The sequence below is a fragment of the Anarhichas minor genome, unplaced genomic scaffold (assembly GCF_050575085.1).
Source record: "Anarhichas minor isolate MPS153535 unplaced genomic scaffold, ASM5057508v1 ptg000007l, whole genome shotgun sequence".
Taxonomy (NCBI): Eukaryota; Metazoa; Chordata; class Actinopteri; order Perciformes; family Anarhichadidae; genus Anarhichas; species Anarhichas minor.
Genome location: NW_027466453.1, coordinates 2447118 through 2519206, shown reverse-complemented (window position 1 = coordinate 2519206; position 72089 = coordinate 2447118). Strand labels below are relative to the sequence as shown.

At 41.3% G+C, this 72089-nt stretch overlaps 5 protein-coding genes across 6 annotated transcripts in view; 4 read left to right on the top strand and 1 right to left on the bottom strand.

Moving 5' to 3' along the window:
- Positions 1-2491, top strand: part of LOC142939322 (serine/threonine-protein phosphatase 4 catalytic subunit B) — a 7562-nt gene extending 5071 nt beyond the window's left edge. The window contains exon 9 of the mRNA XM_076082599.1: positions 1423-2491. Within this exon, the coding sequence (XP_075938714.1) occupies positions 1423-1552 (130 nt within the window). The 3' untranslated portion in view covers positions 1553-2491. The remainder of the gene's footprint in view (positions 1-1422) is intronic.
- A 10302-nt stretch (positions 2492-12793) lies between these two features.
- Positions 12794-18826, top strand: aldh3b1 (aldehyde dehydrogenase 3 family, member B1). Its single transcript, XM_076082508.1, has 5 exons — positions 12794-12878; positions 13769-14161; positions 16362-16528; positions 16618-16717; positions 18260-18826. The coding sequence occupies exons 2-5, from the start codon at positions 13795-13797 to the stop codon at positions 18445-18447; spliced, it is 822 nt and encodes a 273-aa protein (XP_075938623.1). The 5' UTR covers positions 12794-12878; positions 13769-13794; the 3' UTR covers positions 18448-18826.
- A 1664-nt stretch (positions 18827-20490) lies between these two features.
- clpp (caseinolytic mitochondrial matrix peptidase proteolytic subunit) lies at positions 20491-25376 on the bottom strand. The gene is made up of 7 exons (XM_076082521.1): positions 25270-25376; positions 23761-23862; positions 23404-23475; positions 23225-23321; positions 22583-22770; positions 22358-22463; positions 20491-21210 (listed from the first exon to the last, which is right to left on the bottom strand). Exons 1-7 carry the CDS (start codon positions 25279-25281, stop codon positions 20984-20986), a joined length of 804 nt encoding a protein of 267 aa, XP_075938636.1. The 5' UTR covers positions 25282-25376; the 3' UTR covers positions 20491-20983.
- A 1163-nt stretch (positions 25377-26539) lies between these two features.
- On the top strand, positions 26540-31637 carry LOC142939272 (guanine nucleotide-binding protein G(I)/G(S)/G(O) subunit gamma-5-like). Its single transcript, XM_076082533.1, has 3 exons — positions 26540-26713; positions 30741-30869; positions 31053-31637. The coding sequence occupies exons 1-2, from the start codon at positions 26621-26623 to the stop codon at positions 30864-30866; spliced, it is 219 nt and encodes a 72-aa protein (XP_075938648.1). The 5' UTR covers positions 26540-26620; the 3' UTR covers positions 30867-30869; positions 31053-31637.
- Positions 31638-32472: 835 nt separating this feature from the next.
- Positions 32473-59816, top strand: carm1 (coactivator-associated arginine methyltransferase 1). Of its 2 annotated transcripts, none has more exons than XM_076082491.1 (16): positions 32473-32670; positions 39018-39143; positions 40076-40182; positions 44929-45033; positions 45746-45856; positions 45990-46167; positions 50536-50626; positions 50890-50971; positions 51083-51168; positions 51266-51355; positions 51460-51597; positions 52642-52731; positions 52851-52963; positions 55160-55276; positions 56730-56798; positions 56920-59816. In XM_076082491.1, the coding sequence occupies exons 1-16, from the start codon at positions 32529-32531 to the stop codon at positions 57057-57059; spliced, it is 1785 nt and encodes a 594-aa protein (XP_075938606.1). In that variant the 5' UTR covers positions 32473-32528; the 3' UTR covers positions 57060-59816. The 2 variants fall into 2 exon arrangements, with proteins under 2 accessions (XP_075938606.1, XP_075938613.1); XM_076082498.1 differs by having other exon boundaries at positions 32474-32670; positions 55160-55237.
- The last annotated feature ends 12273 nt before the right edge of the window (positions 59817-72089 follow it).

Here is a 72089-nt window from a genome sequence, read left to right as displayed (position 1 = left end):
ATTCTTTGTGTTTATTGCTATTTCAATGTTTTTGGGAGATGTGCTGTATGTCACATGGTTATATGAAAATTAAGTGTTTTGAAGTAAAACTCAGTTAACAGTAAACATCAGTGAGTATATCTCAGGTGAGTACCACCTGAGTATATCTTTATTGTATCAATGTTGTATTTCAGTGTATTTTCTTCTGATGTATAGTTCCAGCTGACTTCAGAGAGTCAGAGAAGACGTTCAGTTGCTTCATTGTCTGTGGGATCTTGAATTTAACGGCGATGTTGCCTTTTGAACTTCAGATTTTTATACTAGGCGAGGAGTCAAATTATTTATTTTTCACCATTGCTTCTGCATTTTTCCCTGAATGGTAATACAGTTTAGTTTACTTACAATGTACTCGTATTCTTTAGCTTCTTACCATTCAAAAGAGACCAAATGTAAGCAGGTAAGGGTTATGGCTGAGGAGCTATTCCTGAGGATTCGGTAGTGTTGATATTGGCCCAATCCCAATCTCCCCCCTTACGGACTTTGAGGCGCGCTCCCGCGAAGTCCGTGAGGGTTTAGGGCTGTCCCTCTGTCAAATCATCGAGTGTTTGAGGACTCTCTCGCAGACATTTTGAGCCCTTTATGAACCCTTTCCGTAAGTCGGCATAGGATGCTGATTTGCCAAAGAGAATTGCCCACAAATCATTGCAATGTGACGTTAAACACGGGGTAACCAGTGGACGCATGGAGACGTAAACAAAGAGGACAACTCACATGTGTTCAGCCTGGAATATTACATTTACTCAAACATCAAGGATTAAAGATGGAACAAAAAATAAACTTGAAATCAGAGAATATTTATTAATGTATTCATCAAATATTTGATTTTGTCATTGAAGCTGTTTTGACAAAAACAAGTAAATAGATTATATGAAGTTACCTCATCTTGTGAGGAAAGAGCTTGAAGACTTTCAAATCAGGGAGTACAAAGTATAAAATAAATACCCACAATTATACATCACATTTTTTGTCGTTTTCATGGTAACGTGATATGTGGCAGCAAAGTGCTGTCCATTCATAGTCACACCATTTCAAGCCCTCAGTCTCTCACACTCAACCACTTACCAGGTGACGTCAGTAAGTCCTTGAGGGTTCAGGGTTTGAGGGCTTAGGGGGGACATTGGGATTGGGCCTTTGGTAGCGTCTCGTCCACCACACAACCAGCTACAAGCTCTGTAACTGTCCTCGGATTGACAGCCAAAAGCCGCTTCGGCTCATCGTCAATGCACCTCGCGACCCACCATTACTGTGTGTGTGCAGGTGCTGAGTTCATCACAGCCGAGAGATTCTTCAGTGTGGTCTAGAAGACAGCCTCGTTTTTGTCATTTGCAAATTATGTGAGTGTCCTAACCCTCTTTCTTTCTCCCCCTACCTCTACACAATCAGGTGCGGCAACGTGGCGGCCATCTTGGAGCTGGACGAGCATCTACAGCGGGAGTTCATCATATTCGAGGCAGCGCCGCAGGAGACCAGAGGCATCCCCTCCAAGAAGCCTGTAGCCGACTATTTCCTGTGAAGTCTCTCCGAGCGGACAGCCACGATGTGTCGGAAAAAAACAGCCCCTCCGGTACCATTTCACACCAGCCGCCCTCCTCCATCATCCTGTCAGACTGAACAGTTAGACAAAAACAACAAAAAACTGCCAAACAACCCCCCCCCCCCCTCCCCCTCCCCCTCTTGCGAAGCCGCATGTGGCTTCAGCTTTGGGAGAGCTGGGTTTCTGCCGTGCTGCCCGGAGGCTGACGGAGCAGTCACTGTGAAGGGTGGACGCTGGGCCTCACGACTGTTGTCACTTCTCCATCGTTTCCTTTCTCCCCTCGGCCTCCTCTTCCATTTCTCCTTCCGCCCGCTTTAGATACGACCCCCCCCCCCCCTCGACCGACCTGAGCTTCACCACTCTGGTAGTGTTTTTTTTTTTTTTTTTTTTTTTTTTTCGTCATTTAGTTTTTAGTAGTATCTGGAAAGAGTTTTTTTTTTTTCTCTTCGTTTTTAAATATTTGCAGATGTAGGAAGTTAAACAATCATTTAAAGGGAAACGTTTGCTGATTTTCCACCAGCCTCTGTGTAATGGTAGTGTGTGTGTGTGTGTGTGGGGGGGGTGAACGGCGACCCGGAACTGTGATCACACACACAGCTGGTTGAAAATCGGCAAAGTGTCCCTCGAGGAATTCCTTCAATGCATACATTTTCTTTGCTTTTTTCGATTTTTGTATAATTGTTGCTGCCAGGATTAAATGCAAGATGATGTTATTCCCCCACTTCTTTTGCTCTTATGTTTCTGTTTAACAGTTATGTGCGTCACTATTTAACACACGCAGCGCTGCTGCTGCTCAGCGCCCGGCCGACAGGAGTCACTATACTCATCGTTTTCTCTCCTAATTCCTTTTAATCTACAAATCACTGTAGGTCTGTCAATTTTGATATTGTGAGAATAAAGTTTTTGTATCAATGCTGAGGTTTTTTTCAGGTTTGGTTTAATGAGGCGCGCGTACCCACCGTGGCTGCATACTAGTGGTGGAACGGACCACTGTCTATCGGTACGGACCCCCCCCCTCCCCCCCCTCTAGCGGTTTGGTAGTTGGTTGAAGGAGATGTTTTCACACTAACATAAATGGGTATTAGAGATGAATTATGAGCTGTTTACATTAGCTCTTATAAGTCATTAAAACTAATGACAAGATTTGTTTCAACCCATAAAAATACAATCTTTTATTTCCTAATCATCTGAATTGTTTTATGAAGAAACCTCCACTTTAAATGACTATAACAAAGTATTTTACAGACTTCAGAGTGGTTGAAATGCGTTGTAGACCAGCTGCTATAACCAAACAAAAATGGATATATCTGCCAATATGGATCAACAATGATTAGCAATTGGTATCAGCTGCATAAAAACGTGATCAGGGATCTGTTATATTTGCTCCCTCCTTTCTTTTGTGCTGATCCGTGACTGTGATCCGAATCCGTTGCCCCTCTACTACATACACTACGTTGTTTGGTTGTCACACTCGCATAACATGTTTCGGGGTCAGTTCAGATAAAACCATGAGCACATTTTTTATGCAGTCATTTATGAAAAGCACTATAACACAACTGAACATTGCTGTCAGAAGCCGAACAGATGGGGTATTAGAGTTGTCCTCTTCATTTCGGTTAAATGTGTCATTCATTTCCAGTGCACTGTGACGCTATGTGAAAGAACACACCATCACGTCCCACCTTGCTCCATGACAATTTGTGTCTTTTAGTGCAATTAAGACTGTCATTCAGTAACACGTGCCCACATATGGGCAGAAATACAAGCTCGTGACCGAGAACCAGAACCGTCGGAACGATCCGGGTAAAAAGTGGAAGCGGATCAACCGATAAAACCGGTTGTTGGGTTGAGTGTTCACGCGGCTCAATGAACAGTTAAGTGTACAATATCTAATGTGTGGACAATTAGTAAAAATAATTACCATTGTTCATAAACGGACTGAACACGCAAAGGGCGCTGGTTATGGACCGGTGGGGACATGTCCCTACTAATGTCCTGGGAGGACGGAACTGTCCCATCCTGTACTTGTTCCAGCTTGTTTGCATTAAACCCAACGTGTTTTCAATGTGCAGAAAGTTTTCAAACGAGCAGAAGTCTTGGTGAAAAAACACACGAGCTATTAAATCTGTTTTTTTTAAATTAATTAATTAAAATGAATAAATGCACCTTTGAGCAAGTGCCACATGCACATTTAAAGAGGTTAAAGACACAAACAGGACATGGGTAAATCATGACTATATGACTCAGCAGTCATCACATGTAGGCATGATGAGAAATGTTGATCCACGGGGGAATAATGTATTTGAAATTTAAAGCCATATATTACATCATATTTTTATATTTTGAGTTGTCACCTGTCGCCATGAATTATGGGTGTTCATTTACATACTTTAAGGCATTTTCACTATTAATTGATGCAGATAGATTCACCAGAATGTGGGAACACACACACACACACACGTGTCCCAGCCGACGGTGAAACCAAACCTATGCAGCTGGGCCACGGCTCTCTCGCCTGACTGGTCTGAAGGCCGGTTTGTCTGGATCAACCCCAAAACATTCACGCCCCATATTCCGCACAGTCGACCGGCCGGCAGGTAAATCAGAGCCAACACCCGGAAATACCGAGTCACTGTCTTCGGTGTGTCTTCGGCGCGGGACACAAACTCAACAGGTAGATTGACACGTTTGTTCTGATATTCATGTTTGTTTTAAATAGCTTGTTCATAGTTGTGCAATTAATTTGATGACGTTACACGTGCGTTTCGTTTGGTCTGCCGTATTTCTGGCCACGCACAGTAAGATCATGAAGACTGAGACATTTCTCTAATGAACAGGGAAACCTGCCAACAACCCCTTAAGAACATCAGTCTGATCAACACGATCTTCCATCCTCGGGAGAGAAAAGGGAACAGGCGTTTTGTCGCTGCATTCGTTCTTTCGAAAATCAGTGGAATCTGGTATACTGGCCAAGAGACCGGGACAAGCGCGTTGAGATAAAGAGTCCAGCGATACCATCTTCCCACATGGAGGACACTTGTGAGTCTAGCTTTTACGCTTTTCTGGAGAAACCCAATGGAACCGCTGGCGCCGATTGACAGGATTAGCATCAGCCACATCAGCATCCATGGTCTATTAAAGTAGTGCCAGTAGGAGTATCTAAGAACAGACCTGGGTAACTTTACATTAACACAAGTAATCAAGTTCTGTAAGTGGGGGTCAGTTGATATCATAGACTGTATATAGAAGTGGACGTAGTCATTGTGACGTTACCCATTGGTTTGTGGACTGCCGTTTTGAAGCCTCGACTTCGCCGTCTCTGATTACGGCTGCCGCCACGTTTTTCTTTTTTTTTTGCCAACCGATGAACAGAAGTTACCATAATTGGAATGCGGAGAAGTGACGTAGAGACGCCGCATACGGCTCTGGTAGCGACAACGACCTGTCAATCGCAGTAAGCCCGCCCTCTAAATGGACCTTAATTTACTAAATGAACATCATGCTGTATTGAAGAAGACTTGAAACTAGAGATTGAGACCATAAACTCATATTTATAATGTTTACTGAGGGAATAAATCAAGAGAGAAGTAGAGTCATTTTCTCATAGACTTCTATACAATCACTTCTTTTGCAACCAGAGGAGTCGCCCCCTGCTGGTCAGTAGAGAGAAAACAAGTTTTAAGACACTTCCGCATCGGCTTCACTCTTCAGAACCGTATATATAGGTTGCCGCCTGGTTGACATTCCACTCATCATGAACCACAGACAAAGGAACACGAACGGTGTGCGCAAAGAAAAACGAGCGCATTGAGACAAAATCCTTCAAATCGTATATATCTAGCTGCCAACATCAACTCTGTGCGGAGTGCACGCGGCAACATAAATGCGGCTGAATGTCACATCGGTAGCCTTAACAACAGGTGGCCTCCAGTCCGTCACACACTTAACGGGCACGGCCAAGTACGACGTCATCCCACTGAGATTATCAACAGGCCTTCTGTTCCACAGGGCTGCATCGATCATCTTGGGAAATGTACAAAGGAAAACGTAATAAGCACACATAACATATGCAATGAGACATTTAATTCATTATTCAGCTAATGTTAGCGAACTAGTGTCAGAAACACTTCCTTCATAATCGCTGATGGAAACTGCTGTGATAATCATTTGGCTGTTATTTTATCAGCTGTTCCAGTTTATCAAATGTGTGTTTCTTTCTTCTTTTTTTTTTTACTTGTTTCAAGTTACCTGAGAGGAGAAATGTTATTTCTCTGTATGTTCCAGGTGACAGGATGGAGACCCAGAGCCAGGTCGTGGACAGGTTGCGGTCGGTGTTTCGTTCGGGCATCACGATACCAGTGGAGTTTCGCTTGACTCAGCTGAACAAGCTCATGTCCATGATCCAAGAGAACGAGGAGCAGATTTTAAAGGCACTACACGAAGACCTCGCAAAGGTACAAGACGGTACACACACACACACACACACACACACACACACACACACACACACACACACGCACACACGTTGACTACCTTTACAACTGCTTATTGCTAAATTTGTACGTTTAAGGCACACATGCACACTTGCAGGGTGTTTGAAGCACATTATATGATTTGTTTGTCCGCTACGATTCATTAAGCACTAACCTCCCTTTTCTTATTGTCAGCCAAAATTTGAGGCCATCATGTCCGAGGTCGATATCGTGGTCAACGAGCTGTACTTTGCCATCGCTAACTTGACAAGCTGGATACAGCCGGAGTACGTCAGCAAAAACCTGGTAGGTTAAACAATGATTTATTAAAACTGGGTGTCGAGTACCTTTATTTACATACATATTAATAAATATAATTATAACAATTATAGTGCTTTAATAGGTAATCCAAGATGCTTTACACACAATAGAAGTAGTTATAATATAAACAAAATAGATGACATAACAGTAAGGAACAGCACAAAACAAACATACATAACTAACTTCACAGGTTAAAAGCAAATTTAAATATTTGAGTTTTAAACGCAGTCTTGAAAGTGGCGCAGAATGTCTGAGGGGCTGGGGGAGGGAGTTCCAGAGGGAGGGGGCAGCGATGGAGAAGGCCCTGTCCCCCCAGGTCCAATGCTTGGACAGACTAGAGGGGGTAAGGAGGTTGGCATCGGCAGATCTGAGGTTGTGGTATGAAGGGGTTCAGGGTTGTGAAGGGCTTTGTATGTGATGAGGAGAATCTTCAACTGGATTCTGTGCTGTATGGGGAGCCAGTGGAGGTTTTGAAGGACTGGGGTGATGTGATCTCTGGTGCGGGAGTGGGAGAGCAGACAGGCAGCTGAGTTCTGGATGTATTGTAGTTTATTGATGATTTTGATGGATGAGCCGTACAGGATGCTGTTGCAGTAGTCCAGTCGAGAGGTGATGAAGGAATGGATGAGCATTTCAGTGGCTGTGGAGGAGAGGGAGGGGCCATGGTGGCGTATGATGTCGCCAAGGGGGAGCAGGTAGAGGACCGAGTACTGAACCTTGGGGGACACCTTGAGAGACTGGAGCTGTGTCAGACTTGAAGTTATTGATACTAATGAACTGTTCACGGTCGGAGAGGTATGATTTAAACCAGGAGAGGGCTGTGCCAGTAATGTGGAGAGGGACTCGAGACGGGAAAGGAGGATGATGGTGTCAAAGGCTGCACTGAGGTCAAGCAGTATCAGGAGAGGAGGAGGTCGTTGGTGACTTTGATGAGGGCAGTTTCTGTGCTGTGATGAGATCTGAATCCAGATTAGAATGGTTCATACAGTTGGTTCGAGTCGAGGTGGGTTTTTAGTTGGTATTTTAGACAGAAAAGGGAGATTGGAGATGGGTCTGTAGATGTTGTGGATATCGGGGTCAAGGCCAGGCTTTTTGAGGATGGGTGTGACTGAGGTGAGTTTGAGGGCGAGAGGAACGAAGCCAGTAGACAGGGAGGAGTTGATGACAGAGAGGAGGAGTTGATGACAGAGAGGAGGCCCAGGAGACGAGCCATGACTAAAGTGGAAGGGATAGCGTCTTATGGGGTCAGATCAGTCTCAATAATTGCAAATGCACACAGAAAGACTCACAAATGCGCACAGAACAATTCACAAATATATTCTGTGCGCATTTGTGAATCTTTCTGTGTGCATTTGCAATTATTGAGACTGATCTGACCCCATAGGGTCTAGGTCACCGGTTGGAGTCTTTATGTCATAAAGTGATTTATTGAGATCTGAGGGGGAGATGAGGGAGAATTGGGAGAGTGACCGGTCAGTTAGTGGAGGATTTACAGATAGTGGGTTGGGTGGGGCTGGAAGTGGCCAGTTGGTTGTAGGGTTTAACGATTATTTTTACCATTGCCTATCTTTTTATTCCTTTTTAGAATTTTTTTTTTTTTAACTGTTGAAATTTGTCTGTGGAAATGTCTTCATGTTATTTTGTGTAACAAACGGTACAAAAATCCAAAAGATTTTTAATTCACAAAAATGACCACGGCGCTGGGCTGAAGAGTAACCACACCCAGCAGTGACTCAAATGCAGTGGTGGGCCGTCAGGGCCTGCAAGGCCTTCTCTGCTGGCCTAAACAGAATCATAAAGCTATATCTATTTTATAATTTAATATTTTTTCTTAAATACACTACATGTATTATAATTTATAATAATATTTTCCCATAATCTTATTTTCTCATTGCAGTTACTGTCTTCCTCAGTTGCTCTGCTTCCAGTGCAGCTTGTTTTAAGTAGAGCTTTTATCCAATCAGATTTCACCTCTGTGTCTCTAGGTAAGAACAGAGGCCCAGGCCTGCACACTCTGAAGTGCATCCAGTGCAGTATTAAGTGAACGGGGACGATATTGTTGATTGTCATAGTGTTCAACCAATCAGATCTTTAGTTTGACATGTTGGGCGTATTCTTTGATGTATCAGAGCCTGCTAGCTGGCCTATAATGACGTCAGCATTACGTGCAGCTCAGTGTCCATGCAGCTCTCCTGCGAGGTACAGAGTGCGCTGTGATTGGTCAGTGGGCGATCACGTGACTATCGTGAAACGAAACTTAACAGCACAGGCTGTCGGGTAGTGAATCACATCACGTGATGCAGCTCAACCAATCAAATATGGGCGTTCTGACTGAGTGATATGTACACACACCATGGGTACATCCCAAGTCTCTTAATTGCATCCCCGTTTCCCTCACTTGTGTCCTTTCCTTGCGTCTTAGTCCCTCCCACCAGGGATGCATGAAGGAAACCACGCGAGGAGAGAGGAACGAGGAAATATGTTTTAGGAGACATGAGACGTCCTTTCCTCAGTTGCGTCACGTGAAGCGACGTCTGTTTATGATGACGGAGGATCAGCTGATCACAGCTGGATCAGCTGTCAGTCGGCTTTAACAGCTGGAGAGACTTTTGATAAGTTTGTGTCTGTTCACATGATCACTGTACTTAATGATAGGAACTAATAATACTAATAACTAATAAAGACACACAGTAATCACCACTGTAGAGGTGTTTCTCTCTGTAGTCTGTTAACAAACTGTGTCCTGTTTATAAGCACAGGATCCATTTCTACCGGTGGAATGCGATCGTCTTGTTTATGAATTATTTGCGTCTGTACGTTTTGAAATTCAGATTGTGACGTCGATATTAAATAACCCAGAATATGATTATTGTTTCTCTTTAATGATAAAACTCATCAAACCCGACAATCAGGAATGAACAGCCTCACGTGACTGAATGAAATGATGATAAATGATGTAAAAAGTATATATATATATATATATATATATTTTTGTTTCGTCTCTCCAGCTCTCTCTGACTTTAATTGTTTCCATAATAAAAGTTCAGATCATGAAAACACAAATCTTTCTAATAAATGTAGAAAGTTGTTTGTGGTCCGGCGTCCAATCACATGACTGATGAACAATGAGGGGGCGTGTCGGCCGTAAAAAGACTTCCTGTAAGTCTGTTCTCGTGGGTCCTCGCTCATGGCTCCTCCGAGGTCCCTCCTCCATCCTCAGAGCTAAATAAGAGCTTTGGGACGGCCGTCAATATGGCGGCGCAGAACAACTTCCGGTTCAAGCGAGGAGCGAGGAAATGACAATTAAGAGACTTGGGATGTACCCCATGACACAGGGGACTGAGACGAGGAAAGACATTGTAGAGTAGTACGTAAAATGTTCGAGTTGTGAAAGTAAAATCCTAAAACAATCTCTTTGGGCTTGTCATTAAGGAATGATGGTGGGTCCCACAGCCAGACCAGCTGAGAACCACTGTCCTCCATGAGCGCAGAAAACATTCTATTTTCCTAAATATGAGCTTCTGCATTTTCCAAACGCTCTAGTACTTTTCAAACATATTGTAAGTCTCGTACCGAAGGGTAGGTACATAGATACGTACATTTACTACGTACATAGTTACAGCCATAGAAACAAATAGTAACTGTGGCGCCATCATGTGGTTATAAGGAGGTATTTCAGCTGCAGGATAACAGTGAAGGCCTAGGTATAAATGCACGGCCCGCCACTGCTCAAATATGATGCCACGGTGTACTGACGCACCCTGGAGTACACTTCTACATCACTGCAGTTAAACTGTGAAGTGAGATCACTGGAGGTCTGCAAAAAAGAAGATTTTTCAGCCATTGCAGAATGTGTATTGCACTTCCATAAAGTTGTGGAACTCACAAGGGACAGATTAAAAAAAAAAAAAAAATTAAAAAAATGATCCTGTCTTTTATCTTTTCGTGATTTCATCAGGTTTATTTTCATTTATTTTTTTTCTCTTTTGCGATATAATACATTTCTTATCTTTGTTCATTTTCAGGCCACAAAGCTAGATGACTGTTTTGTACGGCGGGAGCCGCTGGGAGTGGTGCTGATCATCGGGCCGTGGAACTACCCACTGCATCTCCTTCTCCTACCTTTGGTTTCAGCCATTGCTGCAGGTATCATCCACACCCATAATCACCAGAATATACACTGTATATTGACTTAAAGCTGTACCGCTCCATATTTGTGTCTTCTTTTTTAAGTGTTGCAAACAATCAAATGACAACAAAATGATCAAATCCCCTTTGAGGCCCTTCAGCTCCGTGGAGCTTTGGGGCCTCATTTAGCTCATTGATTTGAGACCAGCGATAGTGAATAAAAAAGAGAGTGAAGATCAGACTTGAATTCAACAAGTGGGCAGAAACAGGACTCCAATGGGATGATGATATTGCTCAAAAACTGACATATGATCACAATTTAGGTCGATATGGTGAACTTGTTCGCAAAGTGTATCCAGCAGACACAGAGCAACATTGTCATTCAATGTCAGTCCAACACTCGCCTTCTCTTTTTGCTCCGATACTGGCTCTTTAGCTGCTAAATGCTTTGGGTAAAGTTTAAGGGTTTCTTGCTAAACTGCATTATATTCATTCGGCGTCTGAACAAACCTAAGTTCACGGACACGTGAAAGTCATGGATTGTGAACATGCGGGTTGTTTGCAGCTGACTCTCATTTATCAGATGTCGGCATCATGACGAGACCTGGATAACATTCTCTTCTAGAAAGAACATAACACGTCTGTACTTGATGCCGATAAAGGCAAACAACATTCATTTCCTCATTCTTCTGTAAAAAGTAATTATTTGTTCTCATTCATCTCTTTTTAATCCGCAAGAAGGACGCCCTTAAACTTTGCTCCAGTTCAACGTGTAGAACGCAGGCTGTCTGAAAAAACTTAGCCTGGAGCTGTCTTAGTAAATGTGGCCTTTATCAGAACGGGACAATAGAGGGCAAAGGAGCTTCATTTAGGTTTAAAACAGCATTAAAGCACCTTTTGAAACATTTGAAGACCTAACTTGTGTCAAGTCGATCACTGTTGTCGTTACTGACTGGATGATGGTGTCTCCGACTAGGAAACTGTGCCGTCATCAAGCCTTCAGAGGTCAGCGCCCACACAGACCGTCTGATGGCAGAGCTCATACCCAAATATTTGTCTCAGGTAAAGCAACATTTGGGTTTTTCGTTTTTTTTGTTCAATCTACGAATTCAGTTACAATCTAAAGTTCTTGATATATTTCTGTAAGTGTAGTTTATATCCAGAAACTATGTAGGGCTGTACCGAACACAGTGAGTGACGCAGTGCACGAACATTTTCATTGTGTTCAAAAACATTTAGCTTGCCGCACACAAAGGGAGGCACGCACCTGTTGGATTGCGGTCTAGCAGCAATCTAACAGTGCCATAAATTACATTTGTGTAACCACAATAACACAAAATCATATTTTTCCCTTTTTTTTTTTTTTTAAGGGTGATGTTGTTATAAAATATGACGAGGCATTGAAAGCAGAGTTTCCTCACTTAATTGATTTTGATTGACTTGGTAGCAAAGAACTTGGTGATCTTGGTGACCAAGATATGTGCAGAAATGTCCCACTATCTGTGCTTTCTAGTGAACAAACTGTGTAATGATAAAACAGTTTCTAGATGTCACCAATGACTATATATACCGTATTTTCCGCACTATAAAGCGCACCGGATTATAAGGCGCACCTTCAATGAATGGCCTATTTTAGAACTGTTTTTATATATAGGGCGCACCGGATTATAAAGCGCATAGAATAGAATAGCGTCGTAAGCGTGTCTCTTGAAAGGTGCCATTTTGGGGTCTTTATACACACAAGTGGTGTTGGACTAGGAGTAAGCACAGTACCGGTGTTTTCCGCGGTGCGGCTTTGTAGTTTACCAGTCGTACTGAAACATTTTGACAGAGCGCCGTGTACAACCAGTATGGATCAACCAATTAACCAATTGATCCATATATAAGGCGCTCCGGATTACAAGGCGCACTGTCGTTTTTTGAGAAAATTAAAGGCTTTTAAGTGCGCCTTGTAGTGCGGAAAATACGGTATATATATATATATATATATAAATATATATATATTTATATATATATTTATATATATATATTTATATATATATATATATATATAATATTTATATATATATATATATATATATATTATATTTATATATATTATATTTATATATATTATATATATATAAATATTATATTTATATATATATATAATATTTATATATAATATTTATATTTATTTATTTATATATAATATTTATATATATATATATATTATTTATATATATTATTTATATATAGTGATGAGCTGGAGCTTGGCACAGTAAATCTGACACTCAGTAAGACGATACTCTTATTGTGGCAGGACTGTTACACAGTTGTTCGTGGTGCAGCAGAGGAGACCACGACACTTCTGCTGAATCGCTTTGACCACATCTTCTACACAGGTAAGAGTCTCCATTGTATTTCCATTGTAGATGTGTGTGTCCTTTACACTGGTCAAAAAATCACAAATACAACAAACAAATGCGATGATCTAAATCATCGCTCTGCAATTAACAGACTCACAGGTAAGAAGTCTATAGAAGTCTGTATATCACCTGAATAATTTAGGGTGTGCAAATGTGCAACATGATTAAATCTTTGGTCAGATTTCAGCTGTGTGGCACAAGGAATTTCCCTGATTTACTAACATTGAAACATGCTAAAAGGTAGTACAACAGTATACAGCTATTTCTACATAAAGTAAAGAATAATATTAGCTAATTTTACTTTATAAACGTTAGCCACCAAAAGCTACTGGAGTGTATTGAATTGACTGAGGGTGTTTGATTGCTTATGACTCTTACACCGTTTCATCGATCAAGAGTAAGAGTCAGACTGTTTTAAGGTTAGACAGTCTCTCTCTTTAAACTGTGTTTGTTCATTTCCCCTCTGAAATAAATGAACATCTGTATTTCAATTTGAAGCCGGACGGTGATGTAAAGCCTCTCTGCTTTGAATCATTTTATTCCGATCCTTTTGATGAAACACACTTTTCATTCAAATTATGTGCAAATCAATCCAGTCAACCGGCTTCGTAAAACAGTATATGATTTAATATAAAAAATGTAAATACTTAGTTTGCATTAAGGTCAAGGTAGCAACCGAAAGTAATGCGCAACTGTAGATGTTGTCTTCATACATCAGTGGTGTTTTTAGCAGGTTTTTTGTCCAGTACTGGCACTAAAGGATCACGATTTTAGTCAGTTCATTCTCCATCCAACACCAGAAACGTTCACTGCGTTCTTGTTCAACAGAGGATGAACCCTTTCCACTTTGGACACTGTCTTCTTAGGTTCTCAGACTGTGGCACGCATCATCATGCGGGCTGCCTCAGTCCACTTGACCCCGGTGACCTTGGAACTGGGTGGCAAGTGTCCGTGCTTCATATACGGCCGGGTGGACATCGCGGCCGCTGCTCGCCGCTTGGTGTGGTCAAAGTATTTCAACGCCGGCCAGAGCTGCGTGGCTCCGGACTACGTGCTCTGCTCTCCTGACACGAGGGACGCCCTGCTGCCCGCGCTGCGCCAGACCCTGGAGGAATTCTACAGCAAGGAGCCTCAGACCAGCCCCGACATGTCTCGCATCGTGTCGCCCCGACACTGGACTCGACTGATGGAGCTGCTCAAGAGGACCGCTGGCAAGGTTGTGGTGGGAGGAGAGAGCGACCAGGAAGACAAGTACATAGGTGGGTTCGCGGTAAACTTCAAAAACTGTAGAATGCATATATTTTTAAAAGCATTTATTTTTTATTTTTTATAACTCACTTTTTATTTAGTTTTCAACAACATAACATCATGCATTTTCAGACAGTTACTTTCTTTGTCCATTTTTCAGCTGCATGTAGTCTTGGTGCAAATGGTATTCAGGTACAGTGTACAACGCACAGAAGGAACAACAAACATCAGATGGTGCTCACTCCAAGAGAAAAAGAGGGAGAAAATAATAAGAATAGATAATTGATTACATGCATTCATAATAAAATAAAATAAAAATAAAAACAAGGGATGAAGAAATAACAATTGTCCACTCCTGAATGTAGTATTGTAGGTGCTATATATGCTTTTCAGAGAGGATGGTGTATGTATAGAGAGTGTGTGTATAGAGAGAGTTAACAGGTATCAGTTCAACCAGATCGAGCAACATATAGTAATAACCCTCATTGTATCAATAATGCTATGACAGGACCCCATTGTTTAGTAAAGATAGGCTTTTGGAGCCTTAATGAATATGTGATTCGCTCCATTTGATAGATGTCCCATACTTTTTGGATCCATATATCGTATGTAGGGGGATCCGGTTTTAGCCATCTGATGGATATACCCTTCAATGCTGCTGTGAGTAGTATGTTCAGACGGTATTTTTTGGCCCTCCCATCCAGGCCTTCAGGTATCTCTCCCAATAGTGCTACTGTGGGGTCTTGCTGGATGTCCTGTTGGAATATCTCTTTGAGGGCGTCAAAGACTTCTCTCCAGTATGCATTTAACTTAGGACATAGCCAGAATATATGTGTGTGATTGGCAGCATGTGTTCAAAAAAGCATTTTTAAAAGAAAAGCTATTGTATTAAGTATTGGTGTCCAGACTTTACGTTCACATTTGTAGATAGTGTCCCAGAGCTGACCGGTTGATAAACGCACAATACCGCTGCACGTTAATTTTTCTCAGAATGCCGTTAAAGTTAGCACGGACGAGGGTGACGGTAAAGTAACAGCGGCCACAATTGGTCACAATTATAGGGTAATAGTAAATGCTATAATATAGTGTTGCAATGGTAGAGAAGAGAATCGGAGAACTGACTCTGTGTCTAATGTCAGTTATGTAGCGCTGTCTTTCTAAAGCTAGATAGCATTAGCTGATATTAGCCACCGTCACACCAGACCAAGTAACACCGTAGCATTGAAACCGCTGAGTGTATCGTATATGCGCGAAAGTGAGTTTCATCTTTAACGAAATAAGCTTCTCCTATTTAAGATGATGATTGTGTTTATTTCCCAATATGTTGAACAAAAGATATTTGGTCCTCTATTATATTGGTCGCAAAGGCAACACTGTGGCATAAAGAAGTTAAAAGTTAACTAATGAAATGTTACATTGTTGAAAATCCAGTGGTTTTATCAGGAGGCAACCTCCGGTTCCGCCGAGTAAAGCCAATGAGGAAGTGTCTTAAAACTTGCATTCTCTCTACTGACCAGCAGGGGGCGACTCCTCTGATTGCAAAAAAAGATTGTATAGAAGTCTATGAGAAAATGACTCTACTTCTCTCTTGATTTATTACCTCAGTAAACAATGTGAACATGAGTTTATGGTCTCAATCTCTAGTTTCAAGTCTTCTTCAATACAGCATGATGTTCATTTAGTAAATGATGGTCCATTTAGAGTCAAACAGACCATAAAGCAGAGTATGCTTTAGGGCGGGGCTACTATGATTGACAGCTCGCTGCCGCTACCAGAGCCGTATACGGCGTCTCTACGTCACTCCTCCTCATTCCTAATATGGTAACTTCCATTCGATTGCGGAAAAAAACACAACATGGCGAATGCTGTAATCAAAGATGGCGACGGCGAAATCGCCAAACTCCAGGCTTCAAAACGGCAGTCCACAAACCAATGAGTCACAATGACTACGTCCACTGTGTACAGTCTATTGTTTTTATAATATTTTGACGAGCCCATTTTTTATCAGTGAGGGTAGGGCAATAACAGAAATGCCTCTCTGTAGAAAAGAGTTCTTCAGTCTGTCGGATAATCAGTAACGCTCTTTCTGAATTGAAAAAAACATTTGAACCGTAGAAATCTTGATTTCTGTGTATTGTTTTTCTTCCCCAAAATATTTGGGATCACACAGCATGATAATTATGTCTTTAATGTGTTAATGTCTTCCGTCAGCTCCCACAGTGCTGGTGGACGTGGCCGAGGACGACGCCCTGATGGCGGAGGAGATCTTCGGCCCCATCCTGCCCATCCTCACCGTGGAGTCTCTGGAGGAAGGCATCGCCTTAATCAACCGCCAAGAGAAGCCGCTGGCCCTCTACGTCTTCTCCGACGAGTCATCTGTAAGATCACAGAGCTCTGTCCTGCATCGTAGCTGTGGACATATTGTGTTATCTATTTGACGTCCCATTGTCCTCTCCTCTTTTTGAAGGTGGTAAACACCGTTCTGGAGAAGACCAGCAGTGGAGGATTCTGCTCTAATGACGGGATCATCCACATGTGCCTGCCGACCCTGCCCTTCGGAGGTGTAGGTAGGTAGTGACGCTGGCATAAAGCTCCTCCACTTCCCTAATTCCCAAAGTTTCCTCCCAGCTGGAGAGTTGTGGGATTTCGGGAAACTGTTGGGTGCTATTACAAAATCAGGTTTTGTATCTTCAATTCCTGGGTAAATTTAAGATTACCTAATAATTTACTAACTCGCAACAATTATTTACTAACAAGCAAGGTAGGGCTAAACGCTTACTTTTAAAAGTTGTTGCCACGCTGGCAACCAGGCAATCTGTTTCCGAAACCGGAAATATGGTTGCCATTTTTTTGCCACCGTACATTAGCGGAATAATGAAAATGTAACAACAAATTTATAAATGCTTTGGTACAGTAAAAAATATGTACAGTTGTCAATTTTTGTTGATCCCTTTTGAATTTTGCCATGAATGAATACAAATTATGTTTGTCAATTCAAAAAGATAATTTTGCACGTTAGGAAAGTCAGTTTGTCGTAGATTTCTCGTATTGTCTTTTAGTTTTGTGTGAAGCCGCTCAGGGAACTACATCTCTCGCCTTGCGTTGTAGGCTACATCACCAACATGGCGTTACATTGGTTTGCTAGCTAGCTAGCTAACTTAGCTCTGCTCCATAGACACTGAAGTGTCTTAAAACTTGCATTCTCTCTTCTGACCTGCAGGAGGGCGGGGTGACTTCTCTGGTTGCAAAAAGAAGTCCAATTGTATAGAAGTCTATGAGAAAATGACTCTACTTCTCTCTTAATTTATTCCCTAAACAAACATTGTAAACATGAGTTTATGGTCTCAATCTCTCGTTTCAAGTCTTCTTCAATACAGTATGATGTTCATGGCGGAAGCAAAATTCGAAGCTTCACAACGGCAGTCCACAAACCAATGGGTGACGTCATGATGACTACTTCCACTTGTATATACATCTATGGCCATAACTCAAGAACCCACATGCTAATTTCACACGGATGTCTAACGGGATAAAATGAAGTGAGGACATTTTGGACAGACGTGGGCGTAAACCAAAACTTGACTGGTCGGTGGAGGCGTACCACCATGAGGTGCTAATTCTAGTCGTTCCTAAGATGAATCAATATAAAACAGTGAGCCACATTCTCACTGGCAAACCATGATCCAGCAGACGGCATTATGTTCTGTACAGTCGGCCTCTACGGACTGACATGGAGAGATGATGACATTTATGTGAGGCAGACCCTACAACACATGTGGATGCAGAAATTGTGGTTTAGGTCAACTCTATATATTGAAGGTCCCACCCTCTGTATGAATCTATTATCTCAAATCAAATTAAGCTACAAAGGCCTCAGAACAAATGAATAATGGTCATTTTACTTTATTTTTAGATGTCTTCCCGTTATTAAACACTGTATGAGAACATCTTCAGAGAGGCCTTTCTTAAAGATGCTTCCAAGTCATTTATAGCGCGATTAATAATATGAAAAGAGACCGGAGCGTTGAAGTTTAGCCACTCTGCCATTGTGTGCACATTTCATTTAAAAATGTTTTGACTGGCATTATGGTCTCGACCACTCCTTCCAGGGACAAGCGGATATGGCAGCTACCACGGCCGCTGGGGCTTCGAGACATTCAGCCACCGGCGGGCCTGCATGCTTCGTGGCTGGGCTCTGGAGAGACTCAACGGCCTGCGCTACCCGCCGTACACAGAAACCAAATTGAGCTGGCTGCGCTGGACCACCTCGGCCAAGAGCAGCTGCTCGCTCATGTGATGTGTGTGTGTGTGTGTGTGTGTGTGTGTGTGTGTGTGTGTGTGTGTGTGTGTGTGTGTGTGTGTGTGTGTGTGTGTGTGTGTGTGTGTGTGTGTGTGTGCGTGTGCGCGAAGTTGACGCTTTTTAATACTGTGCGTATGGATGTGAATGTTTGGGACATTCAACTAGAAACGGGATTAATCCTACTTTAATATCCATCTGATATGTTGGGAAGTTGTCATTATTGTTAAAGGAAGATTTTATATCTTCAGTGCTTTAAGAATGTATCCAACTCTGTATTTTCTCCCAACTGCAAAAAAATCCCATTTTTTTCTCATATTGTTATGTATTCTGGTTAATGCAATTATTTTACTAATAAAACCATTTAAATTTGCTCAGACATGTTAACTGCCTGCCTACTTTTATCCTCTTGCACTGACATTTTTTTACAGCCTTATTGTTTTTAATAACCTCATTTGATCGAACCACTCTGCCATTATGTGCACAATATTGTAAAAAAAAATTATTTTCTCTTGGTGTCTGCAGAGATGCAGTGGTGTTCTTGTCTGTGTTTTAATAGTGGTTTTTCATGAAATACTGTAAATACAATCTTTTATTGTAGATATCTGTCGCTGTTCATCCGCAAAAGCACAGAATACATATTTATTCACACTGTAGGGCGCATGCTGCCACAGGAGTTATAGTTAATTTGTTAATTTACAAAATGTCATTCCCCTCCTGCATGAGTAAGAAATGTCTTTAAAGCCGAAATCTCATTTGTTCAAACTTGTGCAGATGGAGCACAAGCAGGGCTTTCAGTCATCAAAATTCATGCTCAAGTACAAGATATCTTACAGGAAAAGTACTGATGGAATAGTTGAATAAAGGTCTAAAGTGTGGTATTATGTTCATTTGTATCAAAGGGAAAAGTTGGTTACTAATCTTTTTAATTTTAGTGCAAAGTATTTTTTTGCTATTCACCATATAGAGTGCTGCAGGAATGAGTCCTAAAACCCAGACATGAGTCAGCATTTCTGAACTTCGGGTTCCCTCGTCTGGAAGTCGATGGGTGTTTTGGTTGTCACGTTTCATTCTACGATATAAAATGTCAGAAAAATACACCAGTTGTGAGGCGTTAACTTAAGGCGGTTGCCAACAGAAATGAGACCACTAAAAGTCATCATGCCAACTATTCCGCCTTTGCTGCCTTGTGTACCCGCGCTCATGCGACCGTGCTGTAGTGCGTCTTTAGCTTAACGTTAGCTTTTCACTTCTGGCGAATGCTTCCAAAAACCATAAACGCCGTGTTCAGTTGTGAAGGTTATCTTGCTGACCAAAACGTGCAAGTATCATAAATGTTGCCTCAGAGCTTCTTTTCTGCAATAATCCAAAATCCAACCGAATAAACCCGTTGCCGTTTGTGTCGAGGGAACCAGTGCGATGCTAACTTCCTGGTTGGCCTAAAAAATAATTTGTCATTCCTGCAGCACTATTAGGACCATCACTGCCGGGCTGCAGAGCTCTCTCCAGGCTGAATGTGAGGCCCGAGCTCCACCAATGTAATGGCTCTTTATAGGTCGTGCAGGAGGTGATCCAGGGGCGATTGTGGCTAAGTGGATAGCAGGGCCGTCTTTCAATCAGAGGGTCGGCGGTTCAATCTCCGGCTCCGGCTCTGCTAGTCGCATGTCAATGTGTCCTTGAGCAAAACACTTAACCCCAAAATTGCTCCCGTAGCTGTGCCTACGGTGTAGAAATGTGATAGACTCTGAATTGTAAGTCGCTTTGGATAAAAGTGTCTGCTAAATGACTGTAATGTCATGTAATCCAGGTGCTGAGGGGTTGAATATGAAATGCCACTAGAGTGAAAAATGTGTAGATTGTAGGCGTCACCAAATCACAGAACCCTTTAAAAACGTAGCCGATGATCTGCAGTCACTTTTTGAATAATTACATACTTTAAACACCACAGTGACTGTGCAGCAGAATTCAGTCACTGATTGGGATGATCCCGAGATGAATTTGAGACTGGTATGGATCAAGAACAAGGAGTCGGCGTTTCAGGAATTGTGGTCAAAATTATCACATTTATTCATCACATTTATTCAATATGAGGTCAAATACAGGTCACACAGGTCCTCTCCACTCTGCAGCAAGCGGGTACAGAACAAGATGGCTGTCTTAGTCGTCTAGAAAGGCTTCCTCCCCTCTGAATAACCTCATTACATTACAATAAAACATCTTGTATCACTGTGCTTTCACTCCGCGAGCACCAAGATCAACTTGTATGTGGAGTCAAAAAGATGGCCGACTGCTTCTCAGCTATCACTGCTTTGACTTTTTATTACATCTGGAATCACCATCTCAAAAGTAATAAAAAATAAAAAAGGTACAATACATTGGATTCACGTCCTATGAGGACCCTCTCTGATCACTGTAGCCACTGATGCCTGCATGTGTTGGTTGGGGGAAGAAAAGAAGCCACCTAAGGCCACGGGGCGCCGCCTCGTCTTCAGGAACTCTACAAGTATCGGCTTGGAGGTAAGTATCTGCGGTGGCCTCACGGCTCTGGTTTGTACGAGGAGGGGGCGTTGGTCCCGGGGAGGGCCTGCCCCGGGGCCGCCGACTCTGGCTGTGGAGGGGGACTGGCCGACGACGCCGGCTGCTTCTGCACCAGCTCGGGCTCGTCCTGGCCCGCCTGGGGCGGGTGGACCAGGACCCGGTCGATGATACCGAAGTCCTGCGCCTCCATGGGGCTCATGTAGCGGTCCCTTTCCATCACGCCCTCTAGAGGACGGGAAAGAAATGAACACACCTGTGAATACCTCCTCTCCAATTGACGACATGCAAATCAGTCCCGCTCAGCTGTTGTGATTGGCTAATGTCAACCTCTCTATTGGAGCCATTTACAGGTGATATACAGACCATGTGTTTATTGTATTAGGTACGTGTGAGTTTAAACCTCATGTTGACAAATGGCAACGTACTGTATGTTAAAGACACACTCCCTAATTTTGTGACCGCACCCCCCCAAATTTCCTCCCAGCTCACTGCTGACTCAACTGAAAACTCTCTGCTTGAAATCTTCATACCTTCATTTTTATAACTACTTAGTTCTTGCGTACTTTTAGTGCTGTAATGTCCTATTCTCAAGTTTACCAACTGCTAGATTTAAAGCTGCATACATACTTTGCTGTTCTTTTGGCCCCAGCAGAACACACAACACTGATATACAGTTTATCTGATAGATTATCTGATAAAGTTGTTTTGGCTAACATGCTAGCACACAGTTGCTCATTTATAAAGCCCCCAGGAAGACCACCAGTCTTCAAATCTTACATAGTGACCAAGCGATGGAGTTACAACTTTCGGGTCTGTCACGTGATGCCACAGAGATTTCTTTCCCCATAGACTTACATTGGGAAAGAGAATCAGCAGGCAAGTTTATACTCGGATGTCAAACATGCCACTGAATTACTTTGGTAGCCATTTACATGTCCAGCAAGCGCATCTGTTGAAGGTAACTCCAGGTTCACTCTCTTTTCACTGGTCAATGTCTTAATTGTCCTTAACAAAAGGGTTTTCATGTTTAACAGGCACTCTATCAGCCACCAAAGAGCCCCCCCCCCCCCCCAAAAAAAAAACATTGACTGTGTTTTACAGAACAAAACAAAGAAGATGAGCAGGAATGGCAGCATTAGTGTGGAAATCACCTACTCAGCTGAAAACAGACCCCTGATCAGCTCCAGGAGCATGTCTGAATGGAAAACTCAACATTCATTACACGTGCAAGAGTTAAAAGCTGCGCGGAGAGTGAGTAGCGTCCTATTCTGCCAGCGCTGGACCAGTTATCTGTGACTGAAACTAAAAAGTTGCGCCTAAAGGCTTCACGTCTCTGTGACAAACATCTCAAAGACGAGGAGCTGGAACCTACCGATGGTGCTCAGCAGCTGCCCCGTGTGTTTGGCGTAGAGGCTGTTGATCTGTCTCTTCAGCTTCATGATCTCCTCGGCCTGGATGGCGATGTCCGTGGCCTGACCCTGGACACACAGCACTCTGATTATTATTATTATTATTACTACCCTGGAATGATCACCTTTACAGGCTTTGTGACCACCATCTCAGATCAACATCAAAGGACCCGAGGGGGCCACCTTACCCTGGCACCTCCTGAAGGCTGGTGGACCATGATGCGGGCGTTGGGCAGTGAATGCCTCATGCCCGTCGTTCCCGCCGCCAGGAGCAAGCTGCCCATACTGGCTGCCTGGCCAACACACCAGGTGGAGATGGGATTGAGGATGTACTGCATGGTGTCGTAAATGGCCAGGCCCGCTGTCACCACACCGCCTGAGGGAGAGGAAAGAAAATATATTTAGTCATTTTAAAGGCTCATACTTATACCAGATGTTTTACTTAAAAAGGGAAACTGGTAAATAGACTATTATTGTCTTGTACACCTCAAGATAATTAGGCCATAATGAAATTCTATAAAGAAAAAGGGAAGCGAAAAAATAAATATTATGAAACAGCAATTCCAAAAGGAAAACCTCCAAAAATGGAAAATAGAAAAGTTTCAATGTAAAAGCATAAGTTTGTCTTTTTGTTTTTCCACCTCAAAAAATGTTTTTCTTTAAAAAGAATTGATGGTGGAGCAAAATTTGAGTTTTTTTCTAACGTAAAAAGAAAATCGATTAAATTTATTCTATTTTCATTTGTAATCTATGGTTTTCTGACGTGCATCGTTTGCGTCATTTTAAGGATGTTCGGATGCGTTTGTCCAGCCCTCCGCTGAGCGCCTCACCGGGACTGTTGATGTACATGTGGATGGGTTTGTTGTTGCTTTCTGACTGCAGGAAGAGCAGCTGGGCGATAACCAGACTGGCTACAGAGTCATCGATCTGAGTGAGGAAGAGCAAAGTTATATAAAATCACTGTGAAAACATCAATCAACCAACATCAATCAACCAGGGATACACTTACAGGACCCATTACACAAATAATTCTCTCTCTCAGGAGGCGAGAATAGATGTCATAAGCTCTTTCTCCTCTCCCCTGAAAAAGAAACAAAAAATAATTTTCAGAACCCCAACAAAACAATTCTATCTAGTGCTGTTAAAAGCTGAAAATCTGTGCATGTAAACTTTTTAAATGTCCGACTTTCCCAGCCACTGTATTTGTTTCATTTCTCTACTTAGATGAAAGGATGTAAATCTGCTTTAAACACGTTTGGTTCCCTATTGTAGTTATCTTATGATCCAAAGACAATGCTCGTGTGAGCAGAGCCTTTAAAACTGAAAGCTCTCCCTGATGCTGCCTTCGAAAGTGCCTTAAACTCACCGTCTGCTCCACAACTATGGGGACGAGGGGACTCCTCCAGACCGGGCTGTGGTGGATGGACCTGCTGTGCTTCAGCGTCAAGCCTCCGATGTGCAACACTCTCTGGAAGACACAGAAAACACACGGGCTTCTATTTAGCCTTTACTGCATATTTGACATGTAAGACAAAGGACTAAACAGTAAATAATGGATAAACATATGGAAGAGATACACACGATAAAATAATCCAAATAAATATATCAAATATATTTCATAGATAACTTGAATTCATTGAAAGCTTAACTAAGCATAAATCTGCATTGCAACTTATTTTTTTATTTAGACATACCAAGTCATTTCTTGAGGTTGGTAATAAAATATATTTTACTGCTTTACATAACTGTGTAAATTTAGGATAATCTGGGCTAAAATTATGTGACGCAAACTGCTTATAACAATCCTCATTTCTATTGACATTGACTTATATGATAAGTTGTTTGTGTAGAACAACTTGTATACAATATAACCGTCTGGTACGCTGCAGCCACCGCCGAGGATAAGGGCAGACTGCAGCGCATCATTCGCTCTGCTGAGAAGGTGATTGGCTGCAATCTGCTGTCCCTCCATGACTTGTTCTCCTCCAAGACTCTGAGGCGGGCAACAAAGATTGTAGCCGACCCCTCTCACCCTGGACACAAACAGTTTGAGTCCCTTCTCTGGCAGTAGGCTGCGGTCCATCAGGACCAAGACCTCAAGCCACATGAACTGTTTGGGTTCATCAATGAAGCCCGGGACGCCCACTGACTCTGACATCCTCAGGACAATTTCTTACTGTTACACATCTTTGCACATATTTTCTCTTTTAATATACACTTGACACTTTAATAATATACTTGCGTTAAAGTACTCTTGTTTGTTTACCATATTTTAATGTACATTTTCATATTTTCTATTTTTAAATGATGTCATACTATTGCACTGTGTTTTTACTGTTACACACCAAATCACCGAGCCAATTCCTTGTATGTGTGACGTACTTGGCAATAAACAGTTTATGATTCGAGAGAGAGAATTTGCATATCTTTGCTTCGCTTATCAACGCTGATAAAGTTTTTTTTGGAATACGGCATCAGTACAGCCTGTTGTTTATTGTACTTCTCCATTGAAGCAGGTACATTCACGCTTGGTTCTGTCAGTGGCCACCATGAAAACCAACTTACACAACCACTGTTGTGTCATCATCCCCAAAAAAAGCCACGACTCAGTGAAACACACACGGATTTATTTCGGGCTGGTTGTTGCGTTTTGGTAAAAGCACCGTAACGTTACTTCGTGTGTTTGTAGCGTTTATCAGTAACCGGACACGTTTAGAAGTGATGCGTTCAAGCCTCGTTACACAAGCTGCTACTTAGTAAACACGCGCAGCGCGACGAGCTGTAATAACAACGGTAACAACGGTTTTATTTACACCAATGTACGGTGTGACCCCCGTTAACGGGACGGTTCCCTCAAACTGCTGCGTGTACTCACTCGTAACAGCATTTTGAAGCCTTGTAGGTTTGTCTCCCCCTTTGTGTGACCCCCAGATAAGATACACCGGAACCAAATTCAACCAACTTCTCCTTTGAACCGCGTTCTTCTTCTTCGTTGAATTAATAGCCGCTTGGTCTGAAATGTATTTCATTAGCGCCCTCTACAGGCCTACAGGTTCAATGCATTTTTACCAATGGATCAAATTCCCGTCACTTTCTCCGCTGAATACTACCCTATATAATACCATACTACATAATTACCCTTTGTATAAATACATGGCTTGTTATATGAGATATACTATTACACATAATCATCCCGTCTCCCTTAATTATCATGTTTCATAAATCAAACACGGTGTCAAGCTAATTTACCGTCTTTTTTGTTTTGAATGCTTATTCAAATTCATATTGAGATTACTTTATTGTCCATTCGATTTGCACCTAATGTAAATTTGTCATTGGCACCGATATATAAGACAACACACGCCATACATATGCAACATACACACATAATCAATTTATTATTTTTAGTGTGTCCAGTCTTTATCTTGTTATGATTCTGTCAGACTATTAGGCCCCAGCTAGCTAAAACAAATTTGTAAATTATATACAATATATATATATTCCTGACACTGTACACATTCTTGTTTGTTTGAAATTATCAATTTATAATTCGGTCAACTGAATGGAAGATTGAGATTTATTATGATAGTTTTGTTTTGGGCATCCTATTTCTTGCAGTTACAAACTACATTTCTGCAGACTTAAGGGAGCATCAATTACTCAACATAATGTTTAATTAAACATTAGTCCATTCTCCAATACATGTAGATCACGATGTTACATAGAAAACATACTACTTAGAAACTAAGTTTATAAAATATGATGCACAGTTATATCTTTAACTACCCAACATATATAAATAGTTCAAATTAGCTCCACCTCATTCAGTAATTGTAATCCAATACAAGCCTAATATCTGATAGGCCTTAACATTATTTTCTGTATTATGAGTGTTTTGAATAATCAACCTAGTCTACTTACTTTTAGCCTAACAGAGTCATTTTTATATTATATTGTGTTGCTATTTTTGGGATAAGTAAAAAAAAAACTGAACACTTCCTCCACCATTGCAGTGGCTAAGCTTAATGTGATTTAAGAAACAAACAACAACACAGTCAAGCAATGACGCGTGTGTGCGCGTGCGAGTGGGTGGGGCGAGGAAAAGCGAGTGAATGGGCTCTTTATTTTGAAGGTTTTGACCGGAAGCCGTCCATTATTCCAGCCTGGTACTGAAACATGAACGTAACTGACTACTTGGCCACTTTCGCCGTTGTTCGCACTCAGTCATGTCGAACAGCAGCGTCGCCAGCAGCAGTTTAGTCATCGCCCAGAAGGCGGTGAAGCAGCTTCGTCTCGAGGCCAGTGTGCGTCGGATAAAGGTACGTCCACTCAACGCAACACTTCCACAAAACTGCCAAAACCGCTCCCGTGCGCGTGACTCCCGCTCTGAAGCGCCTCAACTCTTTTAATGTGCCGCGTGCAGAAAAGAATTCCTATCCATCACTGCCAATTAAGACACTTTTGAATTTACTCCAAACTTTTTTACTATGTAACATTCATCACATAGTTCCTACTTGGAATTTATTTGAGTTACAAACAAATGATTTAAGGAGTTCTTAAACTTATCGACCGTTTATTTGTCCTTAAACGCGTCAACTGCGGTAACGTTAGTACCTTTTGGGTAAAACAGCTGTAACGCACAGAAACATGTAGCCTAGCCTCCTAGTTGCTGTTTAAAGTCCGTGTCTTTTGGTTCCTTAAAACTAGCTTAAACGGAAAATGTCTATTATTCAAACTCTTCTAACTGACCATATTACTTCATACTTAAAAGAAACACACTTTTACACGATGTCCATAAGTCACGTGAAAGCCAGTGTGTGCCTTCCTGGTGTGCAGTGAGATGGTAGCTAACACAGTGCAGCACAGTGATAGCTTTGTTGATTGTGCTGCTGTGTGACTGCTGGGTTTGTTTGGCTGGCTACTTATTTTAGAACAGAAGTCACACTACTTTCAACTGCAGGTTTTAAACCACCACAGCATCAGGCCTATATACGCTGTTGGGGAGCAACCAGAACTAGAAAATGCATTTCCTGCTGAAAATGCGTTGGAATGCTGAAAGCTGAAATTAATCTCAAAAACATTGCTGAAAATAGCTATCCAATTTTAAAAAAAATTGCAAAAAGCTTAATAATTCAAAAAGTTGAAGTCATATGTAGCTGAAAGTATGAGAAGAAGAAGGCTTTGAAAGTTGAAGAAGTTTAACAGGATTTGAAGATTTTCTCCATAGAGATCCCATTCAAAAGAAAATTGCAAATAACTTAATAATTCAAAGAATTTAAAGATTACAAATATGAAAAGTCATATCACCCCTCTCCTGAAAGAGCTGAACATTTTGATATTCGAATGGTTTCTGTGGCTTAAAAAATGTCAGCAGTAGTGATATTTGTAGTAGTAGTACTAGAAGTTGTAGTTGTAGTAGAAGTATTATTAGTAGTAGAAGTATTAGTATTTAGAAGAAGTAGTAGTATCGGTAGTAGTAGTAATAGCTGTAGTAGTGGTCGTAGTATTTAATATAACAGTAGTAGTATAAGTAGTAGTAGTAGTAGTAATAGTAATGGCAGTATTTGAAGTAGCAGTAATAGCAGTAGTAGTAGTACTAGTAGCAGTCGTACTAATAGCTGTAGTAGTATTAGTACTGGTAGTAGCATGAATAGCAGTTGTAGTATAAGTAATAGTAGTAGTGGTAGTAATAGCAGTAGTGGTAGTAATAATATTGATGGTAGCAGTAATAGCAGTAGTAATCGTAGCAACAGCAAAAGTTGTAGTAGAAGTAGTAGTAGTAGTAGTAGTAATACTAGAAATATTAGCAGCAATAGTAGTAGTTGTCGCAGTATTAGTAAGAGCATTCATTACTTCAACAAAAAAGCCTAATTTTCAGCTTAATGTTTAAATACAGTTACTCCATGAGGCTTTTATTTTGAAAGGGTGGGGCTGGGTGGGGGAGAGAGGGGGAGAGGAGACATAATCATAATGTTTGACACATAAACAGAGGTTATTAAATGACAGGCTTCATCACAAGCATTTCAGTTATATTTCACTCTGTGGGGCTTTTATTTTGAAATGGGGTGTGGGGGGGAGAAGGGGAGAAGGGGAGAGGAGATGGACTCATATTGTTAGATTAACACAAACAGGTTATTAAATGACAGGCTTCATCACAAGCATTTCAGTTAGAATTCACTCTGTGGGGCTTTTATTTTGAAATGGGGTGTGGGGGGGGGGGGGAGAGAAGATGGACTCATAATGTTAGATAAACACAAACAGGTTATTAAATGACAGGCTTCATCACAAGCATTTAAGTTAGAATTAATTTTGTGGGGCCTTTACTTTAAAATGGGGTGTGTGTGTCTGTGGGGGGGGGGGGGGGGAGTCCTCTTAAAATCTCTAAGACCTGAATGACTATATGAGAGAGAGAGAGAGAGAGAGAGAGAGAGAGAGAGAGAGACTCTGATCTCTCTGGCAATCTTTCTCATTTGGAGATTATCCTATGTTTTATCATTTACAGCTTACATGACTATTGTCCTGCTCTGCCATGTCTTTCCTCGTCTCTCCCTCTTGTGTCGCGGTGTGTGTAAATGTCACTCGAATCAGGAAACTTATCAGAATGCCCATATTTGATTGGCTGAGCTGCATCACGTATATCTCTAAATCATGTGTGTGCGGCTTTTATTTTAAAATGGTGTGTGTGTGTGTGTGTGTGGGGGGGGGTCCTGTAAAAAAGCTCTAAGACCTGAATGACTGTATGAGAGAGAGAGAGAGAGAGAGAGAGAGAGAGAGAGAGAGAGAGAGAGAGAGAGAGAGAGAGAGAGAGAGGAAGAGAGAGAGAGAGAGAGAGAGAGAGAGAGAGAGAGAGAGAGAGAGAGAGAGAGAGAGAGAGAGAGAGAGAGAGAGAGAGAGGAGTGCGTGTGTCTGTGTGTTTATCAACATCACTAATGAGCTTAATCAGAAACACCTGTGTCCTTGCAGCCTTTTCATGGAGATTAAACAGGGAAACACCTCTCAAACAAATCCTCAAAACTCCCATAACCGTAGATCCTATTGCTCCGATATTAATAAATGAGAGGAAGGATGAGTTGACGAACAGATCCTGTAAAAATTGTGTCTGTAGTGTAAAGAATGTGGCTGAACTGGCGATTTAGAAATGGGGTCCCGTGTTCTGTGGAAGATGTTTTTGAAGCTAAATTTAACATTGGTCTCTATGGAGCAGAAAGTTGGTTTTCCTCTCAATTACAGGCTTCTGTGTCAAATGTGTAAATCTGTGGGATTCCACAGTCATTTGTCTACGACAAGGACACGATTAGCTACTTCTACATCCAGAAATGATGCATGAAGAGTGAAGATTGTGGACACAGTGGCAAAAGACAAATCTTTTTTTCACAAGAATCTCAAGCTGCTCTTCACTCTAGCGGTGACATCACGCACTCTAAGCTGCGCAATACACACCCATTATAAAAGCAGAAAAGGAGTGAAAAAATCATAAAAGTTAAACTGCTGCAGTTCAAAAAGTATAAAAGATATCAAAAAGCTGAATAAGGTGGCAATAGATCAGGGTTTTCTCAACATTTTAAAGTTTAAATGGTGTCTGTAGCTGAAAGTATGAGGAAGTAGAAGGATTTGAAAGTTGAAGAGGATTTGAACATTTTCTCCATAGAAACCCATTCAAAAAAAAAAATGCAAAAAGCTTAATAATTCATAAAGTTTAAAGGTTAGAAATATGAAAAGTCATAGCACCCCTCTGCTGAAAGAGCTGAACATTTTGATAGTTGAACGGTTTCTGTAGCTTAAAATATGAAGGAGCAGAAGTATGAAGGAGCAGAAGAGTTTCAAAAAGCGTACGGAAGAAATATAATTATTATAAGAAGAAGTATAAAGATTTGAAGAACAATAGTTGGAATGCTTAACAGCATTCCAACAATAAATAAAAATCACAGGAGAATTTCACTCAAAGAAAATTGTGATGTTGTCAATATGGTAGAATCATAAACAATGAAGGTCCAATGGATTGATGTGGTGTGAGGTATACTGTAAGATGTTCTGTCTGTCATATAACCTATTGCTCTGTTAATATTGACATAACTATAAACTGTACATGTACTGCTTTCACATGTACTGTTGTCACATCACGTACATCAAACCTATATGATATCCCTTCTAATTAGTTGATAAAGGTTGGAAGGGTCTATACAGAGTAAATAGCTATTATTGTTAATGAATTTAATAAATGATTGAGCAGAATCATTTTTGAGAATTATGGACTGTGTAATTGTGGCTGGCTTTCATGCTCATTCCTAAACACAGACATATGACATCGCCTTTCTTTAACCACACGATATGATGTATGGAATCCAGGTTTCTCAGGCCGCTGCAGAACTAAAGACCTTCTGTTTGCAAAATGCCCACAAGGACCCCCTCCTCACCGGGGTGCCCTCCAGCGATAACCCGTTCAGGCCTCCCAAGTCATGTGTCCTCCTCTGACGCGTGAGTGCAGCTCTCCTCGCTTTGCTTGATTTCATCAGTTTATTTTGAGATTCTTCTTTTTTTCTATCTTAATACTTTTCTTTGTAATTTGCCTCACCCTGCTGCTGAACAATGACCCTGCTGTCTCTTTAGAGCACAAGACCCGTCCTCCCCTCCAGCTTCATGTATTTCTTGTCTTCTCAGGGCCGTGAAGGAGTGCAAATCATCCAAACGAACGCCTGATTCCAATGTGGATTTCTGTCATGTGCCCCTCTTCTGTCTCTGAAGATGAGGAAACCAAGACCGCGCGCACGCACACGCACACACACACACAGTCACTGGAGCAGCTAAATAAATGATGCTGAGTAAATGCAGTGTATTTATTGTGACAGGGTATTGCTCTTTTCAGGGTTCAGTGGTCTATGGTAGATTTCGGTTTACACAACAGGCCTTAATGCTAATTCTGTTTTGTGCGCCACGTCCAATTTTGGACCACTTGTAAAACTTCTGATTTTACAGTAGAACTACACTTTTTTTTCATTGGTTATTGGATAAAAATGACAAGGAAATCCTATGAAAGTCAAATTCCTATCTGATTTATTTATTACTATTTATGAATGTCACCCAAAGCAGATAAAAAAATAAAAAAATTGGATTACATGTTTTTTTTTTCTTTCGTACTTTAAAATTGGGTGTTTAACACCAACAGAGTGTTCATAATTCAAAAGGATTCTATTAACCATCAGATGTTTTATTATTATTCACCATTAAAAGTAACCATGGCATCAATTTTGCATCTGTTTTTTTCCCCTGGTAAAATAAAATCACATAAATCATGTTTTTATTTAGAATTTCAAGACCTTTCAGCGCTCTGTTTTCCAAGATGCTTCTATCTGCTGTCGTAGAAACATATCAGCGTACTTTAGGCTCCGCATGACCTATGTTTGAAACATAAAGCTGACTTTGCTCAATACCATTGACTAAATCAATGAGTGGAATAAAGCATAAATAAATATGCAAGTAGTGTAAACATCACGATGAATGAGACTTGAGAGTAAGTAAGAAATTTGATCTAAACAGAATTTAAATAATGCAATATAAAGAAATCAGCAAGTGTCATGTTATGACTCTTATACAGTATGTTATGATTCGCTACGTACAGCTTTGCTTGTATCAGAAATATATTTACTGAGAAAAATGGTGACGTGTTCAATACTTATTTTACCCGCTGTATATACATACATACATACATGCATGCATATGGTGGCTATGATATACACTTATAGTATTTATGGATATTCTTCTAATTCGTTGATAAAGATTAGGAGAGTTTTCAATATTATTTGAATAGTATATTATTTCAATTATTTATTTAAATGTATTATTTCATGTCTTCTGTACATATATACGTATTCTGTATATATATATATATTTTTTTTATTATAAGATTTTCTTAAATTTTAATTTATTTCAAGTCTTGGGTAAAATGAAAACATTTGAGAGCTCGTGGATTGCAGGAAGTCATGACGTATGCTGCCCGTGTTTACACAATACCCACTTTGAGCCGCCAGGTGGCGCTGCTGGGGGCCTTCTCACGTTGATGCCCGGCCTGCCTCCAGCAGAGAGCAGTGCGTGGTTGGATGTGAGCGCCACCGACCTGTCTCTACTTCCAGATCGAAGATGGCGGTCTCGGTGTTCCCCGGTGTGCGGCTCCTCTCCATCGGAGACGCGAATGGAGACATACAGCGACATTCAGAGCAGCAGCCCCTGCGGCTAGAAGTCAAGAGCACTCACGATGCTGCTCTCATCAATCTCTCCAATGGTGAGTTGACCCTTTCCCGCAGATGCTCCTCGGATGTTCGGCCTGTCCTAACTGCCAGTGCTAATGCTATGCAGTGCTAATGCTCACGGCTAATCCGGCCATACGTAGCTTTAGCCACCAAGAAGCTAACGTCGCCTCCCCCTACATATCACGAGGGAACCCTTAAAACTCCAAAAATGTTCCTCGTCCGAGGGAGTCTTGTTGTTTGCAAACATTGAGCTCTGAGCTCCCACACAAGTTCACGTTGGAGACCTCGACAAAAATTAGCGCATACAGCGCAGTTTAGTTAGTCCCACCAGTAAGCAGCGCAGCTAAATTGTGTGTAGTTTAATGCTAGCTAAACAATGCCACTAGCACGGGTTCGGCAATGAGGAGCTAACGTGCATCCGAACTGCTAGCATTTTACGTATTTTGCCCTTGATGTCTCTCGAACGTTTATTTAGTCGCATAACTAATATAAATTCAGCCTGTTCCATCTTGTGCTTGAGAGACCCAGGTGATGTTATTCGGCAGTTTTCTAGGTTGTGAATTAACTAGCTTGTTTGGACCAGAGGGCATCACTCGGTACCCGCCGCCGTGCATCGCGGTCCGGTCGGCTGACGCTGCATTTAGCTCCGTAATAGAGCTGTAAACATACAAACTTATGAACGCTTTTACTTTTTTTGTTGTTGCTTAAAGCGGTCTTGTCGTTTTGAGAGGCGTAGAGACACCGGGCCCTCATTACTTATACATTCATCTTTGTTCTCATTGGAACAATAGCCGGCTACTTTCCCTCCTGCGTGGAGGCAGCGTCAGGGACGCTTCAGCCCTCCGCAGCTTTTCTCATTCAATGGGATGTCCCGCTGAAAAGCAACAGCTGCGCAGCCCCCCCCCCTGCTGCAAATGCTGAACTTAAAGAAAAGCACACCGACGTTAATTTGTAGACCTTTGGAGGATCTCCGCATCGACTTTGTATGGCGCTGAGACAATTGGCCCCACGCATCTCCGGCAGCACACATTAAAACATGAAGTTAAAACTACGCGTGTGGGAATATAGGTCGTAGAAAACATACAAATGTAATCATTTAAAAGTAAAAAGAATGCAGAAGATGGGCAAACACACCGTTATTCGCCATTTAAAGTCACCATGTGTCTGTTACTGTCATCTGTGTAAAGAAGCCTCTGAGTTACATGTCTGTCATTCTATTTCTGGAGAGGAAACGCACAACAAACAAATCCTTGAAACTCCTAAAAGTAGAATGAAACCTTTGGTGTCTCCAGAGGGAACTCCGTGAAGTCTGATAAATGTCCCTTAAGTGATGTCACTTCAGTTAACGTAGGTTGGGTCTGAAGACTACAAGTTTAAAAAGTAAAAAGAAATCTGGAGGTGTGGAGTTAGAAAGAAGTGATCTTACCAGACCTCTGCAGCCCCACAGCATAACACATCAGAATCCCTGACCCAACTGTTGAGATGCATTGTGGGTAACATAGGCAAGGAGGAAAATGTGCTGAATAAAAAGACTACATCGCAGGTTCTGCTGCATCAATTTGTCGATTATGTCTGACTGGCTACTTTTTTATGCCAAGGTGAAGTTTAGGAGGAGGAGAGTGTTGATGTTAATAGGTGCAGGACGTTTAGTTTAGGTTAACAAAGCGTAAGATTGGATAGAACTTTTATTTATCCCGAGGGAAATTATTGTGCAGCAGTTGCAGCTAGATTGGTGCGATATCACAAGATCTCACAAAAATCCATCTCGTCAGGCTTCAAGCAATGCGTTTGTGTCCGAGCTACCACTCAGCATGTGTGAGGATCACTGGCAGCTCCGGCGTGGTTTAGGTGTGATGTAGAGACAATGGCGGCTCCTAAAGAGGTTAGCAGTGATGCTGCAATAACGTTGGTTATATCAGAGCTGGAGAGCATCTCTTCATTGAAAGAAGAGAAAAGAAAACGTGTCTACTCCCGACAGGAGGCCGCGGAAGATTGATAGACAGATAGTTCATCCAATAATTTGCCAAGTATTTTTTTTTTTAAGTGCCTGCCCTGTTTTTCAAAGTCAACGTCTCAGATTATTCTGTGTAACAAACCGTCTGGTTAGTACAAAGTAGGAAAGAGTGCAAATACACAAACAATAAACATTATCAGTAAGGTGCAAAAACCGAATGTACACAAAGCTAGAAATGTTAACAGGTTAACTGTAAGTGTAACTGGTTGTTGGTGAGGTAAAAAAATCCAAAATAAACACGTTCAAAGTAAAAGGTCATGAATAAATAGCTTAACGATACTCAAAGCAAAACCAGAATCATTTATGTGAGGTTGGACGGTTGTAAAACAAGTTGTTCTGGAGCCTTGTAGTCTTTTATTGTTATTAGAAAGGGAATCGGCAGAAATCAGAATTAGTTGGTCAGACTTTTAAAAATCAGAAATGGCCAATGAGTGCATCTCTACCTAATACACATGGCAAGAGTTAATATAATGGATGTAATAACAGATGCAAGAGAATGTTCTTATAGATTTTTAAAATGTGAGATAGTGCTGGGCGGTATGACCAAATATGTGTATCACGGTATTTTTTAAGATTCTGGCGGTTTTACGATATATCACGGTATTTTTTTTTTCTTGACTGTGTTTTTATATAGTTTTATAATGGTTTACGCTACTGTCAGGAGTACATAGAATATACAATTTTTTTTAATGTCATCATGGATAAAGTATAATGTTGGGATAGCAGTTTGGCTTAAGTATTGTCGCCCCGGTAAGACATACCTTGAATCCAGTGTTTAAATCATTGCTCTGAGCCCGTCTTTCTCGACCGTCTGTAGCGGGACCATGTCCTTGCATAGCTGGATCGTTATTGCGTTCGTAATGTCGCTCCACCACTTGCTTTTCTTGTCATATGCTGCCTCGAGCAAATGCCTCTTGAAGCGATGTCTGTCCCTTTAGCTTCACTGTTTCACTCCCGCTAACGTTACTGGTTGACTGCCATCATCACACTCTTGGTATTACAACACATGTTTTCTGCTGAGGTGATGGAGTAAGTTGCTCGTGTTACCACCAGCGGCAACAACAGTGGCTCGAGACACTCGCAAAATGTCGGATTTTTTAAAACCAGAACACTTCCAAACAGCAGACCCAGCTCCTCTGTTGGGCACAGACTCTATCGGTGCATCTCCGGTCTGTCTTTGTTCATCCTGCATCGGCCTTTTCTGTTCGTTAATGTAACGTTACTGTAGCGACGGAGCCTCTCCAAGCTGTTAGCAGACTGTTGTGCTAGCGAGCTGTACCCAGCATGCCGTTCGGCGGTGTAATTTTATAAATGTACAATTATTAGTGTTACAAATTGTTTATTTGTCACAAACTGTTGTCGTGGTGTTTTGCCCTGTTAAAGAGCGTTAGTTGTGGGTTATTAATTGTTGTGTTATAAAGTTATAACCATGATTAGAGGTCCCTCTCAATACACTTAAGGGAACTAGCTCCGACTATAGCGCTCTTAGCGGCGAATAATATATTTAGCTGCCTGTTGAAGAGTGACAGCAGTTGTTTCGGCTGTGACGGTGTGTGAAAAATTCATATCATACTGGAATTAAAAACCGGTATACCGCCCAGCACTAATGTGAGGTGAGCAGCTGTTTGCGCGTGTAAACATCCTGTCACGACTGTTGCAGTTGAACTGGATGTGTTCTACATTCTACAGTAAGATTAGTAAAGTTAGAACCGTAGAAGCTGTGATATCTATGGTGTCCTGATTCCTGCGTTGTATCCCTGTGAAAACCAATCTCACGAGTAACTTAAGACGTACGGCACCTGTTTGTTCTGTGTGTGAGAGTTGCGGCGCGCTGAAAAGGAGATCTATAAGGGAACCGACAGTCCAGCCTCATACCTGCCAAAACGTGCCTTAAATCTGCAGCGTGGGAGTATTTTGGGAAATAGAAAAAGAGCAGGGAGTTGTTAGGAGATGGATATCAAAAGAGACTGCAAGTGGTGTAGATGTGCGTATAACGTACTGAGGCTCCATTCAGTTACAACATGATGCATTCTGGCTTTAACGTCAACGTGTGTTCACATGTAATCTTGTAAATTGTCGTTTTTTGGGGAGAAACTTTAATAAATACAGTTGTTTGAAGGAGACGTTGTAGTTGATGATGATGATACATCTTTTAGTTCATTACCTTTTTATTAGAAATATTCAGATTACCCTCTTCAAACATGCACCAACTCATTAGGTCAGGGTTCACTGCATTGCAGAAGTGAGGGGAGGTGTTTTCATCAGAACCGGATCTACCATCTATTTATATCCTGCAAAGTCATCAAAGAGGAAGTCCACAGATTTGACACATGTAGGTCAGCTGAACTGCCTCGGTGAGTTCTACTCGCCATGTGAAGACAGTTGTAGAATGTTTTATGTATCTTATGCGAAAAAAATAACCCAGATGATGTCATCTTTAATGGGAAGAATGATAATAAAACATTTTGATAGTGAAACAACTCATTTAAAAGTGTGTATATTTGACATCAGACCTCTGTCCTTCGCTTCCTTCCACAGCTTTATTGATGTCAGTTTTTGTTAGTTTAGTAATCTTGCTTTATGGTGATGAAGGTAAAAGTAGTGAAGGAAAGTGATCCTCAGCTGGAGTTCTGCCAACTCATTCCTGGCTCTTGTTTGATGAGATCAGATATGTGTTTGGGGAACATGGGCACCATTAACATCCAATTATCAAAATGAATCACCTGCCGGTACGTAGTCCTGGATCCCGTTTGTATCGAGTTAGATGTTTTCTCACATTGTTACGAGCTGTCTTGTCACGTGGTCGACGGCAGACGTGGTTGGTTTGGCGCAGGAGAACTCTGAGGATGCTTCTCTCTTAATCTGAAGTGCTGCACTTAATCCCTCAACAGGCGCTGGATTAGCTCAGGCTGCTCTGTGCATCTGTGTCGGGCCTGCTGCGCGACGACAAGGTTCACACAGCCTGGAGACGTATTGGCACAGGGCCGCACAGAAGGAGTTCTGAGAGGTGTTCATTCATCATCATCCATCTTTCCAGTTTTAGTTCAAGAGAGTGATTATCCCATCATATTGTTTGTTCATCCTTGTTCTATCTCGGGAGGTGTGTGCTTCTACACCAGTGCAGTGCATTATTCAGGTCATCTTTATTAAGCCGATCTCGCAACATGGGGTTGACAAATGATATGGGATTTAAAAATAAAAAGATAACTCTTGTAGCATGCATTTTAACCAGAAGAGTCATGGTGGTGACAGCAGCTTTAGTATCTCTCACAGGTTTCTATCCTAAAGTGGAAATGGATGCAAACGCACGCACACACACACACACAGCGAGTATCGACTGGCAAAAGAAAAGCTATATGGTTGAAAACATGCATCGCAATCGCTTTGGCTTCATTTTGTGTTGTCAACAACTATTAAGAGCACGTCAGTGAGCCACATTGTCTCACTGGGTGACATGTTCCTTCATTACCATAAACGCACACACACACTGTAGTTCCTTTTGACTCAATCCCACATACATCCTTCTGCTGCCACAAACACTCACTGGAGCACCAAATGTGGCTTAATACGCAGCTGAAAATAGTCCTCAACAAACGCCATCGTTTCTTCTTGTTTGAGTAAAAACTACAGCGAATGACTGAGCCTTAAGACACTTTTATATTTGTGGGGCTTTTATTGTGGATTTCCATGTTCAGTAGGAACCAGTGGGACCAGACTGAGTAAAGAAGCCGGAGAGTATTGAGAGATGGACAAACACTTTTGGTCTTAGATGTTGTTCTGGGATTCGTTGACTATTACAAACGTACAGAGAGCCAGCTGGGTATTTTGGTTGTACGCATTCTGTCTCGCGTTGACACATTGTAGAAATATATAAATGTATTTTTATTTTATATTTTTCAAGCTCTTTAAAAAAAGGACCAAATTTCATCATTCGTGCATATCCCTCCACAGTGTGAGAGCGGCGGAGGGAGATAAAGAGGCTGGAGGTGCAATTCATTCAGCTCTCCCACACAGGAGCTGGTTGGGTTGAATCTGAAATGGAAATGTCAGGCCTAACATGTGCCTCGCAGCAAGAAAACTCTTTAGACGTCACACAAAATGAAAATACAAATCAAAGCATGTTCTTTAAGCTGAACATGCAGGCTGTCAAATCAGTGCCGATGTGACTCAGCCTCTTACAGCTCGTCTTCAGTGCTCTGTATTACCGAGGCAGTCAAACGTCTCCTCCAGAGCCATCGTTGACTTTAAAGATGTATAAATACACGTAAAGTTCCAGCAGTATTCGGCACACAGGTTTTATTTTCAGTGGCTGTAGGCCAGCATGTCTCTTATTGTCCAAACTTTTTCTGTTCTTTTTCTGTCCAGGAGAGGAGGCGAGTGTGTTCAAGTGTTCGGTTTCCAGGGAGACGGAGTGCAGCCGCGTGGGGAAGCAGTCATTCATCATCACACTGGGCTGCAACAGCGTCCTGCTGCAGTTCTCCTCACCTGCAGGTACACACACACACACACACACACACACTCACACGCCCAAATACAATATGGCTGTTGCACGCTGTACATCCGTCTCTCACACACACACACACACACCGTATATATGAGCCAAAATGTGGAAACATCATGATTTTAGGTCAAAAATACTGCCAGTAAAGGAAGTATTTTTTTGTCGAACCAAGTATAAAAATACTATGGACTACTTGTTTTTTTATCAAGAGCAAATCTGTTTAAAGAAATTATTAAATGTTTGGTTTATCTGCTCTAACATTAGTATGCCCTGCTAAGTAGTTCACTACTTAGTGTATTAACTACATTAGTTTGTGGGTTTACAGGTTACATTTAAACAGAACCACTTCCACTGTGTTGTATTTCCTCTCTCACTGGTCCTAGATGCTATCAGAAGCTAATGTTAGCAGCTCTTTAATTGGGAAGTTTTCGACCCAGGCAACATTACCCAAGACGCTGTCTTCAATTAATCCTCATCTAAAAATATTTTTCTCTTTGAAAATACAAACATGAAAAAAAGTTCAAAGGTCAGCCGCAGACTTGATGAAGCCAAAGTAATGAAACAAGCTGTTCTCAATATCCCTGATTGAGTAGATGACCTGAACCAATATCTAAAACAGAGCAACAGAAACATGCCGTACATCACCACAGTCAAATAAAAAGACATAACTTTAGCTTGTGTTCTGGTATTTCTATAAAGTGACTCAAACATGACGAATATCTGAAACTCTATACTGCTCTAAACTGTTAACGTTGGGCTTCGTGAAAAGGAAGTGAAGTAACCTTTGCACGCGCAAGTTCAAACATAAACATTCAACATAACTGTTGTGACTGCACTGTATGCATGCTGTTGTGTAATGTAGGGTCCGGTGTAAAGTGCATCATTGTTCTTCTTATACGTGTGTGTTTGTGTTCCACTGCAGACTTTCAGTCCTTTTATAACCTCCTGAAGAACAGTCGTGGGCACGTCAATGAGCGCTCAGTCTTCAGTGACAGAACAGAGGACTCCTCTGCTGTACAGTACTTCCAGGTGAGAGGCTCCCAAGAAGTACATACAGCAGACTGACACATGAGAATGATTCGTTTTTGTCATTTAATGACAAACCTTAATAATTACCCCCATGTTGGCGTTGTTCTTTATTAGGAGAAATTCTTTTTAAAATTCTATAAAATACATTTATTTATTTAAAAGGTGTCCCTAATTCAGTTCCATGAAGCATTGGAGATGTCTAGCTGGAACACAACTCTTGCACAGTGTACAGATGTTCTCCTAATTAGAACCCCAAATGAAGAAAGAGACACTGCCACTCAAAAGTTTGGGGTCACCCGTAGGGCTGGGCGGTATGACCAAAAATGCATATCACGGTATTTTGTAAGATTCTGGCGGTTTTACGGTATATATCACGGTATTTTTTATTTCCGCGTTAAAGCATTAATTAATTAAAGCCGAAAATAAACGGCCGGCCAGCGAGCGGTGAACAGCTGTTTGTGTGGCGTGTCTTCCGTTCCGTCACTTCCTGTTTCCTTCACCTACATTCCCCTGGGTCCTAAGTCCCTCCATGGAAAGAAACAGGATTAGACCGTAGGATTTAGTTGTGAGTAGGTGTGGTTTATGTTTATTTCTTTAGTTATTTATATATATATTAGTGCTGGGCAAGTTAACGCGTTATCGCGTTAACGCATTCATTAATTGACGCCGACAATTATTTTATAGCGCGTTAACACATTTTTTTATTTTGAAAGTCCGTGGAGGATCTTCAGCAGACTACGTTGTTGCAGTTTGTGGGAGAAGTTTTGATAAACAAAAGCAAGACAAGCTGCATTACAACGTGCACCAGCTGTTGCTCTGCCTGGAGACTACTGGACATCGCTGTGGTAAAGTCAGCAGACACTTACATTTTAGTGCACCTATATGCTGAAATTCACGGTAAACTCATTCAAACGGCACAGATCGGGAGCGAGCGAAGGACTTTGAAAGTTAGCGGAAATATTAACGTGAGACAACATCCGGTTTCTTCAGACGAACATCCGGTTTTCAGAATAAGATGCCAACAAAGTATGAATTATATTCACATTAAGTATAAAACATGCTACCTGCATGTCGTGAGTTAAAGGGAAAATATACATATAATATAAGAAATATGATCGCTACTGTGTAAAGGGAATACTGCTGTTAAAAAGCACCTTATTTGTTTTAATAAGTGTTTGCAAACCAAATGTTATTGCCCTTTTGTTCATATACCAGTACTTTTGAAATAAAAGTGCGCAATACACTACTTTTGAATTCATTATTGAACTTTGTCATAACAATGCGATTAATCGCGATTTATCGCAAAAAATCCATGCGATTTAAATATTTGAATCGCGATTTAAATATTTTACTCGCGATTTAAATATTTTACTCGCGATTTAAATATTTTAATCGCGATTTATATATTATTTTAATTTATTATTTTATTTTATTATCAGAACAGTGAAGAAAAGGTTTACCCTGAAAATGCACACTCCGGTACAGTAGGTGGCGGTATGTACCTATGCAAGTTGGTTGCGATCCGCCAATGGAATTTAAAGAAGAAGAAGAAGCCCCTCCATGTACAGCTTCTTATCACCCTCTATGTACCAACGTACATTTATAACAAATACCACACATATTACGGTAATCAGCGTTGCATATGTGTCTGATCTAAATACCTTTTGTTGTTTAGTCTTTGTTCATCCTGCATCCCTCTTTTCTGTTCTTTAATGTAACGTTACTGGCGCGACAGAGCCTCTCCCAGCTGTTAGCAGACTGTTAGCGAGCTGTACCCAGCATGCAGTTCGGCGGTGAAATTTTATAAATGCACAATTATTAGTGCTACAAATTGTTTATCTGTCACAAACTGTTGTGTCGTGGTGTTTTGCCCTGTTAAAGAGCGTTAATTGTTATTATAAAGTTATGACCATGACTAGGGGTCCCTCTCAATACAGCTAAGGCAACTAGCTCCGACCGTAGCGCTCCCAGCGGTGAACAATATATTTTGCTGCCTGTTGAAGAGCGACAGAAGTTGTTTCGGCTATGCACCGGTATGACGGTATATGAAAAATTCATATCGTACGGGAAATTAAAACCGGGATACCGGTTGAACCGGTATACCGCCCAGCCCTAGTCGCCCGTTATCTTAACGTTTTTCGTTATTTCCTCTAGCACACGACGCCCCCAAATTTGGGGGCTCTCGGGCTTAGGGGGGGTAGCAAATATCGTCCAAAAAATGCTCATATTGAGAGCGAATATTGTGCATGTATACATTTTATATACCGGATTAAACAGCAACATATGGGCAACACTATCATATCAGTCACTTTTTACACACTCCAAACACAACTATACACTACTAATATAAGGAACTAGAAAATGTACCATAATATCACGTATTTCTGACCACGAATCGGCGTTTTATTTACTGCGCTTCGATATTCCAACAACAAGCTAACAGCTAAACGGCTAATCAATACATCGCCGAGCATGAGAATTCGACGCAGAACCCATAAATACCTTCGGTTTTTCTCTCCGTGAAACCAGTACAAAGCTGTGAGCCACCAACGCCAGCACAACAGATCACTTCACCGGAAAAAATCACAGCCATCTGCTTACCTTTATGAAGAATCACGAAAAGAACGGCGATAATTATCCGGTTCAAAGCTAGAAACATTGTTGGCAAGTACATCCTGTCTGTTTCTCATCTGTTTCCTGTAGAATGGAGGTCAATCTAACTTGCTGGACCCGGGGGTGGGTGGTCAGACTTTTGGCGAATGGAATTTTACGTTCGGGGATGCGCGGCACTTTTTGCATTTTTACTCGCTTAAAGTTCTGTCAATCAACACCCGGCTTTGACTACCGCCTTCCTGAGACTCTGACGCGTCAAAGGCGGGCTCATTGACTGAAATCGACCGATGATAGGCTGAGCTACACCTCTATACACACACAGCAACTGGAATTCAGACGAGAAAATCCCATGGATGAGAGACAGAAACAGGCTCTGAGAGGACCCTGGCTCTCAAAATGATGCCAAACGGCTGTATTTAGATGTATTGAATAATATGAGTGATAAAAAAGTGAAATATATAGTTATATAGTATATAAAAGTACAATGTAAGAGCTGCAACAGCTGGTTCCAAAATGACGACCTCGCGTGACCTCTCTGTACTAAAAGCCTCTAACTTTCTTATTCTTCACTTTATCCCAGCCAAACTTTATTCTAGGACTACTGATCGGTTGTACTATGATTTGGGAGAGTTTTTAGGCTCTCAGCTGCATTATTTCAAAAACATAATATCAATAAAAGTGCTTTTTTTTCAGGCGAACCTGAATATTTTCAATTTGAGCTGTGTAATATCTTCATGTACTATATTAACCAGCAACATATACACAATATTTACCCATCTGAACAATCTCACAAGTGTTATCTGAATTATAGCATCAAAAATTATTAAAATAGACCTTGTAGTTACAGAATTGAAGTCTCTTTAGTATGGGTATGCCATTTTCGAGCAGAGGCCTAAAAATAGGGCTAGTGTTTAAAAGGTTTTAAATGAGTTCTTTAACAGAGACAAATAACAGACAAAAAGAGTGCAATTCAGAAACCAAATGTATTATATATATTTTAAATAGTTTTGGCACCAAAAGAAGAAGCTAGGGGAGAATACTATCATAACCATTCCCCCCCCCAAATTTCGATTTTTAGTTTTTTTCCCGTCCATAAAAGCATAAGTGAGCGTCAATCATTATTGAAACACAGCGATGCTTGCATCAGGGCTTTAAATATTTTGGGTGGTCGTTTTGTTTTGGGGCCCTGTAAAAACCTACTTGGTTAGATTGAAGAGGTTTAAATTGATTTGTTAGTTCAGCTGCTATTCAGTAGTGCTAACTCTATTCTAGCCTACGTTGTCTATTGTGGCGAAGTATTAACACTTGCTAATGTTTCTGCTTGTCATAGACTGCATTATAGGAAACACTGTAACAGGAACTTGTTTAAATGTGAACACATTTTGATGCTCAGCTTTCACTTCCTTTTACCAATGACCGGGGATTTCTTCTATTCTCATTCAACTGTTGCTCAGCAGGATCTTTGTCTCTTTCTGCCCTTTCAGTTGTCAGTCTGGCTAAGCCATTTCATTAACCAAACATGACTTATTTTGCAAACCATTCATATAAAAAAAGGACTCTACCACCTACACAACTTTTGAGTTGCAGTTTATATTTCCTGTCGGTGTCCTAAAGACGTTCGCTGTCTGTGCATATAATTTGCCTAACTGACAATAAACATTGCAATAGTAAAAGACATTATTTCAAAATAGAAAATATCAATATTTACAATAAAATATGTAAACAAACAGTACTTTAAAACGGGTATGTTATTAAAGTGTCATGTGTGTATTTAAAGAGAAGAGTTGTGTAACTGTAAGTTGTCCTGGGGACGCAAGTGTTAATCTTCAAGACCACTGCTAATGTCTTTGGTGTATAAGTTACAGTTCCCAGCACAGGTTTGCTGACATTGCGTCTTTGGGTCCCTCCAGATCCAGCTGTCAATCAAATACTTAGAGACTTGGAGGATAATGTGTTTTTCTTCCTTTATTAATACATTTTTTCTAAAAGCATATTTGAAAATCACTTGGTCCTAGTTTTTGACTGCGGCCTTATATTTTATGTGTTGAAATGTGATGTGTTCGTCTGTCCTCACTGAGTCGACTCGTACGACATTGATCTCATATAGACGATAATGGCTTTCTCTCTCTGCAGTTTTATGGCTACCTCTCTCAGCAACAGAACATGATGCAGGACTACGTTCGGACAGGGACTTACCAACGGGCTATTCTCCAGAACCACACCGACTTCAAGGATAAGGTATCCTTACACCACCGTATAGATGACGGATTCATCATTCAATTATACGTAGATTCAGAGTTAGAAGCTTATTAAAAGGCTAACGGCTGAATTTACAGTTTTAATATTCAGACGGACCAAAATATGACCGACATTAACGAGTGCTAAAGAGCAGCTTAAACTTGACAAATACTTATTAGTCTTAAACTATTTACTCTTTGCTAATCTCCTCCCTCTAACGAACAATTATTGTCCCGTCATAGTTTAGCAACTGTAACAAGGCACGTGGCTTTAGAGACTTCACATGGTGGTGTGTCTTTTTAGTTTTTTTAGCCTTTCCAAAACCAAGAACATGAGCAAAAGTTTAAGGAATGGATTAAACAGTTTATCCGTTCGAACGCTAACTGCAAATGTCAGCATGCCTGGCTAACTAGCTTACTACCTGCAGTAATAACTGAGCGTTACTTCCAGGAGCCTTTCATTACCCGACGACGTTACATGAGGTCACAAGATACTTAAATCCCTTTTTACGACTGGAACCTGAACTGTGAAGTGTTTCTTCTGTGTGTGAAAGCCAGTCCTGGATGCTACAGAGTGTAGGCTAAAGTAGAGCACTGGTTTAATTAACGGAGGTATTTTTGTCACAGGACTGTTATTAGTGTTGGTATCAAGTCATTCAGAGGTCACATCGGCACAATATGCCTGTAATTTATCCTGTTCTCTTTTCTCACAGGTGGTGCTGGATGTTGGCTGTGGCTCGGGGATCCTCTCTTTCTTTGCAGCCCAAGCTGGGGCCAGGAAGGTCTACGCTGTGGAGGCCAGCACCATGGCACAGCACGCTGAGGTACACACACACAACGATTAATGCTGACATCAGTTCCCTGAATCTGATATGTTTTGAATGACCTGGTTGACGGGTCGCTCTATTTTGAGGCAGGATTTCAGATCCTTGTATAAAGTTGTGCTCTGCCTCACAGGTGCTGGTGAACAGTAACCGTCTGGGTGATCGCGTGATCGTCATCCCGGGGAAGGTGGAGGAGGTGACGCTCCCCGAGCAGGTGGACATCATCATCTCAGAGCCCATGGGCTACATGCTGTTCAATGAGCGCATGCTGGAGAGCTACCTGCATGCCAAGAAGTTCCTCAAACCCAATGGTGAGCAGGTTTGGGGTACAGAAGAATGGCACATGGGAAATGATGTGGTAAATGGTAGGATGAGGGGTGAAAGTTAGTAAAGGAGCAGCAGAAACAACCTTTGGAAAGCACTGCAATTCTGCCGGCTGTTTCAGATATCATTGGATTAATTAACATGATAAGGCCACAGTGAGAATATACAAATATATACAAGTCCACAGTGAGTACAGACAAATATATACAAGTCCACAGTGAGTACAGACAAATATATACAAGTCCACAGTGAGTACAGACAAATATATACAAGTCCACAGTGACTACAGACAAATATATACAAGTCTACAGTGAGTACAGACAAATATATACAAGTCCACAGTGAGTACAGACAAATATATACAAGTCCAGTGAGTACAGACAAATATATACAAGTCCACAGTGAGTACAGACAAATATATACAAGTCCACAGTGAGTACAGACAAATATATACAAGTCCACAGTGAGTACAGACAAATATATACAAGTCCACAGTGAGTACAGACAAATATATACAAGTCCACAGTGAGTACAGACAAATATATACAAGTCCACAGTGAGTACAGACAAATATATACAAGTCCACAGTGAGTACAGACAAATATATACAAGTCCACAGTGAGAATAAACAAATATATACAAGTCCACAGTGAGAATAAACAAATATATACAAGTCCACAGTGAGTACAGACAAATATATACAAGGCCACAGTGAGAATAAACAAATATATACAAGTCCACAGTGACTACAGACAAATATATACAAGTCTACAGTGAGTACAGACAAATATATACAAGTCCACATTGAGTACAGACAAATATATACAAGTCCACAGTGAGTACAGACAAATATATACAAGTCCACAGTGAGTACAGACAAATATATACAAGTCCACAGTGAGTACAGACAAATATATACAAGTCCACAGTGAGTACAGACAAATATATACAAGTCCACAGTGAGAATAAACAAATATGTACAAGGCCACAGTGAGAATAAACAAATATATACAAGTCCACAGTGAGAATAAACAAATATATACAAGTCCACAGTGAGTACAGACAAATATATACAAGTCCACAGTGAGTACAGACAAATATATACAAGTCCACAGTGAGTACAGACAAATATATACAAGTCCACAGTGAGTACAGACAAATATATACAAGTCCACAGTGAGTACAGACAAATATATACAAGTCCACAGTGAGTACAGACAAATGTATACAAGTCCACAGTGAGTACAGACAAATATATACAAGTCCACAGTGAGTACAGACAAATATATACAAGTCCACAGTGAGTACAGACAAATATATACAAGTCCACAGTGAGTACAGATAAATATATACAAGTCCACAGTGAGTACAGACAAATATATACAAGTCCACAGTGAGTACAAATATATACAAGTCCACAGTGAGTACAAATATATACAAGTCCACAGTGAGTACAGACAAATATATACAAGTCCACAGTGAGTACAGACAAATATATACAAGTCCACAGTGAGTACAGACAAATATATACAAGTCCACAGTGAGTACAGACAAATATATACAAGTCCACAGTGAGTACAGACAAATATATACAAGTCCACAGTGAGTACAGACAAATATATACAAGTCCACAGTGAGTACAGACAAATATATACAAGTCCACAGTGAGTACAGACAAATATATACAAGTCCACAGTGAGTACAGACAAATATATACAAGTCCACAGTGAGTACAGACAAATATATACAAGTCCACAGTGAGTACAGACAAATATATACAAGTCCACAGTGAGTACAGACAAATATATACAAGTCCACAGTGAGTACAGACAAATATATACAAGTCCACAGTGAGTACAGACAAATATATACAAGTCCACAGTGAGAATAAACAAATATGTACAAGGCCACAGTGAGAATAAACAAATATATACAAGTCCACAGTGAGAATAAACAAATATATACAAGTCCACAGTGAGTACAGACAAATATATACAAGTCCACAGTGAGTACAGACAAATATATACAAGTCCACATTGAGTACAGACAAATATATACAAGTCCACAGTGAGTACAGACAAATATATACAAGTCCACAGTGAGTACAGACAAATATATACAAGTCCACAGTGAGTACAGACAAATATATACAAGTCCACAGTGAGTACAGACAAATATATACAAGTCCACAGTGAGTACAGACAAATATATACAAGTCCACAGTGAGTACAGACAAATATATACAAGTCCACAGTGAGAATAAACAAATATGTACAAGGCCACAGTGAGAATAAACAAATATATACAAGTCCACAGTGAGAATAAACAAATATATACAAGTCCACAGTGAGTACAGACAAATATATACAAGTCCACAGTGAGTACAGACAAATATATACAAGTCCACATTGAGTACAGACAAATATATACAAGTCCACAGTGAGTACAGACAAATATATACAAGTCCACAGTGAGTACAGACAAATATATACAAGTCCACAGTGAGTACAGACAAATATATACAAGTCCACAGTGAGTACAGACAAATATATACAAGTCCACAGTGAGTACAGACAAATATATACAAGTCCACAGTGAGTACAGACAAATATATACAAGTCCACAGTGAGTACAGATAAATATATACAAGTCCACAGTGAGTACAGACAAATATATACAAGTCCACAGTGAGTACAGACAAATATATACAAGTCCACAGTGAGTACAGACAAATATATACAAGTCCACAGTGAGTACAAATATATACAAGTCCACAGTGAGTACAAATATATACAAGTCCACAGTGAGTACAAATATATACAAGTCCACAGTGAGTACAGACAAATATATACAAGTCCACAGTGAGTACAAATATATACAAGTCCACAGTGAGTACAGACAAATATATACAAGTCCACAGTGAGTACAGACAAATATATACAAGTCCACAGTGAGTACAGACAAATATATACAAGTCCACAGTGAGTACAGACAAATATATACAAGTCCACAGTGAGTACAGACAAATATATACAAGTCCACAGTGAGTACAGACAAATATATACAAGTCCACAGTGAGTACAAATATATACAAGTCCACAGTGAGTACAGACAAATATATACAAGTCCACAGTGAGTACAGACAAATATATACAAGTCCACAGTGAGTACAGACAAATATATACAAGTCCACAGTGAGTACAAATATATACAAGTCCACAGTGAGTACAGACAAATATATACAAGTCCACAGTGAGTACAGACAAATATATACAAGTCCACAGTGAGTACAGACAAATATATACAAGTCCACAGTGAGTACAGACAAATATATACAAGTCCACAGTGAGTACAAACAAATATATACAAGTCCACAGTGAGTACAGACAAATATATACAAGTCCACAGTGAGTACAGACAAATATATACAAGTCCACAGTGAGTACAGACAAATATATACAAGTCCACAGTGAGTACAGACAAATATATACAAGTCCACAGTGAGTACAGACAAATATATACAAGTCCACAGTGAGTACAGACAAATATATACAAGTCCACAGTGAGTACAGACAAATATATACAAGTCCACAGTGAGTACAGACAAATATATACAAGTCCACAGTGAGTACAGATAAATATATACAAGTCCACAGTGAGTACAGACAAATATATACAAGTCCACAGTGAGTACAAATATATACAAGTCCACAGTGAGTACAGACAAATATATACAAGTCCACAGTGAGTACAGACACATATATACAAGTCCACAGTGAGTACAGACAAATATATACAAGTCCACAGTGAGTACAGACAAATATATACAAGTCCACAGTGAGTACAGATAAATATATACAAGTCCACAGTGAGTACAGACAAATATATACAAGTCCACAGTGAGTACAAATATATACAAGTCCACAGTGAGTACAGACAAATATATACAAGTCCACAGTGAGTACAGACACATATATACAAGTCCACAGTGAGTACAGACAAATATATACAAGTCCACAGTGAGTACAGACAAATATATACAAGTCCACAGTGAGTACAAATATATACAAGTCCACAGTGAGTACAGACAAATATATACAAGTCCACAGTGAGTACAGACACATATATACAAGTCCACAGTGAGTACAGACAAATATATACAAGTCCACAGTGAGTACAGACAAATATATACAAGTCCACAATGAGTACAGACAAATATATACAAGTCCACAATCCAGTCCAGTTTCAAAATGGTTCAATGTCAGTTTAGAACATTTAATTCTCATGTGTTGTAAATTGCTGCCAGTACATCAGTCTTGTTTTTGACTGGCCTCCTCGGTGGTTGTGTGTTTCAGGTAAAATGTTCCCCACCATCGGTGACGTCCACCTGGCCCCCTTCACAGATGAGCAACTCTACATGGAGCAGTTCACCAAGGCCAACTTCTGGTGAGGAGGGGAAGAGGGTGGGATAGAGGGGCCACAGTTTGATTGCAGAACAATCAAAATAACTGTCAAAAGCCACATTTCCACGAAGCGATCCAGTTCATTACATATTAGAACGGTTATTTCCGTGTTTCCATTGATAAATAAACCACTGCAAACCACTGATTAGTCTTCACTGCCAACTTAACTTGTTATTTTCAATATTTTTATTGTGATCAGTGGGACCAATTTAAAAATGAAACGTGACTTCCTTCTTTGGCCCTCAGGTACCAGCCCTCCTTCCATGGTGTAGACCTCTCTGCCCTGCGGGGAGCAGCAGTGGATGAGTATTTCCGCCAGCCTATTGTGGTACGTCATCCACCACGCACACATACACAGGTTTCTTTTACACTGGCCGTGTGACAGTGTTGGATTTGAGTCGCACGGATCTGGATTTTGTTTTTGTGCTCTCCTCCACAGGACACATTTGATATCCGTATTCTGATGGCCAAGTCGGTCAAATACACAGTCAACTTCCTGGAGGCCAAAGAAGAGGATCTCTACAGGTGTGTGTGTGTGTGTGTGGAAATGCTTGTGTGTGTAAAATGTTTACTTATACCCAATGTAATTAATGTCTCTTCTGCCATTTCTTTTGGGTCCCAGGATAGAGATTCCTTTTAAGTTCCACATGATGCACTCAGGCCTGGTGCACGGCCTGGCTTTCTGGTTTGATGTGGCGTTTATGGGATCATCGTAAGTCCACCAGTTACTGATAAACACATGAGTGGCTTGAATCTAAAGAAATGCCTTGAGTTAGCCCCACACAGTCGTCTTGACCTTGCACCGTATCTCTGCAGGATGACAGTATGGCTGTCCACAGCACCTACGGAGCCCCTCACCCACTGGTACCAGGTGCGCTGTCTGCTGCAGTCCCCCCTCTTCACCAAGGCTGGCGACACGCTGTCCGGCACTGCCATGCTGATGGCCAACAAGAGGTAGGACGCTTGTGAACGTAGTCCTCTTCAGCATGCTGGTCCACCTCTTACTCCTACATGTCAGACGCTTCATATTGGGGTTTTTGGGCATCCAGTGGGACGTTTTTCAAACTATTGGTCTGTGGAGCTGGGCTCCGGTTAGTGACCAGGTGGGGGACGTCGGCCTACATAACCGTTTTGCATCGTTGCCATGATGGCCACTTTTGCTGAAAATATCTGCGTGCATGTGTTGAACTCCTGATAACAATCTAAATAACTGTTAAAGACTCTCCTTCGAGACCAGGAGAGGCAGGGGCCATTAAATGCCAGACAGACTTTAAATAAAGTAAAAGATATTCTTATTTAGATGGTTTGGGATATTTTAATTGGAAAGTAATTCTCCACTCCATGTAAAAACATTCAATGCATTATTCCAGCCATAGGGTTATAAAATGTGGGCTTTAAGTTTGCGTCCCCGGGAGCAGCTGATTTTACAGCAAGCAGACAGGTGGTATACACATCTGACCCGCTTTCACTTTATTTCCCCCCACACAAGTTATCTGTGGAATATATGACGCAACACTATCAGCTCTTTGTCCCCTGTACAAGACGGGCAGACAGGGAGGAAAATACATCTGTTACTTTAACTTACTTACCAATTTGGTGTTCTGTCTTCCAAATAGTCCAGCCACCTAACTATCCATTCATGAAATTCAATTTACCCCGGGAATATGCACAGACATTAATGGTTTGTAAGAGTGGTAATTGACAACTCTGGCCAGTCATAAGCCACAGAACAGCGCATTGTAAATGAATAGAACATATTCCAACGATGAAATCCATCGAATCACACTTCAGGATGTGCTCTTGCTTTGTGGATGCAGAAGTAGCCGACAGAAGTAATGCATGTCATAAACGCAGCCTGATTTCTGGGGATAAACCTTTCACTTTCCTCTTTCAAAAACTAGAAATCGTGTGCTAGCTGTAGCGTCATGATTACTGTACAGACACGAGAGTGGTACGCTTCCCCTCATCTCATGCTCTCAATGATCTCCCTCTCAACAGACAAAGCTACGACATCAGTATTGTTGCCCAGGTGGACCAGACCGGATCAAAGTCCAGCAACCTCCTGGACTTGAAGAACCCCTTTTTCAGGTGAGTTGGTCTCTTGACCCCAGCAACACACCTGGATCCGGATGGCACCGTTTGACATGTAAGACGGGGAGCACTGTCCGCCTCTCCCATGTTAAACGTGTGTGTGTCTGTATTCGCAGGTACACAGGCACCACCCCCAACCCCCCTCCTGGCTCACACTACACCTCCCCGTCTGAGAACATGTGGAACACGGGCACGGCCTACAACATGAATCAGGGGATGGCTGTATCAGGTGAACACACATAAACACTGGTAGATGACGGCGATCCTCCATGTGTTTATAAGAGGCACCCCGGCTTAGGCAGCTGTTCCCTACTGATTCAAACGGGGCTAAAGCAAGCGCCACAGCAATTGTTATATTTATAGCCGCGGATACGAGACCCTACTCTGGAGCGGAAAACCAGGCTGTACGAACATCCAATGTTATTGAGAATCAAATGTCCGAAGCTCCCGCTGTTGCTCTGACAACACACGGTCGGATGTCACGGACTACACACCGCTTCAGACACGCCCTCTTGAGAGTGTCACCAGCGAGGATTTGGCATTTCTGCTTTTTTGCTGTATTGAAAACGTACTGAACCGTGGCTCCACTGTATCGTATTGAACCGAACCGAGAATTTTGTGAACCGTTACACCCTAGTATGTATTTATATATACATATATGTGTGTGTTTACTCACCGGCCACTTTATTAGGCACACCTTGCTAGTACCGGGTTGGACCCCCTTTTGCCTTCAGAACTGCCTTAATTCTTCGTAGCATTGGTCCATATTGACATGATAGCATCACGCAGTTGCTGCAGATTTGTCCGACTGCACATCCATGATGCGAATCTCCCGTTCCACCACATCCCAAAGGTGCTCTATTGGATGCCAAATTGTGACCCTACCATCTGAATGTGGCAGCTGAAATTGAGACTCATCAGACCAGGCAACGTTTTTCCAATCTTCTAGTGTCGCATATTGGTGAGCCTGTGTGAATTGTAGCCTCAGTTTCCTGTTCTTAGCTGACAGGAGTGTTACCCGGTGTGGTCTTCTGCTGCTGTAGCCCGTCTGCTTCAAGGTTCCACGTATTGTGTGTTCAGAGACATACCTTGGTTGTAACGAGTGGTTATTTGAGTTACTGTTGCCTTTCTATCAGCTCCAACCACTCTGCCCATTCCCCTCTGACCTCTGACATCAACAAGGCATCTTCGTCCACACAACTGCCGCTCACTGGATATTTTCTCTTTTTCGGACCATTCTCTGTAAACCCTAGACATGGTTGTGCGTGAAAATCCCAGTAGGTCAGCAGTTTTTGAAATACTCAGACCAGCCCGTCTGGCACCAACAACCATGCCACGTTCAAAGTCACTTCAATCCCCTTTCTTCCCCATTCTGATGCTCGCTTTGAACTTCAGCAAGTCGTCTTCACCACGTCTAGATGCCTAAATGCATTGAGTTGCTGCCATGTGATTGGTTGATTTGTGTTAACAAGCAATTGAACAGCTGTGCCTAATAAAGTGGCCGGTGAGTGTATATAGTAGATGTTTGTGTGTGCCTACCAAACCTACCAACGCGCTTTATTCATACGTCTTAACTCATAACCTGAACTTGTGAAAACCTTTAAGGCCTCGGCTTTAGGTTCTGCCTTGTTTTCCCAAACGAGAACATTTTCTAATGACATGATTCAAAAAGCTACACTGTTGCTTTTGGCAGCCCCTGTGGGACTAAAAGGTTTAGTGTCACCAAGCACCAGGCTCTCTTTAGAAAACCTCTGGTTTTACTGTAGCAGGGTCTGACAGTCTGCCCCGCTCAGTCCTGGTTCTGGTTCCCCTCTGGAGCTCCAACTGCAGGTCCAAGACAGTGGCAAAGCTGGATCTGGGTCCGTCCACGGCAGGCTTGTCGCTGGCTCCGCTGGAGTCTGAGTTTGAGGAGTTTCTGGTGAACCTGCATCATTTCGATGACGAGCATTAAGAATAATGAGAGAGAAATAGGCGATGTGCTCGCTGATGGTCTCGTTTACTCATGTAGGTCATACAGCGGCATCAGCATTAAAGTTCCTCACGGTAACTTTAAAGTAACACTGCAAACAATCTACAGGTCATACGGACAAATGCAAAACACAAGATATTCTGAATCAGAATTTTGAAACATTAATAACCATGTTGCAAACCAGCGGTTGCCATCCCATCCCTCCGCATGGATTCAGTAACACCTGCTGAGCAGTGCTGAAAACTGCATTCAAGAACCCGTCCTCAACAAACGTGATGGGAGACGGTACGGACACTCTGCGAGGTCTGCCCCTCCCTCTCCCTCCCCCTCTCCCAAGTCACATGGTGTCACCAGGCCCTGCACTAAGAAGAGCTGTATTTACTGAGAACGCTGAATCTGATGACTTCTTTGTAGTACGTGTTGATTATTATGTTTTTTGTGTCTCCCCCCCTGTAGGGATGCCTGCAGCTTATGACCTCAGCACAGTCATTGGCAGCGGCCCGGCGGTGTCTCACAACAACCTCATCCCCCTCGGTACGAATCGCACTCCCCCCGACTTCTCAACATCTCATGGTACTTAACGTAGTGGGGAGCACAGCGCAGAGCGACTGAGAGAGGGTCTGCAGCGCAGCATGACGTTGCAGACTGGCAGTTTGAACAGAAGTATTCTGGTCTCCAGTCAGCTCTGCAGCACTGTATGTATCATGGAGAAAACAATGGCTAACCAAACATTTTCCCCCACCTGTGGTCTGTAGAAATGTGGCGACATATGTGAGCTCATGACAAGTGAAGCGGAGTAGTGTTTCAACACCTTTTCTACTTGATGTTTAGTGTCAGATTGATGAATGTCAAATGTGTAATGTTACTAATCAACAGTTTAACAATGCGTTTGTGTAACTCAGTAGTTGACGGTGTTTATAATTTGATAATTACATTTTTCCACAAATAACTCTTGCAGTATATGCTTCCTCCCTTTGAACTTTTAATGACATTTCAACCTCTTTCATCTCTTACTCTTGCTCTTCGGTTGACATTTCAACCCATTTTAATGCTAACACTTCAAATCACACTTCAAATCTTTTGTCTCAGGTTTTTGGCCTTTTTGAATGACAAAAAAAACAAAAAACGACATCAGCTCTTCTAATTTTCTCTGGTCACCCTGAATGTACTCCTAACCAGTGTTCTTACGATACCAGAATTACGACTTTGATACAATACCATGGCTAATTATCTCGCTGCTAGAGATGCACCAATCGGTCGGCGGTCAGTCTGATACTTCTGAATTAATCATTTTTTTTAACATGTTACAAGTGTTTGTGTGGGAGCGGCTCTTACTCTCGGTGGGCTGCTTTTCCTTTCTTTCCATTTCACGGTGATCAGAAAGACGGTGGTGTCTGGTGAGAAGAAGGGTTTTAATGCCTGGATGGAATATAAAAAGATTACTTAAACTATCCACTGAGGAAATGGAATCGCATACTTAAGGAATGCACCGTATCTCTGGGAATATGCACAAACATTAATGGTTTGTAAGAGTGGCATTTAGCAATGTAACAAGATGCACAACAGAAGTAATCCTGGCCAGCCGGATGTTCTCTCACTAACGATTAAAGGTGTCTGCTTTGGGTATTGAGATCTAGCATCGGTACACCGGGCAACACGGACACCATCTTTCAGTTTATTCACTTGAACTGGCACTCCTCGGCATTTTCACGTAAACTGACACCTCCCACTCCCACTCCACCCCCTACACTTCAACTCCTTTCAGGGCTTCAGTTTCCACTTCCCATTTTAACAGCTCCGACAGTGTTTCAGCTTTTTCAAATGTTTCCCGCAGCGACCACACTTACACGTGAAGGTGTTTTCGACAGCCTCTCTGCCGTCTGATTGGCTGAACTACTCTTGTGTTGTGTGAGGGGCTCTTAAGGGCTCCCACCATTTTGTTTTGTAGCTAAAAACAGGAAGCTAAAATGTGTTGAAGCGCTGCACGTATCATTAACTGTGCTCTCCCCTCTCTGATTGGTCACAGTGAACACCGGAATTGTAAACCACACCCACTCCAGGATGGGCTCCATCATGAGCACAGGAATTGTCCAGGGTACGTCCTCTTAACACTTTATTTAAACAAACACCACAGTAGAGAAACGCATCAGGCTGCCTCACAGAAATGGACCATCTCCAGTTGGAAACGCCATCATGCTTTGTTTGTCCTCCCCCAGGAGCCACCACGGGCCAGTCGGGTCCCAGCAGCAGCGGTACTTACTATCCCGTCACCAACCAGTTCACCATGGGGGGCGCCGCAATCTCCATGGCCTCGCCGATGGTCATCCCCAGCAACACCATGCATTACGGCAGTTAAGGCGAGGACCTCGCGGAGACCCCTTCGACCGCCCCGCCCCCGCATGACAAGAGATTCCCAGCCCCCCCGACCCTCCAGCCCCGACCGACGCACCGACCGCAGCCAAAACCGATATACCAAAACCAGTGCTGTGCTGGCACTGCCTCCCCTTGTTCGTCCCCCTCATTCTACTTTGTTCAGTCCATCACTATATGAACGGTCGAACGCTCTCGTATCCGTCCAGACTCTTTTGTCTCGCTGACAGACGAAACCTCATAACCCCTCCCTCCTCGGATCCATTGGGACTTCAATTCGTGCACAGCTGAGATGCACAGCTGTTCTGATCTATCCCCTCCTCCCTTCAACATGTATCTGAGTCCCTCCACTTCCCCTCCTTTATCGTTTTTTTAACGTCTTGTTTTTTTTGGTGTCATAATGACCTCCGAAGTGTTTCTTCAAACCCCTTTGTACCCTGAGACTCAACTCGCTGCCAGATCCCAGCACCAGTCCGTTCCTACAGTTCTCCACACCACATCTACACTAAAGCTTTTAATTTGTACAGCAGGGCGCCATTATCATCATCATCATCGACATCATCAATGCTCGTCTCTGGGCTGCCATGTAGGCTTCTCATATCTGATCCAGTCCTCAAGGGCCCCGCCGCACTTTCCTCAAGAGACGGACTCACGTGAGACAAATCACAAGTGATTTTTTTTCACCCCGATATGCAGACAGTTGGGTTTTAGGAGGAGATATCAGAAAACTGAAGCCAGAGCACCCAAAAGAGTACGGAAAATATGCTTTTTTTATTTTTTGTGACTTGTACAAAACAAGTGACGTTCCACTTTAAAGCAGTGGTGTGGATGCAAGCATCAAGTTTCGGGAGAACGGCACACCGGTCACCTTCCGTGCTGAGCAAAGAGATAAAGCGCTGCATTCGTCTCGTCCGCTGTAGATTTTTAGGTTCCAGTCCTCTTTGCTAACACCTCGGCGTACACTACAACCGACAGGAAGTGGGCTCCGTGCTAGCATGTTAGCGCACAACACGTCAGATGATAGTCGACCTCATTTGAAAACATAAGCTGCACGATTTGACGTTTGTCCACGCGTAAAAAGCAGTCGGTTGACACCGTTCACACTACACAATCGATCCGTCGTTAAAAATCCAAATATTGATCAGCGCAGCTTTAAATGTGCTCGCACATCTTACGCATTCCCGCGATATTAGCCTAGCTCAAAGGCCAGAAGCAGGGGAAAAGTTAAAGTTAAAAAACACACCTGTCTTAGTTGAACTTTACATAAAAACTACTAAAATGTAAAAATAAAACTTTAAAAATGATAAGTTTACGGACCAGTTTGCCGGAGGTTTTTTCACTAACACGCAGTGTCTTGTCATAGAAGAGCTGCTAGTTTGAGCACCCTCCAAAACTGACCAAAAAGCCAGGGGACATTTTTAATCTGCTCTTAAGAGAAATGAATAAAAGGAGTTGTCGGAAGGTGTATTTTTCGTCAGAGCTCGCCTATGACCACCGAGATAAATCTGTACCAGACTCACTGAAATTCACTTTGGGTTTTGATGGCAAACAAGCACCTTAAAATGCGCTACATGTTCTCATTCTCTCACTTTCGCGGTAGGTTTAAGGCTTCGAGCAGGTCGTATCACGTACGATCGCGTCTAAAAGGGAAGTGTGCATAGCCGTTCTGAAAGGCCACACCAAGAGCTCCCGAGTCGAAGAGCTTTTCTTTTTGTTGCCTTTTAGTTGTGCATACAAAAAAAGTGCCAGTTGCGATAGCTTGAGAGATAATTTCAACATGGAAGGTGACCAGTGGGACAAACTCGCCAAAAAGAAACTGCGTCTTATTTTAAGCTAGAGCTGTAAACCTGCTGCTCCCATCGCACGGTTCTCTTCACCCAAAACGCCCAGTTTTTCTTTTCTTTTTTATCCTTGTGGACATATCAGCAGCTCCTCCCCGGCCAGATACCTCCGGCACAGTCGGAGGGGGGGAAGATTCTGACAACAAACCGGTAAGGACCAATGATCCCCACGTGGCAGCCGGCCGGCCGCCGGAGTGAGTGAAGCTGTGCTGGATTGGCAGCGTTCCAGTTTACATCCTTACCAACCTCCCCCACCCCCTTCCTCCCGACCTCCTTCAAGACGAAGAGACTTCAACGTCGAGGCGTGGGAGGCAAGTCCGCCCCCCCCCCCCCCCCCCCACCACCACCACCAACACTTGTCTGATCACCATGTATGCCCTCCGACATATCACGCCCCCGACACCCTCTTCCCCCTTTTATCAGTCGCGGAGAGAGGACTGACACACGTATGCATTGCTTCCAGTGTCACAACTATCGGACTTGAAAATATTACGAGTTAGAAAAGTTTTAAGAGAGCTGAGGAAAAAAAGTCTCTTTGTAGGATTAACCTTTTTTGTTATCTTTATTTTGTTTCGTTTTTTTTTTCTTTCACAAAAAACAACAAACGAAAAAAAAAAGGAGAAAAAAAAGAGAAAGCAAATTAAATGTGGTGGAGATGTTCCAAAACCATCCTGAAATCAGGTGTTGTAGTACTTTTTAATTTGTCGAATAGACTGCGGACACACACCAGATGTTTACTAGCCTATAGCCATCGTGTCCCCTTTTTCTTTTTGTTGTCGTTGAATTATTTGCTCTGTGTAGTAGCGGCATTCACTTTTTTTTATCATGGAAAAGTGTGAGGAAGCCTGTGTGTCCTGTTCTGTCATTTCTGTGTTCCAGTAATAACACCTTACTCACTGTCACTGTCGGCTCTTCTGCTCCGAGACACTCGGAGAGTCTTCTCCGTCCTCGACACTGACACGGTTTTAAACAAACTCACTTTCAGCCCTAACGTTGTACATATAGGCTGACCTTTTTTTCCGGCAAAATGGGAGTCACTTTCACTATTCATCACATGACAGGGGAAAAAATACTTAGGTAGATGCACCGATGGATCGGATCAGTCACTTATATAGCGGAGGCTGTTCCTGTCAGTGTTGCATGCATGTGCCACACAATGCTTATTGCCACAGTGTTGCAAAATCTCTAAGCCCCGGGCTTTAAGGCAAAATTTATACAGTGGCCAAACGGTGGAATTTCAACTTCCGGATCCGTCAAAAGACTTGCATTAGTTTTTTGTTTTTTTAGCTAAATCAAATTGAATAGCCCTTAATTACATCGTTATGGCATAAGAGTTGTAAAATGCATTAATAGCAAATCCATTTATTTTCCTTCCTTCATGTGAATAAAAAGCATAGGCGATGAGAATGAGGCCGAACCATAGACTGTATATAAGAAGTGGACGTAGTCGTCGTGACGTCACTCATTGGCGTGCGTATTCGCCGTTGCCGCCTTGGTTTACGGCCATCGTCATGTTTTTTTCGCAACCGATGAACTGAAGCAACCATGTTTGGAATGAGGAGTGACGAAACACCGTATACGTCTCTGATAGCGGCAATGACCTGTCAATCACAGTAAGCCCGCCCTAAAGCAAACCCTGGTTTATGGTCTATTTCAGAGGTCCCCAACCTGTTTAGCACCACGGACCGGTTTCATATAAGACAATATTTTCACGGACCGGCCTTCAAGGTGTGGCGGAAAAACACGACGAAATAAAATGATACGATCGGGATGAAAACAAATATAAAATGCATAAATAAATACAACTCACAATAACGCTGAATCAGTGGGAGCCCTGAGCTTGTTTCTCTGCAACGAGACGGTCCCATCTGGGGTAATGGGAGACAATGACACCCGAAGTGTGTTCCTGATGTCCAGTCTACTCCGTCATTTTGTTTTGATTGCTGTCACTGCAGAACATCCCGCTTTACAAAGAGGATGTTGTTAATGGAAGCAGGTAAGCAGGGTTTTCAGTGCTTTAGTGGCGATCTCAGGATATTCAGCCTTGATTTTAATCCTAAACACCAGCAGAGTTGTTGTCTCAAACATACTTTTAATGCCACCGTCATTTACAATCTCCAGCAGCTGATCCTTTGTCGCCACATATACTGCAGAGCGGGTTTGGCTCGTCAGAATTACTCCTGATATTTAATCAGACTCCTGATATTGTCTGTTAAATGAAGCTTTCATATACTTGGAAGTTGTAGGTTCTTCTTCTGTCTCCTTAGTGGCCTTTCCCCTTTGCAAAGAAGCTCTCCAAAAGTTATTTACTCATTTTCGCTAGTTTGTGGGCTTAATTTTTTAGGTAACGTATCACGTGACCGAGACAAGCGTCTTTGACATGTTAAGAGGAACAGGCGGATGAAATTGCGAGAGAATCCGGTCACTTTTCAAAATAAAACTTCTTTCAGACTGATAATCAATAAAACGGAAATAATATATTTATTCTTTCTGTGCGGCCCGGAACCAAATGATCCACGGCCCGGTACCGGTCCGTGGCCCGGTGGTTGGGGACCACTGGTCTATTTGACTCTAAATGGACCATAATTTACTAAATGAACATCATGCTGTATTGAAGAAGACTTGAAACTATAGATTAAGACTATAAACTCATGTTTACAATGTTCACTGAGGTAATAAATCAAGAGAGAAGTAGTCATTTTCTCATAGACTTCTATACAACCGGAGGAGTCGCCCCCTGCTGGTCAGTAGAGAGAATGCAAGTTTTAAGACACTTCTGCATCGGCTTCACTCTTCAGAACCGGAGGTTGCCGCCTGGAAACGCTAGTGCGCTCTATGCTCTATGAGTCCATGGATGTGGGAGCTCGCGAGAAGATCTGTGTAATTTTATATTTAGAAGTTAATTTATTTTTGCTACTCTGAGGAACTTTCATAGGAACAGGAACGAGGCCTCCCGCCTCCCAACACTCTTATCCTTATACATCTCTTCTGTGGACAGTACAGGGGTTTCTTGCTCCGTGCGCAGTCAGTTGGAGAAACATATTTTATTCCATTCCAAATAGTAAAAAAAAATTTGAAACACGTAGTTAAACAGAATAAATAAGAAACGCTATGAAACTACTTGGTTATGTTTAGGTAACAAAAGTAGTTGATTCACACGGGACACAAACAGCGGTGTCCTGGATGAAAATCCATGACTCTCCGTACACTTCCATAGACTCATTTGAAAGTTATACGTCAAAAGCAAACTTGAACTACAACAAAATTATTCACAATGCAGCTCTGTTGTAATTTGGGAACGTACATTTTAGGAGACAAGGAAGTGACATATTGGAGTTCTTAAGCTAGGTGCTATGCCCCTTTAATACATAAAAACATAGTTTTAGATAGAGTTGACTATACTGTGTATGTATATACTGTGTATATATATATATATATATATATATATATATATATATATATATATATATATACTATTTACACAATATTCATAAATTCCAAATATACATTAGATTTTTTTCATTAAAGAAAAGTTGCCAAAATGTTCGTGTATGTAAAGAAAATCAGTCGGCCAGGAAATTGGTGCATCTCTAGTTTTTATGTGTAAATATGCGGTTCTAGTATGAATGAACATGGGACGGGATTCTTTCTTCCGGTGTTGGGACAGGACAATATACATTTATTTATTTTAACCCTGTCATGGGATTGGAAGATTTTTTTGTGGGAGTGGGATGGAACAAGAGTGAAAATCCATTCCTGTGTCACCTTTGGTCCACTTGATTACACTAGATGTGTCTGAGGCTTCAGCTCAAAATCGTATTGATTCATCAGAGCCAGCTGCTCTAGCTCTTAATAAACCATTAATTATGCAGTAACTATAATCAAATCAAATAGAACTAGCAGTAGATTTAGAACCACTGGCAGAGTATAACACCGGTGCCTGGGTTTAATGTAGTTTAAAAAGTTTCATTCATAAATTATATTCGGGTCATTGAAAGTTTTTGAAGCATCTGCACAAAATATAGGAGCACCGCTTAAAGGGCCAGTGTGTAAGATTTAGTGGTGAAGTTGCAGATTGCAACCTGCCAAATACCCCTCAGCTCCGCCTTTCCAACTGTGTCGGAGAACTACGGTGAACTTCAGGTACGGAGAGGTATCTTTAGGATTTTATTACTACCGGGAGCTACTCTTATCAATACTCTGTTCTCTTTCATTACTAAATTATTGCTTTTAATAACGCATACAATTTTAAAAACAGATGAATTCATAACAGGATTAGAAGATTAGGATTAGACTATGAGTGCTGTGATTGTGTAAACATGGAGCTGGTGGATGAGAGACTGCGGACAGCAGATTCAATAAATCCATTTTTATATAGTAATTTAAATATAAGAAAAGTATAAGTAAAATACATATAGTAATTTTGAATGTTTTGGTGATGATAGGTTACACCAAAATTAAAAAAATGACCAATGGAAAAACACCAGTATCAGTGAGGCTTCTCAATCTCAGTCTGTAATAATTTAGCTCCGGGCCCGTCTAATACCTGGTTCTCGATACCTTCAGGTAACGTAAAATGCCAACAAGAGGACGTTTGTCATCTTATCAATCGCCAAAAATTTGTTTCAATTGGAACAATCCAAACCAATGACAATGATTGTTTTGGGATTGTTACTTTTGCTTCTATGGTGCTGTGGATCGCAACTGACCAAGCAGATGTGTCTTCACGTCGCAATCAAGGATGACCATAAAAACCACAACAACAGTATAAGCACCATGACAACCGACACTGTGACAGGACTATAGTGAGAGGCTGTACTCGGGGACAGCAGCCCTTTAAACTAAAAGCTAATGATAGCATGGCAACATGCACACAATGACGATGCAAATACAATCTTAATGAAGTGTTAGCATGCTAACTTTTACTAGTTAGCAATAAACAAAAGCACTGCTCAGGTTGGTGTGAATGTTGTAAGTTTCATGCTGGTGTAACTGGTCAGATGCTTTCAGACCGGCATTATTTCCGCCAAAATAAACTGACAAATAAAATATCTGCAGCAACTTCCCTGCACTTTCAGTCCACTCTGCACTCTGTGAGGTTAGGGTTAGGGCAGAGAGGTCATGGTAGGGTTTCTACAGTATTACGGCAATGCCTATAATATTATATATGTCACGATCAGGCTTTGCCCTGTGTGTTCTGTGTCTTTGTTTCTTTCTGTAGCTCCTCACTCACCTAATCAGTTCATTCAGTGCACCTGCCAGTCACACTCACCTCATCAGCTCATTACTCTCACCTGCTCGCTCTGCCTCCTTCACTATTTAAACCCCTGCCTCACACACACTCACTGCCAGATCATTGTTTGTTTCCTACCTACCCGCCCGTTTTGCTCGTCCTGTTCCCGGTTTCCCAGTCTGCCTGCTCTGCCTTGTCCTGCCGGATTTCCCCCCTCGTCTCTTGTCTTGTCCTTGGATTCCCTGTTTGTTTTTGGTTAGTCATTAAAACCCTTTTTTCACCACACCTGACTGTCTGCGCTTGAGTCCTCATCATGCCTCGTGACAATATATTATAATATTGTTTTTGATGATTGTTGATATTTGCATATTAATGTATATTTATTGCTAATCATTTCATCAATGTTAATATTGGCATACTGCCTTGGGAATAAAGGTTTCTGATTCGTCAGGAAAAAAAAGAAAGTTAGAAAAAATATACATAATAGATATATCTTTTTTATTATAATAAAAAAAAGAATGTTTTACTTTTTTTTTTTACCTGTTACCACTTTATCCTTGTGTTGAGGAATCCATTCCTGTTAACTGAAATAAAAATTCCTATGTCTAACAATGAAATGGAAATAAAAGAGAGCAAATAAATATAGAGACCAAATAGGTACAATGAGCAAATGTCTTCATCAGCAGCAGCTCGGATCGTTCTATTCTGGACAGAATTCAAAAGTAGGAGGTACATCTAAATTAATTGATCCATGTTATTCTCTTCATCTTTCTCCTCAAATGATTAAAAAGGTGAACTCGGTTACTTTCAATTCATATGGAAAAAATAAAACCTGTTACCTAAAAAGATCTCAAATAATTAAAGACTATAACAATGGTGGGTCATTGATTACAATTTCAACTGGATAAAAGCTTATTTGGCACAACCTGGTTCATTATGGTTTCATATACTGAAATATTTATTCCAGCGCGTTGGATTTTTTGCTGAGGTGTGAGTTTTACATTTGAAAACTGCCTTTTTAAACTCACATTTCCATAAAATGATATTGCACTACTGTAAAATGATCTTCAGCCATAATGTCACACCACATGGCTCCACCTTGTGGAATAATCAAGCCCATACAATTTATTGAAGACCTTATGGTATGGGAAAGAAAGTTGTATACGTTGTTGATTTGATGGACAAATGTGGCCATTTTATACAATACAATTCATTTATTGAAACGTTTGATTTAAAATGCTCCTTTAGAGAATCCTGTCACATTTGTAAAGTCATTCCACTTCATTTAAAACACGACACAAAATAATCTCACAAATGAATGAATGTAAAAGCAATCATCAAGCAATTATCTCAGAAGCGTCATCCTGTTAGATGAGATGCAGGAGAGCGGTCCCTTGATTTTAAAGATGCATATTCCCCGTCCCGGTTTGCCCAGAGCACAGACCATTTTCCACTTTGCTTTCCAGGTCCAAGTCTTCCAGTTTCACTGGCACCGATTATCTTTACTCGGCTGCGTTAGCCCCACTTCAGATGGAGCATGTCAAAAAATCTGCCACATCTGGATGACTGGGTAATCTGTGCCCTCTGTTTAAATCAAAGTAATCCAGGAGACAAAGGTGGTGCAGGCTTATGTTCAGTCCCGTGGGCTCACAGTGAATTGGTAGAAGAGCCATCTACAGCCTCAGCAACAGGTCAACTGGAGGAGAAACGAGGGTTCAACTCCTTTCACCTGAGAGTGAGGCTGCTTGTGACACAGTCCTGTATTTGGGCCCTGCTCCATTGGAGAGAAGGGGTCCTCTCTCTCTCAGAGGAACCCCACTGTGGAACCTTTCTCATTGTGGATCCGTGTTCACAACAGACGCATCACTGACGGCCATGTGGGAGCCCCCTTGGTCATCAGAACATATGAATGTGCTGAAACTGAGGGCGGTTCATTTGTTGCTGTCTGTAAATGAAACCCACAAATCAACATGAAGCTGTTCTCTCATCCACTGACTGAATGATGTTAACTGGTCTGTAGTCTCTGTTCTTGTCCTCTTCTTTTGTCTTTTGTCTTGCAAGAAACATGTCACTTTGTCATGGAGGTATAAAGCATCATGAACGCTGAACTTATGAAACATTATTTCCACCACTTTTAATTCTTTATAACCCTTAAAAAGAGTTTCATAAAGCCTTATGAATATCAAACAAAGAAACAACTCAACCTCATCAAACTGCTGCTGGAACTCTTCTCTGGCTGAAGGAGGACAGCGCACACACACACACCTGTTCACTTCATCAATCTCTATTTATTTCAACAACATTGAGCTGAATCAAAAGCACAACGTTTCCACATGTGTCTTCTTCAGAGGCCAAGCAGGAAGTCTAAGTTACAAACCACTTTATATACATTTCCAAACATAACAAGGCATCCTGTAATAGAATGACTTCACTGGTGATCAAGTCATCACATGTATCACCTGCATTAATGTGTCACCTGTGTATGCTTCACATATCATGGCACCATCTTCTGGTTGAAATAAGAAATACAACAAGTTGTATCCAAACTAAATAGTAACAGTTAAACTTAACAGATGAGGGTTCATCTCAAGTCTCAGATCTTTGTGGACCCACATGAAGAAGCTGCTGAACGCTTTGATCTCCTACATACAAGACACCACAAGACAGTAATCTTTTATCGATGTACTACAGATATTATTTAGTACTTACCTTTTGTACTTTTATGTTCTTTTTTCAGTTTTACAAATTACATATTTTCCTTCATTAAATCCTGCCAATCACATTATCCTGTCTGTTCCTTGGAGAATATAGCATCTGTGGCTAAGTGGAGAGCAGGGCCGTCCTTCAATCAGCAGTTCGAATCCCCGGCTCTGCTAGTCTCATGTTGATGTGTCCTTGAGCAAGACACTTAACCCCAAAATTGCTCCCGTAGCTGTGCCTACGGTGTAGAATGTGACAGAATCTGAATTGTTAGTGTTATGGAAGATTTCTGAGTTAATCGGGAGAAGAAAGTTTTTCTTCACAAATCAATAATAAAGTCTTCAGAAGATTCAAAGTTGTCTTGTTCTGTTTATTCGCTTGCAAGGGAAGAGTATACAACAGAGTACGTATTCCGCAGTCTGTGGTAAAAGCTTCGACATTCAACATCATTTTATGCATACAGAGGTTCACGCCTTTAGATAAGACATTCATAGGGGAGTATAGGTCTTTTGACAAAGGCTGTCTTGAACTGCATATGGGGAACTTTCAGGTTCCTCCTCTCTTTTTCTCTTCTCTTTTCCCTGGCTTGTTATGACGCCACACAGATTCAAGCCCTCAATCTAGAGAAGAAAGAGCTTCAATCAAGACCTCTGTCTGGAGAGAAAAGGTACTGATGTCTCCCTCACTGCTTTCACAGAATAACCTCTAAAAAGATGGATTCAGTGCCACATCTTCTGCACAGATTTCCTGCTTTACAGCATTTTATTTAGCTGTTTCTGCATTATAATCATTCAAGACCAGTGTAAGGCTACAAAAAGGAAGCATTAGGCAACAGCTGAACTTTTATATTTGACTGTCAATTGAAGTGCAGTGATAAAATGTGTGTTTTGGGTTAAAGTTGTTGCAAAGTTAAGGAACTGTGTTGCGGTATCCCTAAAATGTCCGAGACACACCTCACCCATAACCTCTCTAATTTTAACTAATTATTTTTTTAGGGAGCAGGAAGCTAGACCCTAAAAGCGCAGCCTAAAGCATTCTGTGATTTATGAACCTGACTGACACTTAAACAATAGAAATATCTGAACGTGTTGTTGTTTTCTCTCCTGACTGACCTTTATGCAGCTCCGCTCTTATAACCTTTAGCCAAAGAGAGTAAGCAGTATTTCAAAGTGTTGTTTTCTTCTATTTCAGACTCATATAGTCTTGATGCATTTCAGTTTTATTCTACTCAATACGTTTCTATTGATTTCTTACATATGACTGAGCTATGAGTAATTTTGAGTGTTTTCCTGAGTGTTAAATTAATATTGATAATGTTTAAGTGATCTTCACTCATTCACTCATGTGTAACCCTGGATGCGCTTGTAACCACAATTGGTTAAGATGAGTAAATGAGAATAATCTTGGATTCAAATACTTTGATCGATCATTGTCAGAGTCAGCATACGAAACAGATGATAAGTGCAGACTTTGCAAAAATTATAAATGTTCAGGGAAACATCCGGACTGATGTTCCAATCAGGAAGGCCGGACAGGAACTTAAGAAATTAGTGTTAACTTAAAGAAACATATCAAAATTGTAAGACTATGTAAACAGCTTTATTCAATCATTTGGCAATGTTTAGTTGTCTACCAGATATGGACCAGGAGGTTAAAGATGCTGGAGGTAACAAGGTACAAAGAGGAGGAGACTAGAGAGGTTCAGGGTTCTGTCCTATAGGCTTAGGCTGGGTCTTGAGGTCTCTCAGACATAGATAGGTCTTTTGTCTTTACTTTTATCGACTTTTCAGCAATGTTTTTGCAATTAATTTCAGATTTCAGCATTCCAACGCATTTTCAGCAGGAAATGCATTTTCTAGTTGTTGGAATGCTGTTAAGCATTCCAACAACTATATATACTATATATTGAACTGCTGATCGAAACAATATATACATATATGTATACATATATATATATATATATACATATATATATACATATATGTATATATATATATATATATATATACATATATATATATATACATATATATATACATATATGTATATATATATATATATATATATACATATATGTATATATATATATATATATATACATATATGTATATATATATATACATATATGTATATATATATATACATATATGTATATATATATATACATATATATATATATATACATATATGTATATATATATATACATATATATATATATATATATATATATACATATATGTATATATATATATACATATATATATATATATATATATATATATATAGTGACTTTGCTGTGCTCTAAAAACAATATTTAGTAATACCTAAATTATAAAAAAATTATATATATTTAAAGCAATTATTTGGTCATGATGAAGAACAGAGTATTGAGACAGTAGCTCAGTAATAAAAGCCTGAAGATACCTCTCCCTTCCTGAAGTTCACTGTCGTCCTCCGACATGCTTGGAAAGGGAGGGGTGAGCCGAGGGGTTCTTAGTTTGCTGCAATCTGCAACTTCACCACTAGATGTCTCTAAATCGTACATACTGTTCCTTTAAAGGCAAGGTTGGTTATCTTGAGAAACTAGCAAGAGCACGCTAGATTTTAAAAATTATCCAACCGAGAAAAAAAACAACAGCCCAGTGTTGCCAACAATTTTGCAATGAAAGTAGAAGCACTAGCTATGAAAGTTGCTAAATCTAGCAAGAAAGTTGCCAAGTTAGCATCACTGACAGCCCCTTCAGGCCTCCCTCCAAAGCCACTCCCCCCAAAATGATCATAATGGACGTAAACAACAAACATAGCTGTTGTTTGTGCCAAATGAAATGATTGCACAGGCACAGTCCTGCAGCAGCCACAGATACCAGCATTTGACTCATTGATTGCTGTCAGGATGTATTAACAAATGTTGACAAAAATAAAAAAAATAATAGATTTAAAGAAAATTACCAACCCTGACTTTAAGAAATATTAAAACTCCTGGTAAAAAAAATAAAAATAAAATAAATAATATAAACATGAACATACATTTATTTCAGTTTTTTTGATTTATTATAATATATCACTATAGAAAAACGGAGACGGCATGAATTCTCTTCAACTCCAGGAGCCAACCTAAAACTTATGTTAAAGACACTATTTCTTATTAAAAGTAATTGAAGGGTCTGAGGAATAGCCCGGTGGATTTGTACACTTAATTGTCTCTTTTGAACCGCCAAAGGTAAAGAACAGAAATGGATATAGATCTAATAATTCTGTGAATGCAGGAGAGGATATTAATAAACGCTGTGTAGATGTCCTCCGATCTGTGTCACAATCAGACCTCTTTATGTAATATTTTTTTGCAATAATAAATAAATAAATAAAAAATAGCCTACTATATGTTCTAACACAACGCCGACATATCTTATGTTTCCCAATCAATATATTCTTTCAACAAAAGTTCAATCAAATATAAAAATAAAAAGCTAATGTGGGCTGCTTTTTCCTCTGATGAAAGTCCCTCCCTTTTCTCGTTGGTCGGTCAGAGGGGGGAGGCACACACACACACACACACACACGCACACACATACACACACTGCTGATGTCAGACTCCAGTCATGTCGACCCTCCTCAGCACCATCATCTTTATGGCTTTTTTACAGAGACGTAAGTAAAGAAAAAAAACGGCTCCACCGTCGCGTGCAACTTCCCTTTCTGTGTCTGGTAAATATACGATACCCGCCGCTCAAAGCGTCGTTTACCGGTAAAAACCGGAGCGGGTCAGGCTGGATGTTTTGGTTGCGCAGCGGCGGATGCTGTCAGGGGAAAAAAAACCCGGCTAAGCAGCGACGCTGTGTTAAATATTAGAAGGATAGCAGACAGATTGTTACAGAGAGAACGTGTCACCACAGCTCGGTAAGGTTACCGAGAAGCCTCCTCGGTCCCACTCCACCGGGAGAACATTCTAGTTCAACCGTGGCTTCAGGCTCTCTCGCATTACCATAGCTGTCCTGACTGTAACATGCGGACGTGGAACCTTTGTATTCAGCAGCGGGGCTTTTAACAAAGCTAGTGTAGATGCGTGTATGCACGTGTTGCGTTCAGGTGTTGTCGTTTTTCCTGGAACAGATCTACGCATTTAATTAGATTTTTTTATCGTCATGTAACTTGGAATGAGAGGCAAGGCGCATGCTGCCAGAGTGATATAATACATTTCAGTTTGTGCTTCTTGTTGTCGGCCGTTAGGATATTTCCTGCTCCGTAAATTCTCTCGAAAAGATAATTAACAGGCAGTGTTTGAAAAACCCAGAATATTCTTTTCTCATCTAAACCATCTGGATGACAAAATATATGTCTAGTCAGCTAAATGAAAAAAAATAGTGATGTTTTGTTTCCTATCCAGGTAGTCGGTGCATGGCCATCTTTGTTTTGCTTTGGAAAGAGGCGCAACTTGGGAAACGGAATGATTATCCAGATGGTTAGGAAAGACATTGGCGGTTATAGAAAGCAGTAAACAGTTCAGTGTTGTTTACTGACATCGCTGGTCACCAAAGGTGCTTAATGCCCAATTATGACCATGTTTATGATTGAGGGATTGCCTCCGCACAGCTCTCAACATGGAGACGGCTGAGCCAGAGGCTAACAGCGCTAACAGTGCAAAGAGCAGCAACAGTGCTGACAGAGCAAACAGTGTTTACCCAGCGGGGGGGAACTGGAAGGTGGGCCCTACATGACGACTGCGGTGTCAGTCAGGACGACGGCATCGGCTGTAACCACCGTGTGTGCGCAGTGCAGAGCGGGGACAATGAGCTAACCAGTGGGGGCTAGCTCGGATTACAACACACACAGAGGGAGAGGGACTTCGTTCTCTGCTTTGGTAGACGTTATGCGGAAATTCTTAATTGCAAATCGTTGTTTGCTGATATATTATCGCCCTGAATCCAGTGTAGAAGCTTTAATCTTTGATAGAAATCGACTGTCACCTCTGTTATCTGTATTTATATTATATTGCAAGAGAGACACAACCTGTGGCTAGCATTTAAGTATTAACTGTCACCAGTGGCGGGCCGTGCATTTTATACCTGGGCCATGACTGCTGTCCTGCAGCTGAAACACAGCTACGGTTATTATTTGTTTCGTGTAAAAATGAAGCCAACACCTATCTGCAGAGAATATGCAGGGAGTGCGTCCCCTCTCTGCTCTGACTGCAGCTGGGACTGCTGCGCGAGTTACCGCCTGTGAGTGCTTTGGGGCGGCGGA

Bases quoted from the DNA above. Each gene is read 5' to 3' on its own strand.
- clpp (XM_076082521.1), bottom strand. The intron at 23,476-23,760 runs GTGAGTTTAAGG...TTTCTTTTTCAG, and splicing joins CCATAGTTGTGGAGCAGACG to GGGAGAGGAGAAAGAGCTTA. The intron at 21,211-22,357 runs GTAGGTTCCAGC...CCCGTCCTCTAG, and splicing joins GCAGCTGCTGAGCACCATCG to AGGGCGTGATGGAAAGGGAC.
- carm1 (XM_076082491.1), top strand. From the start codon at position 32,529: ATGGCGGTCTCGGTGTTCCCCGGTGTGCGGCTCCTCTCCATCGGAGAC. The intron at 32,671-39,017 runs GTGAGTTGACCC...TTTTCTGTCCAG, and splicing joins TCTCATCAATCTCTCCAATG to GAGAGGAGGCGAGTGTGTTC. The intron at 51,598-52,641 runs GTAGGACGCTTG...CCCTCTCAACAG, and splicing joins ATGCTGATGGCCAACAAGAG to ACAAAGCTACGACATCAGTA.
- LOC142939272 (XM_076082533.1), top strand. From the start codon at position 26,621: ATGTCGAACAGCAGCGTCGCCAGCAGCAGTTTAGTCATCGCCCAGAAG. The intron at 26,714-30,740 runs GTACGTCCACTC...TATGGAATCCAG, and splicing joins CCAGTGTGCGTCGGATAAAG to GTTTCTCAGGCCGCTGCAGA.
- aldh3b1 (XM_076082508.1), top strand. From the start codon at position 13,795: ATGCGGGCTGCCTCAGTCCACTTGACCCCGGTGACCTTGGAACTGGGT. The intron at 14,162-16,361 runs GTGGGTTCGCGG...GTCTTCCGTCAG, and splicing joins CCAGGAAGACAAGTACATAG to CTCCCACAGTGCTGGTGGAC. The intron at 16,718-18,259 runs GTAGGTAGTGAC...CACTCCTTCCAG, and splicing joins CCTGCCCTTCGGAGGTGTAG to GGACAAGCGGATATGGCAGC.